Source organism: Ammospiza nelsoni, chromosome Z (assembly GCF_027579445.1).
Source record: "Ammospiza nelsoni isolate bAmmNel1 chromosome Z, bAmmNel1.pri, whole genome shotgun sequence".
Classification (NCBI taxonomy): Eukaryota; Metazoa; Chordata; class Aves; order Passeriformes; family Passerellidae; genus Ammospiza; species Ammospiza nelsoni.
The window spans coordinates 19,775,632-19,843,825 of record NC_080669.1 but is presented as its reverse complement, the minus strand read 5'-3'; the positions used below and the strand labels follow the sequence as shown (position 1 = coordinate 19,843,825).

Below are 68,194 nucleotides of genomic sequence, written 5' to 3'. Positions count from 1 at the left end.
CCACTGGAAGTCAGGATCTCTGTTTTGAAGTTTGCTTCTTGCATTTTCTTTCTTTCAGGGAGTGTGGTGAGCGTGGCAGATCCAGAAGAGAAATACACTGGATGGAAAATTATTGGCAGAGGGTGAGTTCAGCCATGCTTACTCCTCCAGAACCATGGGTCACGTAGGTGGCTGCTGGAATATCCAGAGGGAAGTCAGGCAAGCTGCAAGCATCTTCAGACCCTGGCTTTAGATTGTCCCTGTCTCAGTACTGGTCACAAGGCATCAGCAAAGATAACTGCATGCTGGCAACCAATGTCTTGCCTGCCTCAAGGAGGCACTTGCCTGTCCCTCAAGTGTGTGGCACGAGATTCCTTATTTTCCCAGCAGACACGGTTTTGCATGATTCCAAATAATATGGCCCCACAACTGAAGGAAGAAAAAACTGAGACAGCAGCTTCCCACCTGACAGCCGTCAGACAGCAGCTCTCAGCAGAATTTCTTTCCAATATTTTGCTGAACACAACTTTCAGTGCTCAGGACAATAAGACAGGCTGTGTGGTGCTGCCTGAGTTTGGCAGACAGAATCAAAAGAGAGCTCTGAGTCCAAGAGGACTCTGTGTGTTTCATTGCTTGGAAAGGCACACCACACACACAAGCACAAAAAGGAAGAGGCAAAGCAAACCCTCACATCCATAGTCTGGTGTGTACATTTGAGATTTGTAGCAGCTCTTTTTTCTTCCTGTTGGACCCAGCTTTGCTCTTGGACAAGCTGCATGGCAGAGGGTTGCTGGGCTGCTGTGGTATTGTCTGAAGGGTAGACAAAGGCTGGTGTTTGAGGGACACTCCAGGCAGCAGAGAGCTCCTGCCTGGGCTGCCTTTTGCTTCTCAGCACTGAACAGCTTCTCTGTTCTTGCTGCTGTTCTGTTCCTAGGGGTTTTGGAACCGTTTATAAGGCCTTGGACGCTGCCACAGGACAAGCGGTAAGTGCCAACAGCCCTTGCAGATTTTGCAGCTCTTGAGCGCTTTCCCTTGGGATGTGATCTGTGGCCAGAGCGTTGTGTTACCTGTCTTTGCTGCAAAGGCTGCCTAGAGGCAGGCTGAAAAATGCATTTTGGACAGACTTTGTCTCGCATTCTGAATCAGTGTGAGGATGGCAGTGGTGTCTTTCCAAGAAGGCCATGCTATCTTGGACTGCCTGGATAAGTGTGCAGAGATTAGCTGATGGTAGCAGCCGTCATTCTGGCCCAATTCCTCTTATGCCGCGGTTCAGACACAGATAGGATTTGCCATTGTTTCCCAGCACGAGGTACCCTTTGAAAAGATCTAAAGAAGGAAAAGCCTTGTCTGGAGTGCAGTTTTGCCTTTCAGTCCTGGGGAGCCTGGGTCTCACACACACACAGACACTCGCACACGGATCAGTGAGAAGAAGCTGATGAAGAGCCTTAAGTAATACCGCCTTGTGTTGGTCCTTTGTTGCTGACATTCCATTACAGAGATGCTATTTGTACTGAACTGACATGCTGATGTCAGTTGGAGAGTCCCATGCTCTTTGGGGCTAAACATTCAGAGTCCTGAATTCTCCTTTCTGGCTCTCAGCAAATACAACTCCATCTTCCTGGTGGCTCCTTACCCACCTGCAGCGCTGTGCTCAGCAACTGCACTTGGAGGGATGTCTACAAGGAGTCTGAAAGCCCTAAGCCCTGCTTATCACCTGGAGTGCATCAGTAGTGGTCCACAGAAAGGATTCTTCATTTTTTAACACACTCAATAATTACACATCTAAACCGTGTTGAGGAATGTTCTTCAGAGATGCAAAATCCAGAAGAAGTTAGGATGTGCTAGGATGTTAACTTTCCTTTGAGTTGCCTTGGAGTTGTTCTTTGTCAGACAGCATTTCAGCATTTTCTCTGTAATGGATTGGTGCATTTACTTTGGAGCACAATCAAGAATGGCAGCAGTTTCTGAAACACTGATCAAATCCCCTAGAAATGCTAACCTGTTTTCCACAAGTTGATTTCATTTCACAGAAGCAAAATTCCTTTGGCTTGCAAAACGCGTGTAAATGATAACAGTAGTGGTAAAGGAGGCCTCGCGGAGGAGTCTGCAAGGGCTGAGAGTGCTGTTAGCACATTGTGGCTGATGCTTTAGAGTCCCTTTTCGCCGAGGTGACAAGGCATCCTGGCCCGTGAGTGCACGGAGGAAGAGGCTCTTGTAACGTCTGTTCCTAATGGCTTTCAACGTCATTGTAGGTGGCCGTAAAGGAAATTGATCTCCAGCACCAGCGCTGCAAGGAAGTATTGAAAGAAATCCTGGTCATGAGGGAAATGAGGAACCCCAATATTGTCACCTACCTAGAAAGGTAAGTAGTTCTGTATTTTTATGGGAATGTCAGTTTCCATACTTGCCAGGCAAAGGTTTCAAGCACTTTGCTCAGTGGCAGAAAATTGATCTTGCTATGAACATCAGTCCACTCCTGTATGAGGCATGGGAGGAGATGGCATTCTTCTGGTTCCTGGCAGAAATAGCTTAAAGATTGTTCTCAGAAACCTGTCTCTCTTACTAAGCCAGCAGCCTCTATGTTCACTTGCTGAATGTTCCTTTGCTGTTTTGGGGCATGATTTCTTCTTCTGAGTGTCGGAAGAGAAGTGCTGAGAAAGCATCACAGAAATTATTTCCCTTGTGCTGTTCCCACTATTTTCCATTGCCTTGCATGCCAAAAGAGACACATTATTTGCCGGGTTTGAGGTAGTTTTATCCTGTTTGTGACTGTCCTTTATGCAAGGCTTCCCAAAGGGTGTTGGCAGTGCTGCACCTCCACCTCCCCTGTGAAAAAGCTGTGAAAACTGTGTCTCCTTGCTGTTGGAGTGAATGGTGCAATTTGTTATGAAGACAATGAAGCAGCTGCTGGGATGTAGCCGCTTCCAGATCTGCCTCTGCTATCACAAACTGCCGTTTTCCCCTGCTTGCCCCCTAAGCCGTCTCCTTTCCCACGGGTGTGCAATTAGATGGCACAGATTGCAAGCCCTGGATAGCCTGGGTGGAGCGTGTCTCCATTTTATTCCGTCTTCATTTCCCAGTGACCTGGAAGCAAAACTCAGCTGTAGTCTTTTCATCCGTATGGCAATTTAGCTGTGCCCATTCAGCTCTACACTGTTGTTTTCATCTTCCAGCTACCTTGTCAATGAGTTTGTCCTGCTGGTGTTGGAGTACATGGATGGAGGCTCTTTAGCAATAGTGATCAGCGAGAAAAGGATGGCTGTAGGACACATGGCAACTGTCTGTCAGGAGGTAAGGGATCCTGCTTGTGCTTGGCATGCCTTGGACAGCATCATAGTTCAAAAGCGCTGCTACGTGAGTGATTCCGTGCTCAGAGCTTTCTTGCTGTGCTGCTCTTTTGCTTCAGAGAAGAAGGAGCATCTGGACGGAAGTGCCTGCCAGTGTCCCTGCCCTTACTATAGTCTGCTCTTTATCTGCTTTTGGCCTCTGTGCTCTCTGTCTCTTTTTGATTTTTCAATTTTTTTTATCTGTTCTGCACTTTGCCCCTCCAAGTCTTCGCCCAGAGCCTTTCTGCATTGCCTTCTTTGCCTGTAAGCGCAAAGATGCCGCTGTGCGAGTTTTAAACCAACAGCAAAGGCCAAGAGAGGCTCATCTCTCATGGGTCTCAGCTTCAAAGGAGGGCATGGCACCCACCACGGTGCTTGCTGCTGAAAACTGACAAATGACTTGAAATGTCTTTCAAATCTGCTGACCAGGCAGCCTTACAGCCCTTTACCTCCAGTCTCCCAGCTGACAGTGATGCCCTTGGTACCCAAAGCAGGGACTTTTCCTCTTTTGGCCAACCGTTGTTTGTCCTCTGAATGGGGAGAGCGCATCCGCTGCAGCAGCGGTCATTCTGACTGGCTTTGCAGGGGACAGTCTCGAGCAGCAACTGCTCTTTCCCCCTCAAAGCCAATATGCCTTGCCTTAGAGAGATCCTGCTCTCCCAGGGTTGCAGCAGCAAGCTCTTCCTCTTGCCAGCACTCACTGCTCCTCTGAGATCCATGAATCTTCAGGAGCACACGATGAAATCAGATCAGGCTAACTTTTGGCCTCCTGTTTCTTTTATTCTCTCTCAGTGCCTGAAAGGCCTGGCTTTCCTTCATGCCAACCAGGTGATCCACAGAGACATCAAAAGTGACAACATCCTTCTGGGCCGGGATGGCTCCGTCAAGTTGGGTGGGTATTCTTGCTCAGGGCACAGCTGTAGGCTGCTGGGAGTCTAAAAGAGCAACAAGTATCAAGAGGAACTGTGGTTTGTGTGTGTCCCTTCCAGAGGGAGGGAGGCCACAGTGGAAACCTTCAGTGTAGATGAGGAAAAGCCACCACCCTGGGAATGGTGGTGGGTTTGTTAAATGGACAATTGCTAGTTTCCTTGGCTGCAGCCCTGAGGAAAGAGAGCACAGCTGCTTTTCCAGCTAGATTCAGTACTACATTCTGAGACTTAGAGTGAGGAAATCTTTTCCTTGGTTCCCTACTTGAAGCAGTGTTTGTTTTTCTCCTCAGCTGATTTTGGCCTCTGTGCTCTGCTCACACCTGAGCAGAGTAAACGGAGGTCGATGGTGGGGACAACTTGCTGGATGGCACCCGAGGTGGTGAGAAAAGAGCCTTACGGTCCCAAAGTGGACACCTGGTCCCTTGGCATCGTGGGAATTGAAATGGCCAGAGGAGAGGCTCCTTATGTTTGGGAGACCAGTGACAGGGTAAGGTGCAAATATGCTTCAGAATTCAGTATCCTTCTGGTCTGTCTCCATTAGACTAAATCCCATTCCCGCAGCTTGGATGAGTTCCAAGAAGGTCCACTTCTAAAAATGTCCCTGCAGCTCACATCAGCTGTCAAGGCAAGACCTGTTGCCCCTTGGAATAGCTGGAGTTGCACTGGGGCCTTTCTACTTTTGGGGAAGAAGGCTCATCTCTAACCATCTGCTAGGCAAGAAATTGCCACTGCAGACTGGGGCTTAAAAGACGGGGTCTAGGTGAGCACTGAAGGCTGTGGAAGAATCACGTAGAGTCTTGTGTTTCCTTTCACTTCAGGCTAACCACCTGATAGGCACGCAAGGCATACCAGATGTGCACAAGCTCAGCCTACCCCCTGCCTTGTGTGAATTTCTGGGCTGCTGCCTGCAGATGGATGTGGACAGGAGAGGCTCTGCTAAGGAACTTCTGCAGGTACAAGGCAAAGGGGCTGCTCCCTGTCTGGGTTTGCTCCTCGGCCCAACTCCAGGGAATCAGATGGGCCCCCCACAGGGTAATCTCTGCTCTGGCTGCTTTTCAAATGAGAACCAGATAGGATCCAAGACTAGTTAAGGTTAGAAGGGAGTGGTGGAGGTCATCTAGTCCAAAGCCCCTGCCAATAGATCAGGTTGCCCAGAGCCCCAGCTCACCTGACCTGGAATGCTGACAGCGATGGGGCACCTCCCAGCTCTCTGGGCAGCCTGAGGCAGTGTTTCAGCACTCTCCTCATAAGGAGTTTCTTCCTTAGAGCCTATCTGAATTGACTGTCTTTTAGTTTAAAACCATTCTCCCTTGTTCTCTTGCAATTGGCCCTGCTAATAGATATGTCCCCATCTTTCTTCTAAGCCCCTTCAAATATTGAAAGGTGTCCTTGGAGACCTTGCCCTTCTGCAAGCTAAACAAGCCCAATTCTCACAGCCGTTCCTCAGAGGAGAGCTCCCACCTTCTGGTCATTGCTGAGGCCCCCTTTTGCTCTCGGCTGCTGTTTTCAGGTTTAGTTGGTAGCAAAGGAACTGAAGTACTACAGTGCTGGGGAAGGAGGCCTGCAGTGGGGCTTGAAGAAGACAACATAAGCACTCCCTGCCAAGCGGTTCTAGATTGGTCTGTGGGAAGGTGGGACCTTTGGGGGGGACTGACTGAGCATCCAAGGGCATCCAGTTTGTCCTTCCTGCCCCACTCTTAGAGGTTTCTGCCAGCCAAAGAGGGACAGCTGAGCAGGATTTGTGCCAGCCTCACGTGCTGCCTGGCCCGCTCAAGTAGATGAGAACCACTGCAGCTTTGCTGCCACCTTTTGTGGCAGACAGGCAGCTGGCGACGGCGCCACTTCCTCGGCTCTCCCTGCCGTGAAGGAAGATGCCAGCCAGGCCAGGAGGAGGGGGGCATGCCAAGGCAGACACTGCTCTCCTTGCAAGCCAGAGCTGAGTCCATCTGCGCTCTGCCCCTTCTGTCTGTGTGTTTCTGGGCCCTAGAAGAACCCAGCTTGACCCTGTTAGAAGCTCAGTTGGAAAATACTGGTTCCTTCTCCCTTGGTCTCTTTTAATTTGGTTGCTTTGGTTTCTTTTTCCCTTTGGGCAGCATCCATTTCTCAAGCTAGCGGAGCCTCTCTTCAGCCTCCTCTGAGAGCCTGATTGCTGTCATCCCTGCAGCAAAGTAATGCAGGAAGCAGAGGAGATGACAAGGACCACTTCAGCACGTAGAGAACGGAGCCTCTGAGAACAGGCAGGAATCCTGAGGAGAGAGGGCCCAGCAAACAGACAGACTGAGACAGAGTGGGAAAAGAAGGTGCCACCTCCTTTTCTCCCATCTGCTCATCCTCCTTCTAAATTTCTGCTTAGGACAGCATAGCTGGAGGGCACAAAGTCACTAGTGATGTGCAGATTTGAGCAAGGCAGGAGTGGCATTGCAGGCGTGAAGGGAATGGGAGGGCCAGAGCTGTGTCTCAGGAGGAGGGAGCTCCCACAGGATGCCACCAGCAGAGCCGGGCTAGAGCTGTGGGAGACGGCTGGATGTTCCCAGCTGCGGAGGAGGCGCCTGAAGCGGCTGGGAACATCCTGTGCATTCTTTGACCCATGGAGCAGGGTGCTGCATGTGTGCTTATTTGGCCAAATTGATCAGAATAGTTGGCTTCCTGGTTTCCCTTTAGACTCCTGACGTGTTGGCAGTCACTGGAAACAAAATACTTCAGAGAAATGGATTGGCTTTGGGGCTGGTTTCATACTGGTGTTGTATCAGGACTGTTTCATGACTTCAACTATTCCTCCTACAGATCACTTGGGCCCCCACCAAGCACATCTCCACTCCAGGTGCTTTTCAAAGGAAAGGAAGGAAAGAGGCAGTGAATCAATGGGAGAAGTGGAGCACATGACCAGGAGCACTTCCGGATTCCTTTCTCCAATCAATGCCAGCTCGGAGCCAACCTTTTTTTTTTTTTTTTTTTTTTTTAATGGCGGACAAGACCATGTCCCTGCACTGATCTGTGCTGCGGAACAGGGTCTCATAGCTAGGCCACAGAGCTGGGCTGCGGAGCTGTGCCGCGGAGCTGTGTCACGGAGCAGGGCCTCGTAGCTGGGCCGTGGAGCTGTGCCGCGGAGCTGTGCCGCGGAGCCGGGCCTCCCAGCTGGGCCGCGGAGTTGTGCTGCGGTGCTGTGCTGCAGAGCCGTGCCGCGGAGCTGGGCCTCGGAGCTGGGCCGCGGAGCTGTGCCGCGGAGCTAGGCCGCGGAGCTAGGCCGTGTAGCTGTGCCGCGGAGCTGTGCTGCGGAGGTGAGCTTCGGAGCTGTGCCGTGGAGTTGTGTCGTGGAGCTGTACTGTGGAGCTGTGCTTTGCTCCCTTCCCTGCATTCTGCATCCCTCAAAAAGTCTCTGTTACTACATTAGCAGCTCTGCAGTGCCAACTTGCTGCTGGAGAACTCCTGGAACTCTGAAACCCTGGATTTCTAAATCCTTGAATTTCCAAATCTCTGCATTCTTAAATCCCTGGACTCCTGTAACCTCGGATTTTGGAATCCTTGGATTCCTAAACTCTCGGATTTCCTGAATCCCCGGATTCCTGAACCTCCTGATTTTGAATCCCCTGCCGTCTGGTTGTTTCTGAGGTGTTTGTTAACAATGGTTTCTACAAGATCAAAAGCTGTGGCTGGTGTAAGTGATCAAGTTGGGCCCTCCAAAAAGGACGTGAGTGTACAGACCCACCCCTGCCCAGAATGTTTGAGTTTATTGGTGGCATCAGGGAGTGCTGTGGAGGAGAACCGCTTACGCTGCGAACAAGTGAATGACCTCCTTCTAATGGTGGCTGAGCTTAGGGAGGAAGTTGAAAGATTAAGGAGTATTAGTGAAAGTGAAAGGCAGATAGATTGGTGGAGTTCAGCCCTATCATCTTTAAGGGAGGTTACTAATCAAGAGACTGAGGACTTATATGCCTCCCATTCTCAGATGACAGAAGGGCATTTGGTGGATGAAGAGGAGTGGAAATGGGTCCCTGTGCGGGGTGGTAAAAATGAAAAGACCTGCCCCCCTCCATCATCCAGCCAAGTACCATTACAAAACAGGTATGAGATACTGGATCCAGAGATACAACTAGATGGTTTAGGAGAGAATTGTCTGCCTAGTGAACCTCCTAATTATGTTTCACCTGCAACACAAATTATTACCTCTAGTACCAAGAAGAAAAGAAGGGTAATTGTCGTAGGTGATTCCCTCCTGAAAGGAACTGAAGGCCCTGTATGTCGACCAGACCCATCCCACAGGGAAGTTTGTTGCCTCCCTGGGGCCCGGGTACAAAATATTACTGAGAGACTTCCTGGACTGATTCAGCCCTCTGATTATTATCCACTGCTGATACTTCAGGCTGGCAGTGATGAGATCGAGAAGAGGAGCATTAAGGCAATCAGGAAGGACTTTAAGGTACTGGGTCAGGTAATTGACAAGGCAGGAGCACAGGTAGTGATGTGCTCAGTCCCTCTGGTGGCGGAGGATAATGATGAAAGAAACAGAAGAATCCGTATCATTAACAAGTGGCTTAAGGGTCGGTGTCATCAACATAAGTTTGGATTTTATGATCATGGCGAAACTTTTACAGCATCTTCTTTGCTGGAATCAGATGGGGTACACCTCTCCGTTAAGGGCAAAAGGATTTTAGCTCATGAACTGGCAGACCTCATTGAGAGAGCTTTAAACTAAGCTTGAAGGGGGAAGGGGAACCAGCTGAGCTAACTGGAAACAGGCCCAAGAATTGCAAGCGTAAGATAGGGGTGAACTCAGTTGCCCAGATGAGGTGCATGTATACCAATGCACGCAGTTTGGGCAATAAACAAGAAGAGCTGGAGGCCATGGTACAACTGCAAAGCTATGATGTAGTTGCCATCACGGAAACATGGTGGGATGACTCATATAACTGGAGTACTACATTGGCTGGATACAGACTCTTCAGGAGAGATAGAAAAGGAAGAAGAGGAGGTGGCGTAGCTCTTTATGTTAAGCAAACCTTCGATGCCATTGAAATTGAAACAAAGGAAGAAGGTGTTGAATGTTTATGGATAAGAATCAAGGGGAAGGCCAATAACGCCGACATCATATTGGGAGTCTGTTATGGTCAACCCGATCAAGAAGAAGAAGTAGACGATTTATTCTATAAGCAGTTGTGCAATATTTCTAGATCATCAACCCTTGTTCTTGTTGGTGATTTTAATCTACCAGATATCTGCTGGGAACTTAATACAGCAGTAAAGAGGCACTCCAGAAAATTCTTAGAATCTATGGAGGATAACTTTTTGTTACAGCTGGTAGATGAACCCACCAGGGAAGGGACTACATTAGATCTGTTATTTACAAATAGGGATGGGCTGGTGGGAGATGTGATGGTTGGAGGTCGTTTGGGGCAGAGTGACCATGAATTAATAGAGTTTTCAATACTTGGCGATATTAGGAAGAGCACCAGTATAACTCGTACATTGGACTTCCGGAGGGCGGACTTTGGCCTGTTTAAGAGATTAATTCAGAGCGTCCCTTGGGAAGCTGCCCTTAAAAATAAAGGAGTTCAGGAAGGGTGGGCTTACTTCAAGGCAGAGATCTTGAGGGCGCAGGAACAAACCATTCCTGTATCCCGAAAGATCAGTCTACGGGGCAATCGTCCAGCCTGGCTGGGAAAGGAGATCTTGGAGGAACTTAGGAATAAAAAGAGGACGTATCAGAGTTGGAAAAAGGGTCAGGTCTCCAAGGAAGTATTCAAGAGGGCTGCTAGAGTATGCAGGAAAAAAATTAGGGAGGCCAAAGCTCAGTTTGAACTCAGGATAGCGACTGCTGTTAAGGATAATAAAAAATGTTTTTATAAATATATTAATAGTAGGAAGAAAGGTAGGACCAGCCTTTGTTCCTTACTGGACAAAGGTGGGAAGTTAGTATTTGCAGACGAGGAGAAGGCAGAAGTGTTCAATGCCTATTTTGCCTCGGTTTTTAATGGGAAGATGACTTGCCCTCAAGACTCCCGTCCGTCTAGGCTGGTCGTTGGTTTTAGGGAACAGAATGGTCCCCACATTATCCAAGAGGAGGCTGTTATAGAACTATTGAAATCCTTGGATATTCATAAATCTATGGGACCAGACGGGATCCACCCTAGGGTAATGAGAGAGCTGGCAAATGAGATTGCAAAGCCACTCTCTATCATTTACCAACAGTCATGGATCACTGGCGAGGTTCCGGATGACTGGAAGCTGGCCAATGTGATACCCATTCACAAAAAAGGTGCAAAGGAAGATCCTGGCAATTACAGACCAGTCAGCCTGACCTCTATACCTGGCAAAATAATGGAACAGTTTATATTACGTGCCATCATGCAAAATTTGCAGGACGGCCAGGGTATCAGACCCAGCCAGCACGGATTTAGGAGGGGTAGATCATGTCTGACTAACCTGATCACCTTTTATGATCAGGTAACCCGGCTAGTGGACGCAGGGAAGGCTGTAGATGTTGTTTTTCTGGATTTCAGCAAGGCCTTCGACACTGTTTCCCATAGCATACTCCTAGACAAACTCGCTGGCCGTGGTCTGGATAGGAATACCCTTTGCTGGGTTCAGAACTGGCTGGATGGCCGGGCCCAGAGAGTGGTGGTGAATGGTGTCACATCCAGCTGGCGACCAGTCACTAGTGGTGTCCCTCAGGGGTCTGTGTTGGGGCCAGTTCTGTTCAATATTTTTATTGACGATATGGACGAGGGCTTAGAGTCTTTTATTAGTAAATTCGCTGATGACACTAAATTGGGAAAGAGTGTGGATCTGCTAGAGGGGTGTAGGGCTCTCCAGAGAGACTTGGAACGGTTAGACGCATGGGCAGAATCAAACGGGATGAACTTCAATAAGTCCAAGTGCCGAGTATTGCACTTCGGCCACAATAACCCCCTGCACCGATATAAGCTGGGGACGGAATGGCTGGATAGTGCCCAGGTGGAAAGGGACCTGGGGGGGCTGGTTGACAGTCGATTAAATATGAGCCAGCAGTGTGCCCAGGTAGCCAAGAGGGTCAATGCCATCCTGGCCAGTATCAGAAATGGAGTGGCCAGCAGGAGCAGAGAGGTCATTCTTCCACTGTACTCGGCACTGGTGAGGCCTCACTTGGAGTATTGTATCCAGTTCTGGGCCCCTCACTTTAGGAGGGACATCGAGTTACTTGAGCGTGTCCAGAGGAGGGCAACGAGACTAATAAGGGGCTTGGAACACAAGCCATACGAAGAGCGACTGAGGGAGCTGGGGTTGTTTAGCCTAGAGAAAAGGAGACTAAGGGGCGACCTCATCGCTCTCTACAACTTCCTGAAGGGTGGCTGTGGTGAGCTGGGGGTCGGCCTCTTTCTCCGGGCGACAACAGATAGAACAAGAGGACACAGTCTCAAGCTGCGTCAAGCGAGATGTAAGTTAGAATTAAGAAGGAAATATTTCACAGAAAGAGTGGTCAGATACTGGAATCATTTACCCAGTGAGGTGGTGGAGTCATCATCCCTTGAAGAATTCAAAAAAAGACTGGATGTGGCACTTGCTGCCATGATCTAGTTGAACAGTTAGAACATCGGCTGGACTTGATGATCTTATAGGTCTCTTCCAGTCTTGAACTTCTGTGATTCTGCGATTCTGTGAAAAATCCTAGACATCCACAAGCCATTTGGAAGAATCCCTTCCTTGACCATTACAGGCACACCTCTGTGGCTCATTGGTTGTAGCCGTGACTGGCAGCAAAAAGGGGAATGTCCAGTGCCACACCCAGCTTGGGCCATTTAAGGTTGATCCATGAAAGGCCAGGACCGCGAGCAAAGCCCTGGGTGGGCTCACCTACAAATTGTGTGCAGACTTGGAGGTAGGTGCCACAGGCAAAGTCCATCAGTTTTGCCTGTCCGCTGGCCAGGTGGAGGAGGATGTTGTCAGCTTTGAGGTCTCTGTGCAGGACCTCGCAGCTGCTGCAGTGCCTCACAGCCTCCAGCACATGGCAGAACAGCCCCTGCAGCAGTCTGCCGACAGGAATGCCCACACACGAATGAAATCAAAGAGGTCCTGCGATCGCTCTGGGCGCTTCATCACCAACAAGAATTTCTGCAGAGCTCAAACCTATCAAGGAGCTGGACAACACCATGCAACCCAGTGGACACCTAGCCCAGCAGTTTGATCTGGGGAATGCAGGTGCTGTTGGGCTGTGGGAAGACCACGATGCTGTCAGTGGGGCTGATGCCGTGCCAGGGGTCTGGAAGCTCTCAGCCAAACTGGGATGCTCTGTGCCCTCTGCTAATCTCCCTTTGCTCTCCCTCGAGGCGTCCTGGCGGCTTCCAGCCTGCCGAGCCTCAGCTTATCCCGCCCAGCACAGCCCGGTTTCTGCTGCTGACCCCACTCCCCCACCAGCTCACCCCAAAGATGGGTGCAATCCCCTGACACACATTTGACGGCCACCTGCTAGCCAAGGGGAGCAGCGGGCTGAGCTTCCCGCCCGCTCTGCCGAGCCCCATCCTCCTTCCCCCTCACCCTCCTCTGCCCCCCACCAGACCCCCACTCACCGGGGCGCTGGGCTCCAGGCACGTCCCCTTGCAGACGCTGCTGAAGCCGCCAGGCCCCAGCAGAGAGCCCAGCCGGTTTCACCCCTGCAGGGCCTCCTGCGCCTTCCCTGGGGCCAAACGCGGCTGGCGGCGCTGGGCCCGGGTCCAGGAACGGCCCCCGACCGCCCCTCAAGTGTCCCAGGACAGGCAGCTCTGTCTGAATGGGGCACCAGCAGCTCGGGGTCGGTAGCTGCAATGCTGCCGTGGCCCAGGCCGGGGGAACCCGTAACGCAGGCGGCGGGAGCAGCCGTGCTCCGAGTGTCCTCCGCCCCCCCCCCCGAGACAAGCCACGGTCGAGGCGGGAGGCGTAACCGGAGCTGGCACAGGCGAGCCCAAGGGATGGCCATGCGGCCCGAGGCCCAGCTACCGATGCCCCCCCGCGCAGCAGCGGCACAGACAGTACGGCGAGGGCCGGCCGAAGGCGAGACCGCTGCGGGAGCCCCGGTCTAGTGGGGATGCAGTCCCGCCCGAGGCCGGGGCGGACCGGAGGCGTGGTTCGGCCCGGCAGGTGGACAGAGAGACCGGGAAAGAAGGGGGTCGATAAGGATTGTGCGCCGCAGCGGGAGAGGGACAGAAGGAGCTGGAGCAAGAGACGCAGAGGGTCAGCAGAGCTGCTGCCGCTGCTGTCACTGAAGTGCCGCGACCGCTTGTCCGTTCCCCGTTTGTCCGTTCCCCGTTCAGCCCCGCGCGCCCCGGGGCAGCGCTGGCCACTTCGCTCCAGGGCCGAACCGGGCTCGGCTGGAGTCACGGAGCAGCTCTCTCTGCCTCCCGCGCCGACGCCAAAATCGCCTTGTCGTTTAGCTTCTTCTTCACTACTTCACAGCATAACTGTTATTTCTGGCAACCCTGCAGCTTTCCCCCGGTGCTCGCATCACCCGGGCCTCATCCCACCCACTCACGCCATGCTGCCATCTCTTCCTCCCACGTAGAGCGCTGTCTGGACTTTCCCGTGGAGCATAAGCCCTGAATGAGGAGCCTGCCAGTGCCAGGAAGAGCCGGCCGCCCGGAAATGCAAAGCAGCAGATGAGGAGGGAGAAATCCAGCCCCTGCGGGGCAGCACTGCTCCCCCGACCGCTCGGGGAGGGGAGAGGGGACCGCGCCCCCGGTGCTGTGTTCTCGTCGCCGGGGCTGTTCGTGTTTTCTTGTCCAGTTCCAGGTGAGAATCGGAGAGTGTGGATAGGATTAAAAGAAAATAATTAAACCCTATTCTTGCCGTGGTTTGGATGCCAGTCCAATACAGCAGCTCAACTCTCACCCATCTCCCTCCTCCCTTCCCAATACTTTCACACTGAAGCAAAGGTCTTCTCTGCAAAGAAACTCTGGCTGGTTTATTTCTCCTGCTCTTTAGTGACACAGACAGTAAACCAAACCAGGTTGCATCCCAAGTCTGTTTAAACATGTCAACTTTGCCATGTTCATCTAAGACAAAGAGTCTTGACCTCTGCACAACGTCACACAAAAAACCTTTGTTGCTGCTGTGTATTGTCACTGCTGAGGGTAAAATCCTATCAGAGCCTATTCCCTGTTTCTAGAACTCACACTCGACCACAGCTCACACTGTACTCAAAGGTCTTACATTTGCATGTTTCTTGTGTTCCCAGCATTGCTTTCAAAGGAAAACAAAGGAAGGCAAATTGTGTGTAGCTAATGATTGAGAGTGTAAAACTTGCTGAGTCATGGATCTTAGCGGTAAGATGAATTTGGAATTTATGCCATGTAGAACTCGTGCAACATGGAAAAGGGGAGCATATCAGTAAAGGAACTCCTACATGTGGACATCTTGGATTCTTTCCATTTTCATTGCACTTTGGGAAAGCTGTTTCAGCTTTCCAAGAATCTTTTCCACACTCATGTTTGCTCGTTTCAAGCTCTTCTCTTTATTGGAGAGCTAGGTTGAGCTTCTGTCACAAGATGCACCACCAATTGCAGCTTCTCTTGGCTTTCAACACTCTTGTGTGCAACAGGACTCTTGCAGCAGGACAATTGGTTTGAGAACTTGACAACTTGTCCAATGATTTCCTTATGGACTCGAGAGTTATGCCATTGGCTAGGTTTTCATTTAGACTATTGTGCCCTAAGAAAGCAGGAGGTGGTACCAGGAATTGTTAGGGAATACCACCCTGGATGAACTCAGAAAGGAGCTCCAGAGCCTTCAGCCAGAAAGGCAGAGTTGAGCACTAATCATTCAAACAACTCAATCTACATCTTGAAAGTGATCTGGAATATGAAGATGGTCTGACAGAGGTAGTTTGTTTCTGTGTTCAGTTTAGATAATTATACAACTTCTGCATTTAGATAAATGCAGGGAATGACTTGCTTATCTTTATCTGTAAGAAAGGTTACTTTTCGTAAGAATTTCTAATACATTCCCTGTGCTTTTGATCTTCTTAACAAGGCCCTTTGCATCACAGATTTGTCAAGAAGTGAGAACCCTGAGCTTCTGCAACTACAGGGAAGAAAACTTGCTCCTCTGCAGTGAAACTCAGAGGGAAAGAAGAGCAGGGTGCCTGAGCACTCACTGCATGTGAGAGTTCAGACCCCATTTCCCACGTGTCAGAGCTGGGCTGAAGCGCTAGGTCATGGCAGAACTCCAGGCCTCAGCATCTTCAGCCACAAAGAGCAAGTGCTGCCTGCTCAGAAACTTGCCGCTCTGCACTCCAAAGCTTTGCACTGAAGCAACCAAAGCTGCCACTGATTGCTGCAGGATGCTCAGGCCTGGACTGACAACACAGTTGGAGGTTTGTTGTCCTTTGCCTCCCCTTTACCCTCTGGTGGAAGAGAGCGAGCCAGAGCAGGTTCTGCTGCTGCGGCTGCTACTGTGGTGCTCTGCAGACAGAGAGCAGCATGAGGGACAGGCAGTAAGCTGTCATAGAGAACCTTATTTCTCCTGAGCTCTATCACCAACTCTCCTGAAGAGAAATAGCAAATTTTGAAAGAAATTGAAATCTGTGTCTTTAAAACAATCGTCAGACAGGCTCAGGAGACACATTAGACAGTTCTAGGTCTGCTTCTGAACGAGACATTTCACCCTGGCTGCAAAAAGCAAGAAATCTTCTCTGGGAACATCACAACTTTTTCTCATTAAAGCCTCTGAAATGCAAAAATTTGAAACCCGACCATGATCCCCTTATTCCTACTGATGTGGACACTGAAGATTTACAGAGCCTTTGGAAGGGGAGGGATAGCACGACTGTGTCACGGGCTGTTTCTCCTTCCAAAGCTGGGCGGTGCTTTTGAGCCAGTAATGACAACCGGTGGGAGAACAAAGGGGACTTTTCCTGCTCCAGCACTTATGGATGCATTAGGGCCACCTTCAGGGCAGAGTTCCACCTTCCAAAAATAAAGCAGAGGGACACAGTTGGAAAATGCCTCCCTTGAGGTCTTCTCTGTTGGAAAGGAGGGACCCAAGTGCCAGGAGGAGCAGCAGGGCCCGGTCCCTCTCTGTGCCTGCAGTGAGGGGGTGCTGACGCTGGGCGGCGCCATGGGAAGGGAGCGCCCCTGCGCGGGGCGGGCGGGGAGTGGGGCAGCCGCCAGGGGTTGCCCGGGGCGGGGCGGGGCCCCTCTGGGAGGGGGGAGAGCCTCGGGCAGCTACGCCAGGGCAAAGCACAGCACCAAGGCAAAGCACAGTGCCAGGGCAAAGCACAGTGCCAGGGCAAAGCACAACGCCAGGGCAATGCACAGTGCCAGGGCACTGCACAGTGCCAGGGCAATGCACAGTGCCAGGGCAAAGCAAAGTGCCAGGGCAATGCACAGCGCCAGGGCAATGCACAGCTCTGGGGCAATGCACAGCACCAAGGCAAAGCACAACGCCAGGGCAATGCAGAGCAGCAGGGCAAAGCACAGATCCAGAGCAAAGCACAGCTCCGGGGCAAAGCACAGCTCCAGAGCAAAGCACAGCGCCAGGGCAAAGCACAGCGCCAGGGAAATGCACAGCGGCAGGGCAAAGCACAATGCCAGGGCAAAGCACAGCGGCAGGGAAATGCACAGCGCCGTGACAATGCACAGCTTCAGCGCAGGCTGACCAGCAAGGGAATGTTCCCGTGGAGTTCAGGATTTAGGCCTTTTGATTGCCAGTCCTACGCTGGCTGTGCTGGCCCAGCACAAAGCCTCCTGAAGCACCGCTGCCTCCTCTCCAGGCTTCCTGCAAGGCCTTTGCTGACTGGGTCCAATCAGCCAGGCTGGAGGCCAGCTCAGCTGATGTTGCAAAGAGCTCCTGTCCAAAACAAAAATCTACAAAAGCCAAACCAGAAAGGCAGTATTAGTTCCCAGGCCCAGTTCCTCACAGGCGGAGGCCAGATTCCTCTGGTTCCCAGAAAGATGCAGGAATAGGACATGAGGGCACTTTGTGCCCCTTACCTTCATGTCCAGCACCTTGCCATTGCAGGCACACGTAGCTCAAAATCACAGTCACCCCTTTATCCACAGTCTTCAGCTTGTGGGGATTTTCCCCGTGGGAGCAGCCTGGGAATGCTGCTTGCTGTCACAGGGCTTTGTTCCTTGCAGGAAGCTCCAGAGACTCACTTAGGTCCCTCCTATCTAAAACATGGCCTGGGTTAGCTGCCAAGAGGATGAGCAGTGTAAATCGTTCCTCAGCACATGCCAATCTCTGTAAGAAATGTTGATTGCGGTGGAATTTAGGTGTTGTTCTCAAGAGCACTGCAGTTCAGGCTTTCAGCAGCAAGACAAGAGCAGGCAGCTTGGCAGGCCTCCAGCATCCCCAGCACTCACCTGCCTTGCAAATTCCTCTGCTTCCTGTAGCCATGGGCTGAGACCCTGTTCCTGACCTGCGGCCTTCTCCTGTTCCCCATGGCACTGGCACCTGTTTGCTCCTTCCTGTGGCATATTGTGGGGAAGTCTAGAATGCAATGACAGCGGAGCATTGCACCAAACCTGAACTTTGGATCGTTTGCCCCATTTGGTGGTTGCAGCCATCCCCAGCAGACATGGAGTTTGCAGTTCTGTGAGCTGTGCCATCCAGGAAGGAAAAACTAAGTTGGCCCAGGAAAAGCACATCAATCTACTAAGCTCCTGCAGGCCAGAAAGGAGAGTGCAGCAAAGGACTGAAAAATGGAGTGCTATGCAGTATGCACTGTGGGCAGGATAGAGACTTAAAAGCCACTTCCATGGAGGAATCTGACCTTGCCCATTTCCCACAAGCTGAAGGGAGTGGGGTTCTGCAAAGGCACCAGGAGTGCCTTCAGTGTTGGACAGAGAACTTTTTCAGGAGCAGAGCTGCCTTGGGAGCTGGACAGAAGGGGCAAATGCGCCCATGTGTGCACCCACAGAGTGAGGGCTGCTCCAAGGGCACTCCCTGCCATGCCGAGGACACGGGCACTGCCCCGTGCAGAGGAGGTGTCCCTGTCATATTGACAACACCAACGCTGTTCCAGTGCCATGCAAACACCTATGGGTAGTTTGTTCCTCAGGTTATTTTCCCCACTAAGGTGTTGTTCTTCCTTGAGCAAGCCCTAGAGTTTTCTGGTAGATGTTAGCCATGCAGTAAATGGGCAGGAAGGACAGGCATTCCAATTTAGGGAACTCTCAGGGGTATTACCAAGGTGTGATTTTATCCACTGAGTTGAAGCAAGGATTGCTTGTTTTAGTCAGAAGCATTGGTGGCCAAAGTGCTGAGTGTGTGTGCTTGGTGCCTGCTTTGTGTTACTTTGGGATCCTTTGAGCTACGGGTTATGGACTGAAGGAGAGGATTGTGCTGCTTTGGGACAGAGGAGAACTTTCCAGGCTCTCTTTTGTGTCAGCTGTAGAGAAGGTTTGGTTGCTATGCATGAATTCACAGAGCAACCCAGAGCTGCTGCTATTGTGATGTCAGTGCAGAGCTGCCACGTCACAGCGTGGTCATCAGGAGGTTGCCCTGGTGCACGCAAGGCCTCAGCGTCCAGAACAGCTCTTGGCGTTCTCGTTGCAGGAGGATCCTGTACAGAGGAGTTCTCTGGCAACAGTCTGTGCCCTGAAAAGGGAGTCTTTTTCTTTTCCTGCCGTTGTACGAGTCGGCAGACTCGTCTAGGCATCCTTTTGTTTCCCCTGCGGTTGTAGGGTCTGCAGACACCTACAGGTGTCCTTTTCTTTTCCTTTTCTTGTTGTACGGTCTGCAGACTTGTGCAGGTGTCTTTTGTTTGTCACTTTGTGTTTGTACAGTCCGCAGAGTGCCGCGGGTCTCCTATTTTCCTCTTTTCCTTGCACAGTCTGGTGACTTGTGCAAGTGGGTTTTTCTTCCATTTTTGTTTTACGGCCCAACGACTGAAGCAGCCCTGCTGAAACAATGGAGCGAGTCCGTAGAGCAGTCAGCAGGGCTTTTTCAGCGATATCAGCCCGCAAAATTGTTAACGGTCTGAGACGTAAGTAGAAGTTTTTTCCTTGGGGGCAGAACAATGAAAGAAAAGTGCCATGCAGATGCCATAACTTTGGTAAAGCTCCTGGCAACAGTTTCAGCCAAAAAGGGGGTGTCCCTTGTCCAGCAGGGTGTGGACAACTTCCAAAATGCAGACTGGAAGAGTTGTGCAGGCGTCCTTCTAAAAACTGAGCCGTTTTTAAAAGGAACTTAAGGAAGGCATCCTTTTTCTGCATTCCCTCCTTAAAGGATGTGCCTGTCTAACTGGCCCCCCTCTGTGCGCTACAAGAGGGATTGGCTTTGCACTGAAGGGCAAACTGCTGAGCAGATAGTGTGGGCTCCTGAACCCCAGAGCTGGGCCTGTGCTGTGTCCAAACAAAGCTGCAAGCGCCAAGAGGGGTTCAGTGGAAGCTTTTGTGGGGAATTGTTTACAGCAACCTCGTGGCACATGCTGCATGCAATTTACAAAAAGAAAAGGAAGTGCAGGAAGGAGAAGAGAAGGAAGCTGCTTTAGTTGTAGGGGGGACAATGATCTCCAATGCAGGCAGTGACTGCTAAGGAGCAATTTGCATCTTCCCGGCCCCAAGTTTCTAGTTTCTTAGTGGCAAAGCCGAGCAAAAGGTAGACGCAGCCTAGGATAGTGGCCTGCAGTCCTGCTTGCTGGGCTACAGAACTGCTGCTCCCGGTAGGGAGGTTGTGAAAGGAAAATGCTCTCTGCTTGGCTGGCCTGGTTCTGTGGGATTCCTCAGCACCAGCAGTCTTGTAACAGCACCTGGTTTGTTCTCTCTTGCCGCGGCAGGTCGCCTCAGAGGTGGAAGGAGTCAAGTCTACGGTTCGGTGAGTGGGACGGGCACCCTTGACATTCCTGGTGCCTGAGGATTATGCAGCAAGCTGCCGGCTTGGCCTGCTGTAGTTGAGTGCCAGGCTGGCAGGCCAAAGGAAAGTCCACACCAGTGCACGTCTGCATGAGCACCACCAAAACAATTCCCTCAGTTTATTCCTTTTCCGTTGAAGAGGCTTTAACTAATGTAACTAATGAAACTAGGTTTTGCAGACAGAAAGCTACATGCTGATTGTAGCCTGGCTAAAATATCTCCTTCAGAAGCACATGGAGTCCTGTTGAAACATTAGTCTCATCAGCCCACTTGAAATGAGTATTAGTGACTGAGGATCCCATTTGTAGTGAAATTCATGGCTTCTCACTAGGACCACTGGTGATAGAGCTCAGGAGAAATAAGGTTCTCTATGACAGCTTACTGCCTGTCCCTCATGCTGCTCTCTGTCTGCAGAGCACCACAGTAGCAGCCGCAGCAGCAGAACCTGCTCTGGCTCGCTCTCTTCCACCAGAGGGTAAAGGGGAGGCAAAGGACAACAAACCTCCAACTGTGTTGTCAGTCCAGGCCTGAGCATCCTGCAGCAATCAGTGGCAGCTTTGGTTGCTTCAGTGCAAAGCTTTGGTGCAGTGCAGAGCGGCAAGTTTCTGAGCAGGCAGCACTTGCTCTTTGTGGCTGAAGATGCTGAGGCCTGGAGTTCTGCCATGACCTAGCGCTTCAGCCCAGCCACTGACACGTAGGAAATGCGGTCTGAACTCTCACATGCAGGCATCATTTTCCTGCCATTCTGACAGGGACTGTGAACTTGCCTTGGTGTCAAACTAGCTGTAGCGTGATGTCCTTTTGTACTGCTGGTGAGAAAGTGAGCCCCTTGTGCACAGTGTCTGTGCAGGCTCCCTGCTGCCAGCAGAGAGAGCGGTGCCAAGGCGCAGTTCACAGCCTTGTGAGGAACACAGGAGCCACCGTTGCTGCAGGGACTTGCCCATCTCCAAGCACTGTCTAAGGAGCTACAGTCTCTGCTTTGACTACACCCTTAACTTTGACATGACCCAAGTTTGCTGAGAATGCTGAGCAGCTCTGCATGGCAGAGACAAGGTCTGTGTCTGAAGGGCTGGAATGCAGTTCCTATTGGCTGCTCCCTAATGCTTGAAATCCTGAGGGGAAGCCTTTTGACCAGAGCTGAGCAGGGAACTGGTCCCTGCTTCCATTCTGAGACATTCAAAGCAACACAGGCTTAGTTGGTTACCCACATCAACAGCCGCACACAACAGCTTTTGCCTTCAGGTGAGCTGTGTGGCTGCTTGTTGCTTCTTGCAGCTCTCAGGAGCCAACTTTCCTGCTCCTTATTGCTTGTTTTCCTTTTTCTTTGTCCATTCCTTGCAGGCCCCGCTAGGAGAGCTTCTTGCCTCTCAGAACTCCTCGGCCCAGGCGGGAAAGGCAGAGAGGGAGCAGAGCACAGATAGAGTGTGCAGTGCCCAGGAGTTCAGGTGTGTGTTAAGCTTTCTCGCTTTCTCTGAGCAGGGTTGGGCATTGCTGGGCTTCAGGAGGTTGAGAGTCAGAGAAGAAATTTGGCTTTCTCATGGTTTGACTTGCTCAGCATAGACAGGGGAAGGCAATCTGTGGGCAGGTCTGGCTGCCTCCTGGGACTCACTTCTCCAACCTTGACAAAAAGTATGCTGAACTGGACCAGAGGAAAAGCAAGGGAGGTTCAGGCTGGGTTTACGGAAAGGAAACCTTTGAACTGCAGAGGCAGCAGAACAAGTGCCTCAAAGAGCTTGTGCAGATTCCACCCTTGGAAATTTGGAAACTCCAGCTGCATAGGGCCTTGAGCGGCCAGTCCAGATGCCATAGCTGACTCCAAGTGCTTGGAGCTGAAGATGGTCCTAGAGGCTCCCTGGGGTTCCTGCCAGGCTAAACCATCTTGGGATCCTTTGATTATTGGATTGGAAATTTGTACCCACGTTCTCGCCAGGCTATAGCTTGCGGGCTCTTTCCTTGTTGGGCTAGTGAAAGCAAGAGTAATTGTGGGAGTGCTCATCTGGACTTACCAGGCCTCTCTTAGCCAAAGAGGAACTTTTGCAAGTCCAGTATCCACTGTATCAGAGAGGAGCACTAGCAGGCAGGAAGCTGCTAAGCTGAGAGTACCTGAGCTTTCTGGAAATGTTTTGTGGCTTCTGAAAGCTAATTTGACTTCCTCCCTGGTGATTCTTTCACCTGCAGAAATGACAAAGAGAGATGGTGGTCTAGAGAGGGAATGCCAGCACTCTCTTGAGGTGGAAGTAGAGGGCTGTTGGAAGCCCCTGAGACCGCCCTGTGAGGGACATGGTGTGTAGTGCTGGTCTTGCAAGGAGACTGTGTTTCAATTAAAGGCTTGCTTGTCTGTCCCCTTGTTGTAGAGGGAAGGAGCTGGCTGCATTTGAGAGCAGGCGCCACTCCTCACGAGAGAGGGTGTTGCAAGTGGCAGCAGAGACAGCCGAGGAACCACAGCTTCCGAGGAACCTGCTGAAGGAAGAGGTTCCTCTGGCGGTGCCAAAGGTACGCTCACCTTATTCCTAGGCAGCACTTATGGGACAGGGAGCTGCCCCTGGCAAGAGCGCCCCAAAGGCTGCTTCTGGCAGCAAGCCAAGACTGAGACCGTGCTGTTGTTGTTCCCCTTGAAAAATGGTGCCCCCTCCACTTCCAGGTTTGCCGCCGGCAGCGGCCACCCCACAGGGGTCTGGAGAAGCTGCTCCAGGAGTTCTCTCGCCAAGGGCACACACTGCCCCGGCTGTGCAGAGAGAAGGCGGCGCAGGCACAAGAGAACGCTGCCCTGGAAGCCCGACTGGCAGCCACGGAGCGGGACCTACGAGGCCTTTCAGAGCAGCTGGCAGAGGCCAGGTAAGGGCAGGGAGGAGCACCTGGGTGCGACATTATTGAGGGTCTGGAATGACAAAGGGGGTGAGCATTAAGTCAGGATTTACTGCCTCCTGTTTGCACTGCAGATGTGTCTCTGTCTGAGAAGTGAAGAGACAAGAGAAAAAAGAAAAGGATACTGTGACCTGAGTGTTACTTTTCTGACAGCTCCAGCTGTCAAAGCTCTTCTGGGCGCCCGCCTGGGAGCCCCTTGCACATTCCTGGGCCAAGTGCAAAGCAAGCCATCTAGGCACTGACAGGAGTACTAGGGAAACTGTGCGGATGTTTGCTGATCTCAGGAATTTCCCGCAGGCTTTGGTTTCTCCTTCAGTGCATCTTAACTTCAATCTTTCCTTGCCAAGTAGTTTGACATGGCATTTCCAGAATTCAAGGCTCTTACATGTGAAGGTTATCAGTAGGCTGCTGATGCTTCAGGTGAAAGCTGCAGGGTTGAGCTGAAAATCTTGAGACCCTTCTGACATAACTCTTGTCAGTTATGGTGCAGGAACCTCAAGTTGCTTACAAGGAGCAGCAGAAGAAGGGAAAGGTCTTGTGGCTTCTCGACAATGTCCAGGGATTCTTGCTGAGCACTTGTCCACCCACCTCTGTTACCTGTCAAGGTCCTTAGGCAGCTCCCTTCTTAAAGAGTGTCAAGACATTCGGGCATTGCTGGCTCAGTTTACCAAAAATCAAGGGAGCAAGCATTCTTGTTCATGAAAATCCAGTAATTTAAATGGCAGGATACCTGACAGCCCTCCTCCAAGACATTGCTAATTCAGAGAAAACCTACTTCTGGTTTCTTACTCATACTTGTAGAAGGTGGAGCTTCCATCTATCATTCCTTTAGTCCCTTTGAGTCACTTTGAGAGCATCTGGTAAACAAAGTATCTCTACGTGCACTAGGAATAGCAGTAAACATTGAGGAGGCAGCGTTCAGGAGAACACTGGCTTCTGTCCCCCTGCAGAGTGACTTGGAAGGGCTGATGAGCTCAGGGCTCTGAGCACAGGCTGGGCTTTTGCTTGTTGGCAGAGACTTGGTGGGCGCAGCCACCCATGAGGAATGTGTCCGGCAACAGCAATTTGAGCACTGGCTGCTGAGATCAAACTCAGCTGGCCTTTCTGTGCTGGGCTAGGTCATGAGGAAAAGCTGGCCAACCACCTGGAGGTTGGCTGCTTTGCTATTTTAAGTAGCAGAAACAATCTTGCTGTAGCTGAGTTTCCATGCACGGCCTTTTCCATGCTCAGGATATGTAACTGAAGGCATGTCCAGCTGGAGCAACTGCCCCTGGGTGCCAGGAACAATTTCTCTTCATCTTCACACCTTGTAGGTCAGAGAAGGAGAGCCTGCAAAGCAGCCTGCTGCAGGCTCAGCAGCACGTATCGGAGCTGGAGATCACCAGGAGCCGTCTGGAAGCCCAAGTGCGCACAGCCACACGGGCCCAGGAGGTGATACTCGGTGAGAGCCTGGTGTGCTTTGTTTCTGGTGATGGCCCAGCCTAGTGCAGTTGCTCCAAAGGCAGCTCTGTCCACAGGGCTCCTGAGGAGGAAAGGAACTGAGCACAGGTCCCTCCTTGCCTGAAACTGAAAGGGCTTCAGGTCAGTAGAGTCTCTGCTAGTGCAGTCTCTGACTGTTGCCGTTTGTCATGTTTGCAGAGGATGTGAAGGGCCTCCGTCAGGAGCTGCAAGCTGTAAGATCTCTCAGCAAGCAGCAGTGTGAAGAAATGGCTCAAGAGCTCCTCTGGGCAGAAGAGCAGTGCTGCAAGGCTCTCAGACACTGGCAATCTGCTCAGGAAGAGGAAAAAAGGAAGCTCCAGCAAGAAATGGTAAGCGACAATACGTCCCGGAAGTTTTCAGGCAAGCTTGGTGGGCTGGCTTAGCAGAAGAGCAGCCTGGGTGACATGGCTGCAAGCATCTGCTGTAGGCTACACATTGCTGGGCCAGGCAGCAGAGGGCTTCAAGGGCTCCGACTAGAAAGCCTGTGAAGACCAAGACGATGGTGCCAGGATAGTACCTGCAGCCACGGTTTCAGGCTGGGTATAAGCCAAGTTCCCCAGAGAGCTGGATGGTCACCACCCAAAGCATGGCAGCGAAGGATCTTGCCCATGCAGAAGCCTCGTGCCATGCAGCAGACGGCTGCTGACCTTGCTGCACTCTGCTGCCCCAGCAACTGGGTTCCTTGCATTCTGTCCTTCCACGGTGGACAGAGAGTCTCCCCTTTGGGCTCGAAGCATACGCAACAGGCCCCGTGTTGCTGGTATTCCAGCTGGTGGCCTGTCCTGTGACTAGGGCATCGGGGTGCTGGCTTCCTCCTCATCCTGCAGTCCACCTGCAGGTTTGCCTTGATCAAAGGGCTGTGGCACTTTGAGAACACAGCCTGTGAGAGCAGGCAGAAATCCTGAGCAGACAGGGGCTAGGAAACAGGCAGCCTTCAGAGTGGGGAAGGAAGGCGGAATCTCCTTTCCTTCCACCTGCTGACCCTCCTGTAAAGCTCCTGGTTAGAAGTGCTGGAGGGCACAAAGCCACTACTGGGGACTCTTCAGGGAGGGGGCTTGTGGGAGGGATGAAGCTGTCATTTTTTCTTTGGGGAGCACGGCTGGGACTTCATCTGGAAGTGTCTCTTCCTCTCATCAGAAGCAATGTCTGGAACGGCAGCACTTGGAGGCGCAGGCGATGCTGGAGGAACGGGAAAGCTTCCTGGCAGAGGTACAGAGGGAGCAGGAGAAAAGGCTGCTTGAGATGAAGCAGGATGTTGCCATCAGGCAACCCGAATAAGAAAAGATAGGAACCAGAGCCAGTCAAGAGGCAGCACAGAGTGTGAAAAGAGAGTTTGTGTGTTGCTTTGGTCTCCCCTGGGCTCCTTATGGGCACTGCTTGTCTGGACACTGTCTGTCTGAGGGGGACTGCCTCTTAGCCGGCCCGTGGTAAACATGAGGAGGAGAACAAAGTGTTTTTGGAAAGCGTGTGCACCTCAATCTTGCTTGCCACACGAGTGGTGTGTGGGACGTTAAAAGGCGTCTTCTCTTTGTTCCTGTGCAGCTCCAGGGTCAGAATGCTGCTCTCTTAGTCAAGGTGCACCAGCTGCAATGGGAGCTAGAGCAAAGGCGGCAGCAGCTGCAGCAGCTGAGGCAGCAGCTGAATGAGGAGTGTCTGAATGGGCAGGTGAGCCTGACCAGGCAGGCTGCAGAGGGAAGGGCAGTGATGGAGGCATGAGCTGGACATCTCAGGAAAGGGGAGGCAAGGACTACTGCAGGCACTGGGAGCACAGAGCCGGGCAGGCTCCAGCGCTGTGCACCAGGAAGAAGAGTTGAGATGAAAGAGTGAGAGCTGGGTGGAGAAGCCTGCAGTACAGGCTGGCAGAACAAAGGCAGGTGAGTGAAAGAGCAGTAGGCACTGCAGTCATGCAACAAGTGGTCTCTGCTCTTCTCACCTTTCCCCTGCAGAGCAGCAGGTGGATGGGGGCGAGGCCCCTGACGGCCATGCTCTGTGGTCTGCATTGCAGCTCGCCAGCACGACACTTACTGGGCCACTGAAGCTCAGCTTTGCTGCCCTGGGCATCAAAGCTAGTGCTTTGGCTGGTGGGCCAGCAATCCTGTGAATGTATTTCTGCTGGCTTCTTAGTGCCCACTTTGTTTATTGAGGAGTTTGCTCAGGTGAACGTGGTGACCCCTGCACATTCTGAACAAGTTGTCCCTTTCCATGGTGCAGGTCTCAGAACAGGGTGAAATTTTAAGGTGTTCTTTCCCTTTCACCATCTCTACTATGGCTGGCTGTGACAAGCTGTAGTCTCTGCTTGTTTGGCTTTGACTTGTGCAGCCAAACACCAGTGTTGTTCCTGATGGCATGCCTGTGGAATGTGCCGTCAGGGGCATCTCTGCCAGCCACACTTCTGACACAAACAAATTTCTTGTCCCAGATGAACGAGGGCTCTGCCCTTGAAGGCGCCGCTGCAGCAGCAGCCTCCGAAGAAGCCTCCCCTCCGCAGCCTGAGAACTCGAGCAGGAGCAGCTCACCCCGCTCCTTCCAGGAGAGCGAGAAGCAGTGCCTGAGGCTGCTGAGTAGGTCCTGGGGATTCCTTGTGCAATCCAGCAGTGTATTATGGGGTGTGTGCCTCAGCATGAGCTGTAGCACCTCTTCCTCCTGACTCTGGTGTCGGGGAGACATTCTGGACTCCCTACAGGAGCCATTGTTGTGCTTGGAGGCAGCCAGGGAGCATTTTGGGGCACTCCTTTTGCCTTTGAGGGCAGCTGGGTGTGGGTGGCCTTTGCCTGAGGTTCCATGCGCACTAAAGGCAAAAGCAGGGATTGTTTCCGAAGCAGCAGAAGGCTGCAACCTAGCCAACGACTGAGTCAGCTTGTGTGTGCTGGTCTGGCCACATTGATCATAATAGTTGGCTTCCTAGATTGCCTTTAGACTGCATTTGGAGACAAAACACTTCAGAGAAAAAATTTGGCTGTGGGGCTGGTTTCATACTGGTGGTGTTTTCATGACTTCTACTATTCCTTCTACAGTTTGCTTGGATAAAAATTCTTCATTTTTGTTAGTGTGACCTCCTTGGAAGGAGCATCAGGTGATAGCAAAACAACAGAGGAAGGGGTCTTTTCAGCACACCCCAAATGTTAAGAAATTGTATTCTTAGAACAATCCCTGGGAATCAGAGAGCAAGAGGTGTTTTCAAAGTGCAGCCAACAAAGAAAAACACAATTTGATTTTCCAATCCCCCTTGGATAGTTCAGTTGTATGCCTAGGGAGACGCATCAAGAGACACTTCTGTGTGGCAGGGCCAGATAAAACTGCCCTGCAGGCAATTCTCGGGATGAAGCCTGCATCCCCTCTGCTGCATGTTCCTCCAGTACAAGGCACTTTGTCAGGGCTAAAGCCCAGCCGGTGAATACTCTTGGGATACTAAGGATTGGCCTCAATCCCTGCACTCTTGGAAAGCACAGCAAGGCCTTGGTGACTCTGCAGTACAACTCAGTTGCTCCTTGCAACTGGTCATAGCTGCCGGTGCAGTGCTGTCAGAGAATTAGAAGCGGGCAGGTACAGGACAGAGCCCAGTTTACTCAGTGTCGGCCATCAGCTGTAGGGACAAGAGGTGAATGGATCGACTCCTCCTTGGCTCTGAACTCAATGACACCCATGTTCTGTCTCGAGTGGGGTCAACAGCTTGTAGCAGTGCTGAGTCTGGCTCTGGCTTCTTCACAGTGCCTGTCAGAGGCCATTTGTGGGCTCTGCCCAGGTTTTTGTCATACCTGCCCTGCCACTGATGGCTGCTGTGGCTGCAGGAGCTGGAGCCTTCCTTAGCTGTGAGGTTTCAGCAGCCACCGCGTTGCTGCAGCTTGGCCTGGACTCGTCAGAGGATCAGCATCTCGTTTGTGCAGGTGTCTGAGCCACGGCAGCGCCTGAGGAGCGGCGCTGTCCTTGTTACCCGTCTGGGCTGTGCCCTTTGGGAAGATGGGGCACGTGGCTGGTGTCCAAGGGGCCGAGGGCAGTGCTAGTGACTGCTGCAGCCCAGGCTGAAGACATGGACTTGTTGTTCTTCACTAAATGGGGAATGGGCAAAATCATCTTCAGAACTTAGCCTGCTCATAAAAGAAGAGGGTCCTAATTCTTACAGCCATTGTTCTTGGATGTAGCACACCATGAGCTGCTGTTCTCTGAAAATGTCAAGGCATTCTTCAGGCAAACTGCTGAGAGGTAGAGGAAATCCCCTCCTCTCCTGGATTTCACTTTGCCATATTCCTTCAGCTCTGCAAAAAGCAGCTGTTGATAAAACTTCATCCCAGATCGCAGGGTGCATTGAAATCTTGGAATTATGAAACCTTTTGTTGAACCTCACAAGAGAGTGTTATCTCCCACAACAAGGAAGGGTCCTGATTTTTCAGCCCTCCTTCCCCTTTGTGGACCACAACCACTTGCCACGGTGCCAGTTCTCTTCTGGTCTCTGTCTGCTCTGACGCTTTCTCCGTGGGCTTAGTCTCCTCTTCAAAGGAGTGTGCAGAATCAGACTCTGTGCAGGCCACGTGTGTTACAGAGCTGCCTGTCTTCTTACTGCGGCTGCTCTTGTTGTTGTTCTTGTTGACACTGTTGCTAGCCAAGCGACCAGAAATTGCTCCGCGCCGCAGAAAGTGGAGCTGAGATTCTGATCCACTGGAAGTCAGGATCTCTGTTTTGAAGTTTGCTTCTTGCATTTTCTTTCTTTCAGGGAGTGTGGTGAGCGTGGCAGATCCAGAAGAGAAATACACTGGATGGAAAATTATTGGCAGAGGGTGAGTTCAGCCATGCTTACTCCTCCAGAACCATGGGTCACGTAGGTGGCTGCTGGAATATCCAGAGGGAAGTCAGGCAAGCTGCAAGCATCTTCAGACCCTGGCTTTAGATTGTCCCTGTCTCAGTACTGGTCACAAGGCATCAGCAAAGATAACTGCATGCTGGCAACCAATGTCTTGCCTGCCTCAAGGAGGCACTTGCCTGTCCCTCAAGTGTGTGGCACGAGATTCCTTATTTTCCCAGCAGACACGGTGTTGCATGATTCCAAATAATATGGCCCCACAACTGAAGGAAGAAAAAACTGAGAGAGCAGCTTCCCACCTGACAGCCGTCAGACAGCAGCTCTCAGCAGAATTTCTTTCCAATATTTTGCTGAACACAACTTTCAGTGCTCAGGACAATAAGACAGGCTGTGTGGTGCTGCCTGAGTTTGGCAGACAGAATCAAAAGAGAGCTCTGAGTCCAAGAGGACTCTGTGTGTTTCATTGCTTGGAAAGGCACACCACACACACAAGCACAAAAAGGAAGAGGCAAAGCAAACCCTCACATCCATAGTCTGGTGTGTACATTTGAGATTTGTAGCAGCTCTTTTTTCTTCCTGTTGGACCCAGCTTTGCTCTTGGACAAGCTGCATGGCAGAGGGTTGCTGGGCTGCTGTGGTATTGTCTGAAGGGTAGACAAAGGCTGGTGTTTGAGGGACACTCCAGGCAGCAGAGAGCTCCTGCCTGGGCTGCCTTTTGCTTCTCAGCACTGAACAGCTTCTCTGTTCTTGCTGCTGTTCTGTTCCTAGGGGTTTTGGAACCGTTTATAAGGCCTTGGACGCTGCCACAGGACAAGCGGTAAGTGCCAACAGCCCTTGCAGATTTTGCAGCTCTTGAGCGCTTTCCCTTGGGATGTGATCTGTGGCCAGAGCGTTGTGTTACCTGTCTTTGCTGCAAAGGCTGCCTAGAGGCAGGCTGAAAAATGCATTTTGGACAGACTTTGTCTCGCATTCTGAATCAGTGTGAGGATGGCAGTGGTGTCTTTCCAAGAAGGCCATGCTATCTTGGACTGCCTGGATAAGTGTGCAGAGATTAGCTGATGGTAGCAGCCGTCATTCTGGCCCAATTCCTCTTATGCCGCGGTTCAGACACAGATAGGATTTGCCATTGTTTCCCAGCACGAGGTACCCTTTGAAAAGATCTAAAGAAGGAAAGGCCTTGTCTGGAGCGCAGTTTTGCCTTTCAGTCCTGGGGAGCCTGGGTCTCACACACACACAGACACTCGCACACGGATCAGTGAGAAGAAGCTGATGAAGAGCCTTAAGTAATACCGCCTTGTGTTGGTCCTTTGTTGCTGACATTCCATTACAGAGATGCTATTTGTACTGAACTGACATGCTGATGTCAGTTGGAGAGTCCCATGCTCTTTGGGGCTAAACATTCAGAGTCCTGAATTCTCCTTTCTGGCTCTCAGCAAATACAACTCCATCTTCCTGGTGGCTCCTTACCCACCTGCAGCGCTGTGCTCAGCAACTGCACTTGGAGGGATGTCTACAAGGAGTCTGAAAGCCCTAAGCCCTGCTTATCACCTGGAGTGCATCAGTAGTGGTCCACAGAAAGGATTCTTCATTTTTTAACACACTCAAGAATTACACATCTAAACCGTGTTGAGGAATGTTCTTCAGAGATGCAAAATCCAGAAGAAGTTAGGATGTGCTAGGATGTTAACTTTCCTTTGAGTTGCCTTGGAGTTGTTCTTTGTCAGACAGCATTTTCTCTGTAATGGATTGGTGCATTTACTTTGGAGCACAATCAAGAATGGCAGCAGTTTCTGAAACACTGATCAAATCCCCTAGAAATGCTAACCTGTTTTCCACAAGTTGATTTCATTTCACAGAAGCAAAATTCCTTTGGCTTGCAAAACGCGTGTAAATGATAACAGTAGTGGTAAAGGAGGTCTCGCGGAGGAGTCTGCAAGGGCTGAGAGTGCTGTTAGCACATTGTGGCTGATGCTTTAGAGTCCCTTTTCGCCGAGGTGACAAGGCATCCTGGCCCGTGAGTGCACGGAGGAAGAGGCTCTTGTAACGTCTGTTCCTAACGGCTTTCAACGTCATTGTAGGTGGCCGTAAAGGAAATTGATCTCCAGCACCAGCGCTGCAAGGAAGTATTGAAAGAAATCCTGGTCATGAGGGAAATGAGGAACCCCAATATTGTCACCTACCTAGAAAGGTAAGTAGTTCTGTATTTTTATGGGAATGTCAGTTTCCATACTTGCCAGGCAAAGGTTTCAAGCACTTTGCTCAGTGGCAGAAAATTGATCTTGCTATGAACATCAGTCCACTCCTGTATGAGGCATGGGAGGAGATGGCATTCTTCTGGTTCCTGGCAGAAATAGCTTAAAGATTGTTCTCAGAAACCTGTCTCTCTTACTAAGCCAGCAGCCTCTATGTTCACTTGCTGAATGTTCCTTTGCTGTTTTGGGGCATGATTTCTTCTTCTGAGTGTCGGAAGAGAAGTGCTGAGAAAGCATCACAGAAATTATTTCCCTTGTGCTGTTCCCACTATTTTCCATTGCCTTGCATGCCAAAAGAGACACATTATTTGCCGGGTTTGAGGTAGTTTTATCCTGTTTGTGACTGTCCTTTATGCAAGGCTTCCCAAAGGGTGTTGGCAGTGCTGCACCTCCACCTCCCCTGTGAAAAAGCTGTGAAAACTGTGTCTCCTTGCTGTTGGAGTGAATGGTGCAATTTGTTATGAAGACAATGAAGCAGCTGCTGGGATGTAGCCGCTTCCAGATCTGCCTCTGCTATCACAAACTGCCGTTTTCCCCTGCTTGCCCCCTAAGCCGTCTCCTTTCCCACGGGTGTGCAATTAGATGGCACAGATTGCAAGCCCTGGATAGCCTGGGTGGAGCGTGTCTCCATTTTATTCCGTCTTCATTTCCCAGTGACCTGGAAGCAAAACTCAGCTGTAGTCTTTTCATCCGTATGGCAATTTAGCTGTGCCCATTCAGCTCTACACTGTTGTTTTCATCTTCCAGCTACCTTGTCAATGAGTTTGTCCTGCTGGTGTTGGAGTACATGGATGGAGGCTCTTTAGCAATAGTGATCAGCGAGAAAAGGATGGCTGTAGGACACATGGCAACTGTCTGTCAGGAGGTAAGGGATCCTGCTTGTGCTTGGCATGCCTTGGACAGCATCATAGTTCAAAAGCGCTGCTACGTGAGTGATTCCGTGCTCAGAGCTTTCTTGCTGTGCTGCTCTTTTGCTTCAGAGAAGAAGGAGCATCTGGACGGAAGTGCCTGCCAGTGTCCCTGCCCTTACTATAGTCTGCTCTTTATCTGCTTTTGGCCTCTGTGCTCTCTGTCTCTTTTTGATTTTTCAATTTTTTTTATCTGTTCTGCACTTTGCCCCTCCAAGTCTTCGCCCAGAGCCTTTCTGCATTGCCTTCTTTGCCTGTAAGCGCAAAGATGCCGCTGTGCGAGTTTTAAACCAACAGCAAAGGCCAAGAGAGGCTCATCTCTCATGGGTCTCAGCTTCAAAGGAGGGCATGGCACCCACCACGGTGCTTGCTGCTGAAAACTGACAAATGACTTGAAATGTCTTTCAAATCTGCTGACCAGGCAGCCTTACAGCCCTTTACCTCCAGTCTCCCAGCTGACAGTGATGCCCTTGGTACCCAAAGCAGGGACTTTTCCTCTTTTGGCCAACCGTTGTTTGTCCTCTGAATGGGGAGAGCGCATCCGCTGCAGCAGCGGTCATTCTGACTGGCTTTGCAGGGGACAGTCTCGAGCAGCAACTGCTCTTTCCCCCTCAAAGCCAATATGCCTTGCCTTAGAGAGATCCTGCTCTCCCAGGGTTGCAGCAGCAAGCTCTTCCTCTTGCCAGCACTCACTGCTCCTCTGAGATCCATGAATCTTCAGGAGCACACGATGAAATCAGATCAGGCTAATTTTGGCCTCCTGTTTCTTTTATTCTCTCTCAGTGCCTGAAAGGCCTGGCTTTCCTTCATGCCAACCAGGTGATCCACAGAGACATCAAAAGTGACAACATCCTTCTGGGCCGGGATGGCTCCGTCAAGTTGGGTGGGTATTCTTGCTCAGGGCACAGCTGTAGGCTGCTGGGAGTCTAAAAGAGCAACAAGTATCAAGAGGAACTGTGGTTTGTGTGTGTCCCTTCCAGAGGGAGGGAGGCCACAGTGGAAACCTTCAGTGTAGATGAGGAAAAGCCACCACCCTGGGAATGGTGGTGGGTTTGTTAAATGGACAATTGCTAGTTTCCTTGGCTGCAGCCCTGAGGAAAGAGAGCACAGCTGCTTTTCCAGCTAGATTCAGTACTACATTCTGAGACTTAGAGTGAGGAAATCTTTTCCTTGGTTCCCTACTTGAAGCAGTGTTTGTTTTTCTCCTCAGCTGATTTTGGCCTCTGTGCTCTGCTCACACCTGAGCAGAGTAAACGGAGGTCGATGGTGGGGACAACTTGCTGGATGGCACCCGAGGTGGTGAGAAAAGAGCCTTACGGTCCCAAAGTGGACACCTGGTCCCTTGGCATCGTGGGAATTGAAATGGCCAGAGGAGAGGCTCCTTATGTTTGGGAGACCAGTGACAGGGTAAGGTGCAAATATGCTTCAGAATTCAGTATCCTTCTGGTCTGTCTCCATTAGACTAAATCCCATTCCCGCAGCTTGGATGAGTTCCAAGAAGGTCCACTTCTAAAAATGTCCCTGCAGCTCACATCAGCTGTCAAGGCAAGACCTGTTGCCCCTTGGAATAGCTGGAGTTGCACTGGGGCCTTTCTACTTTTGGGGAAGAAGGCTCATCTCTAACCATCTGCTAGGCAAGAAATTGCCACTGCAGACTGGGGCTTAAAAGACGGGGTCTAGGTGAGCACTGAAGGCTGTGGAAGAATCACGTAGAGTCTTGTGTTTCCTTTCACTTCAGGCTAACCACCTGATAGGCACGCAAGGCATACCAGATGTGCACAAGCTCAGCCTACCCCCTGCCTTGTGTGAATTTCTGGGCTGCTGCCTGCAGATGGATGTGGACAGGAGAGGCTCTGCTAAGGAACTTCTGCAGGTACAAGGCAAAGGGGCTGCTCCCTGTCTGGGTTTGCTCCTCGGCCCAACTCCAGGGAATCAGATGGGCCCCCCACAGGGTAATCTCTGCTCTGGCTGCTTTTCAAATGAGAACCAGATAGGATCCAAGACTAGTTAAGGTTAGAAGGGAGTGGTGGAGGTCATCTAGTCCAAAGCCCCTGCCAATAGATCAGGTTGCCCAGAGCCCCAGCTCACCTGACCTGGAATGCTGACAGCGATGGGGCACCTCCCAGCTCTCTGGGCAGCCTGAGGCAGTGTTTCAGCACTCTCCTCATAAGGAGTTTCTTCCTTAGAGCCTATCTGAATTGACTGTCTTTTAGTTTAAAACCATTCTCCCTTGTTCTCTTGCAATTGGCCCTGCTAATAGATATGTCCCCATCTTTCTTCTAAGCCCCTTCAAATATTGAAAGGTGTCCTTGGAGACCTTGCCCTTCTGCAAGCTAAACAAGCCCAATTCTCACAGCCGTTCCTCAGAGGAGAGCTCCCACCTTCTGGTCATTGCTGAGGCCCCCTTTTGCTCTCGGCTGCTGTTTTCAGGTTTAGTTGGTAGCAAAGGAACTGAAGTACTACAGTGCTGGGGAAGGAGGCCTGCAGTGGGGCTTGAAGAACACAACATAAGCACTCCCTGCCAAGCGGTTCTAGATTGGTCTGTGGGAAGGTGGGACCTTTGGGGGGGACTGACTGAGCATCCAAGGGCATCCAGTTTGTCCTTCCTGCCCCACTCTTAGAGGTTTCTGCCAGCCAAAGAGGGACAGCTGAGCAGGATTTGTGCCAGCCTCACGTGCTGCCTGGCCCGCTCAAGTAGATGAGAACCACTGCAGCTTTGCTGCCACCTTTTGTGGCAGACAGGCAGCTGGCGACGGCGCCACTTCCTCGGCTCTCCCTGCCGTGAAGGAAGATGCCAGCCAGGCCAGGAGGAGGGGGGCATGCCAAGGCAGACACTGCTCTCCTTGCAAGCCAGAGCTGAGTCCATCTGCGCTCTGCCCCTTCTGTCTGTGTGTTTCTGGGCCCTAGAAGAACCCAGCTTGACCCTGTTAGAAGCTCAGTTGGAAAATACTGGTTCCTTCTCCCTTGGTCTCTTTTAATTTGGTTGCTTTGGTTTCTTTTTCCCTTTGGGCAGCATCCATTTCTCAAGCTAGCGGAGCCTCTCTTCAGCCTCCTCTGAGAGCCTGATTGCTGTCATCCCTGCAGCAAAGTAATGCAGGAAGCAGAGGAGATGACAAGGACCACTTCAGCACGTAGAGAACGGAGCCTCTGAGAACAGGCAGGAATCCTGAGGAGAGAGGGCCCAGCAAACAGACAGACTGAGACAGAGTGGGAAAAGAAGGTGCCACCTCCTTTTCTCCCATCTGCTCATCCTCCTTCTAAATTTCTGCTTAGGACAGCATAGCTGGAGGGCACAAAGTCACTAGTGATGTGCAGATTTGAGCAAGGCAGGAGTGGCATTGCAGGCGTGAAGGGAATGGGAGGGCCAGAGCTGTGTCTCAGGAGGAGGGAGCTCCCACAGGATGCCACCAGCAGAGCCGGGCTAGAGCTGTGGGAAACGGCTGGATGTTCCCAGCTGCGGAGGAGGCGCCTGAAGCGGCTGGGAACATCCTGTGCATTCTTTGACCCATGGAGCAGGGTGCTGCATGTGTGCTTATTTGGCCAAATTGATCAGAATAGTTGGCTTCCTGGTTTCCCTTTAGACTCCTGACGTGTTGGCAGTCACTGGAAACAAAATACTTCAGAGAAATGGATTGGCTTTGGGGCTGGTTTCATACTGGTGTTGTATCAGGATTGTTTCATGACTTCAACTATTCCTCCTACAGATCACTTGGGCCCCCACCAAGCACATCTCCACTCCAGGTGCTTTTCAAAGGAAAGGAAGGAAAGAGGCAGTGAATCAATGGGAGAAGTGGAGCACATGACCAGGAGCACTTCCGGATTCCTTTCTCCAATCAATGTCAGCTCGGAGCCAACCTTTTTTTTTTTTTTTTTTTTTTTTTAATGGCGGACAAGACCATGTCCCTGCACTGATCTGTGCTGCGGAACAGGGTCTCATAGCTAGGCCACAGAGCTGGGCTGCGGAGCTGTGCCGCGGAGCTGTGTCACGGAGCAGGGCCTCGTAGCTGGGCCGTGGAGCTGTGCCGCAGAGCTGTGCCACGGAGCCGGGCCTCCCAGCTGGGCCGCGGAGTTGTGCTGCGGTGCTGTGCCGCAGAGCCGTGCCGCGGAGCTGGGCCTCGGAGCTGGGCCGCGGAGCTGTGCCGCGGAGCTAGGCCGCGGAGCTAGGCCGTGTAGCTGTGCCGCGGAGCTGTGCTGCGGAGGTGAGCTTCGGAGCTGTGCCGTGGAGTTGTGTCGTGGAGCTGTACTGTGGAGCTGTGCTTTGCTCCCTTCCCTGCATTCTGCATCCCTCAAAGAGTCTCTGTTACTACATTAGCAGCTCTGCAGTGCCGACTTGCTGCTGGAGAACTCCTGGAACTCTGAAACCCCGGATTTCTAAATCCTTGAATTTCCAAATCTCTGCATTCTTAAATCCCTGGACTCCTGTAACCTCGGATTTTGGAATCCTTGGATTCCTAAACTCTCGGATTTCCTGAATTCCCGGATTCCTGAACCTCCTGATTTTGAATCCCCTGCCGTCTGGTTGTTTCTGAGGTGTTTGTTAACAATGGTTTCTACCAGATCAAAATCTGTGGCTGGTGTAAGTGATCAAGTTGGGCCCTCCAAAAAGGACGTGAGTGTACAGACCCACCCCTGCCCAGAATGTTTGAGTTTATTGGTGGCATCAGGGAGTGCTGTGGAGGAGAACCGCTTACGCTGCGAACAAGTGAATGACCTCCTTCTAATGGTGGCTGAGCTTAGGGAGGAAGTTGAAAGATTAAGGAGTATTAGTGAAAGTGAAAGGCAGATAGATTGGTGGAGTTCAGCCCTATCATCTTTAAGGGAGGTTACTAATCAAGAGACTGAGGACTTATATGCCTCCCATTCTCAGATGACAGAAGGGCATTTGGTGGATGAAGAGGAGTGGAAATGGGTCCCTGTGCGGGGTGGTAAAAATGAAAAGACCTGCCCCCCTCCATCATCCAGCCAAGTACCATTACAAAGCAGGTATGAGATACTGGATCCAGAGATACAACTAGATGGTTTAGGAGAGAATTGTCTGCCTAGTGAACCTCCTAATTATGTTTCACCTGCAACACGAATTATTACCTCTAGTACCAAGAAGAAAAGAAGGGTAATTGTCGTAGGTGATTCCCTCCTGAAAGGAACTGAAGGCCCTGTATGTCGACCAGACCCATCCCACAGGGAAGTTTGTTGCCTCCCTGGGGCTCGGGTAGAAAATATTACTGAGAGACTTCCTGGACTGATTCAGCCCTCTGATTATTATCCACTGCTGATACTTCAGGCTGGCAGTGATGAGATCGAGAAGAGGAGCATTAAGGCAATCAGGAAGGACTTTAAGGTACTGGGTCAGGTAATTGACAAGGCAGGAGCACAGGTAGTGATGTGCTCAGTCCCTCTGGTGGCGGAGGATAATGATGAAAGAAACAGAAGAATCCGTATCATTAACAAGTGGCTTAAGGGTTGGTGTCATCAACATAAGTTTGGATTTTATGATCATGGCGAAACTTTTACAGCATCTTCTTTGCTGGAATCAGATGGGGTACACCTCTCCGTTAAGAGCAAAAGGATTTTAGCTCATGAACTGGCAGACCTCATTGAGAGAGCTTTAAACTAAGCTTGAAGGGGGAAGGGGAACCAGCTGAGCTAACTGGAAACAGGCCCAAGAATTGCAAGCGTAAGATAGGGGTGAACTCAGTTGCCCAGATGAGGTGCATGTATACCAATGCACGCAGTTTGGGCAATAAACAAGAAGAGCTGGAGGCCATGGTACAACTGCAAAGCTATGATGTAGTTGCCATCACGGAAACGTGGTGGGATGACTCATATAACTGGAGTACTACATTGGCTGGATACAGACTCTTCAGGAGAGATAGAAAAGGAAGAAGAGGAGGTGGCGTAGCTCTTTATGTTAAGCAAACCTTCGATGCCATTGAAATTGAAACAAAGGAAGAAGGTGTTGAATGTTTATGGATAAGAATCAAGGGGAAGGCCAATAACGCCGACATCATATTGGGAGTCTGTTATCGTCGACCCGATCAAGAAGAAGAAGTAGACGATTTATTCTATAAGCAGTTGTGCAATATTTCTAGATCATCAACCCTTGTTCTTGTTGGTGATTTTAATCTACCAGATATCTGCTGGGAACTTAATACAGCAGTAAAGAGGCACTCCAGAAAATTCTTAGAATCTATGGAGGATAACTTTTTGTTACAGCTGGTAGATGAACCCACCAGGGAAGGGACTACATTAGATCTGTTATTTACAAATAGGGATGGGCTGGTGGGAGATGTGATGGTTGGAGGTCGTTTGGGGCAGAGTGACCATGAATTAATAGAGTTTTCAATACTTGGCGATATTAGGAAGAGCACCAGTATAACTCGTACATTGGACTTCCGGAGGGCGGACTTTGGCCTGTTTAAGAGATTAATTCAGAGCGTCCCTTGGGAAGCTGCCCTTAAAAATAAAGGAGTTCAGGAAGGGTGGGCTTACTTCAAGGCAGAGATCTTGAGGGCGCAGGAACAAACCATTCCTGTATCCCGAAAGATCAGTCTACGGGGCAAACGTCCAGCCTGGCTGGGAAAGGAGATCTTGGAGGAACTTAGGAATAAAAAGAGGACGTATCAGAGTTGGAAAAAGGGTCAGGTCTCCAAGGAAGTATTCAAGAGGGCTGCTAGAGTATGCAGGAAAAAAATTAGGGAGGCCAAAGCTCAGTTTGAACTCACGATAGCGACTGCTGTTAAGGATAATAAAAAATGTTTTTATAAATATATTAATAGTAGGAAGAAAGGTAGGACCAGCCTTTGTTCCTTACTGGACAAAGGTGGGAAGTTAGTATTTGCAGACGAGGAGAAGGCAGAAGTGTTTAATGCCTATTTTGCCTCGGTTTTTAATGGGAAGATGACTTGCCCTCAAGACTCCCGTCCGTCTAGGCTGGTCGTTGGTTTTAGGGAACAGAATGGTCCCCACATTATCCAAGAGGAGGCTGTTATAGAACTATTGAAATCCTTGGATATTCATAAATCTATGGGACCAGACGGGATCCACCCTAGGGTAATGAGAGAGCTGGCAAATGAGATTGCAAAGCCACTCTCTATCATTTACCAACAGTCATGGATCACTGGTGAGGTTCCGGATGACTGGAAGCTGGCCAATGTGATACCCATTCACAAAAAAGGTGCAAAGGAAGATCCTGGCAATTATAGACCAGTCAGCCTGACCTCTATACCTGGCAAAATAATGGAACAGTTTATATTACGTGCCATCATGCAAAATTTGCAGGACGGCCAGGGTATCAGACCCAGCCAGCACGGATTTAGGAGGGGTAGATCATGTCTGACTAACCTGATCACCTTTTATGATCAGGTAACCCGGCTAGTGGACGCAGGGAAGGCTGTAGATGTTGTTTTTCTGGATTTCAGCAAGGCCTTCGACACTGTTTCCCATAGCATACTCCTAGACAAACTCGCTGGCCGTGGTCTGGATAGGAATACCCTTTGCTGGGTTCAGAACTGGCTGGATGGCCGGGCCCAGAGAGTGGTGGTGAATGGTGTCACATCCAGCTGGCGACCAGTCACTAGTGGTGTCCCTCAGGGGTCTGTGTTGGGGCCAGTTCTGTTCAATATTTTTATTGACGATATGGACGAGGGCTTAGAGTCTTTTATTAGTAAATTCGCTGATGACACTAAATTGGGAAAGAGTGTGGATCTGCTAGAGGGGTGTAGGGCTCTCCAGAGAGACTTGGAACGGTTAGACGCATGGGCAGAATCAAACGGGATGAACTTCAATAAGTCCAAGTGCCGAGTATTGCACTTCGGCCACAATAACCCCCTGCACCGATATAAGCTGGGGACGGAATGGCTGGATAGTGCCCAGGTGGAAAGGGACCTGGGGGGGCTGGTTGACAGTCGATTAAATATGAGCCAGCAGTGTGCCCAGGTAGCCAAGAGGGCCAATGCCATCCTGGCCAGTATCAGAAATGGAGTGGCCAGCAGGAGCAGAGAGGTCATTCTTCCACTGTACTCGGCACTGGTGAGGCCTCACTTGGAGTATTGTATCCAGTTCTGGGCCCCTCACTTTAGGAGGGACATCGAGTTACTTGAGCGTGTCCAGAGGAGGGCAACGAGACTAATAAGGGGCTTGGAACACAAGCCATACGAAGAGCGACTGAGGGAGCTGGGGTTGTTTAGCCTAGAGAAAAGGAGACTAAGGGGCGACCTCATCGCTCTCTACAACTTCCTGAAGGGTGGCTGTGGTGAGCTGGGGGTCGGCCTCTTTCTCCGGGCGACAACAGATAGAACAAGAGGACACAGTCTCAAGCTGCGTCAAGCGAGATGTAAGTTAGAATTAAGAAGGAAATATTTCACAGAAAGAGTGGTCAGATACTGGAATCATTTACCCAGTGAGGTGGTGGAGTCATCATCCCTTGAAGAATTCAAAAAAAGACTGGATGTGGCACTTGCTGCCATGATCTAGTTGAACAGTTAGAACATCGGCTGGACTTGATGATCTTATAGGTCTCTTCCAGTCTTGAACTTCTGTGATTCTGCGATTCTGTGAAAAATCCTAGACATCCACAAGCCATTTGGAAGAATCCCTTCCTTGACCATTACAGGCACACCTCTGTGGCTCATTGGTTGTAGCCGTGACTGGCAGCAAAAAGGGGAATGTCCAGTGCCACACCCAGCTTGGGCCATTTAAGGTTGATCCATGAAAGGCCAGGACCGCGAGCAAAGCCCTGGGTGGGCTCACCTACAAATTGTGTGCAGACTTGGAGGTAGGTGCCACAGGCAAAGTCCATCAGTTTTGCCTGTCCGCTGGCCAGGTGGAGGAGGATGTTGTCAGCTTTGAGGTCTCTGTGCAGGACCTCGCAGCTGCTGCAGTGCCTCACAGCCTCCAGCACATGGCAGAACAGCCCCTGCAGCAGTCTGCCGACAGGAATGCCCACACACGAATGAAATCAAAGAGGTCCTGCGATCGCTCTGGGCGCTTCATCACCAACAAGAATTTCTGCAGAGCTCAAACCTATCAAGGAGCTGGACAACACCATGCAACCCAGTGGACACCTAGCCCAGCAGTTTGATCTGGGGAACGCAGGTGCTGTTGGGCTGTGGGAAGACCACGATGCTGTCAGTGGGGCTGATGCCGTGCCAGGGGTCTGGAAGCTCTCAGCCAAACTGGGATGCTCTGTGCCCTCTGCTAATCTCCCTTTGCTCTCCCTCGAGGCGTCCTGGCGGCTTCCAGCCTGCCGAGCCTCAGCTTATCCCGCCCAGCACAGCCCGGTTTCTGCTGCTGACCCCACTCCCCCACCAGCTCACCCCAAAGATGGGTGCAATCCCCTGACACACATTTGACAGCCACCTGCTAGCCAAGGGGAGCAGCGGGCTGAGCTTCCCGCCCGCTCTGCCGAGCCCCATCCTCCTTCCCCCTCACCCTCCTCTGCCCCCCACCAGACCCCCACTCACCGGGGCGCTGGGCTCCAGGCACGTCCCCTTGCAGACGCTGCTGAAGCCGCCAGGCCCCAGCAGAGAGTCCAGCCGGTTTCACCCCTGCAGGGCCTCCTGCGCCTTCCCTGGGGCCAAACGCGGCTGGCGGCGCTGGGCCCGGGTCCAGGAACGGCCCCCGACCGCCCCTCAAGTGTCCCAGGACAGGCAGCTCTGTCTGAATGGGGCACCAGCAGCTCGGGGTCGGTAGCTGCAATGCTGCCGTGGCCCAGGCCGGGGGAACGCGTAACGCAGGCGGCGGGAGCAGCCGTGCTCCGAGTGTCCTCCGCCCCCCCCCCCGAGACAAGCCACGGTCGAGGCGGGAGGCGTAACCGGAGCTGGCACAGGCGAGCCCAAGGGATGGCCATGCGGCCCGAGGCCCAGCTACCGATGCCCCGCCGCGCAGCAGCGGCACAGACAGTACGGCGAGGGCCGGCCGAAGGCGAGACCGCTGCGGGAGCCCCGGTCTAGTGGGGATGCAGTCCCGCCCGAGGCCGGGGCGGACCGGAGGCGTGGTTCGGCCCGGCAGGTGGACAGAGAGACCGGGAAAGAAGGGGGTCGATAAGGATTGTGCGCCGCAGCGGGAGAGGGACAGAAGGAGCTGGAGCAAGAGAGGCAGAGGGTCAGCAGAGCTGCTGCCGCTGCTGTCGCTGAAGTGCCGCGACCGCTTGTCCGTTCCCCGTTTGTCCGTTCCCCGTTCAGCCCCGCGCGCCCCGGGGCAGCGCTGGCCACTTCGCTCCAGGGCCGAACCGGGCTCGGCTGGAGTCACGGAGCAGCTCTCTCTGCCTCCCGCGCCGACGCCAAAATCGCCTTGTCGTTTAGCTTCTTCTTCACTACTTCACAGCATAACTGTTATTTCTGGCAACCCTGCAGCTTTCCCCCGGTGCTCGCATCCCCCGGGCCTCATCCCACCCACTCACGCCGCGCCGCCATCTCTTCCTCCCACGTAGAGCGCTGTCTGGACTTTCCCGTGGAGCATAAGCCCTGAATGAGGAGCCTGCCAGTGCCAGGAAGAGCCGGCCGCCCGGAAATGCAAAGCAGCAGATGAGGAGGGAGAAATCCAGCCCCTGCGGGGCAGCACTGCTCCCCCGACCGCTCGGGGTGGGGAGAGGGGACCGCGCCCCCGGTGCTGTGTTCTAGTCGCCGGGGCTGTTCGTGTTTTCTTGTCCAGTTCCAGGTGAGAATCGGAGAGTGTGGATAGGATTAAAAGAAAATAATTAAACCCTATTCTTGCCGTGGTTTGGATGCCAGTCCAATACAGCAGCTCAACTCTCACCCATCTCCCTCCTCCCTTCCCAATACTTTCACACTGAAGCAAAGGTCTTCTCTGCAAAGAAACTCTGGCTGGTTTATTTCTCCTGCTCTTTAGTGACACAGACAGTAAACCAAACCAGGTTGCATCCCAAGTCTGTTTAAACATGTCAACTTTGCCATGTTCATCTAAGACAAAGAGTCTTGACCTCTGCGCAACGTCACACAAAAAACCTTTGTTGCTGCTGTGTATTGTCACTGCTGAGGGTAAAATCCTATCAGAGCCTATTCCCTGTTTCTAGAACTCACACTCGACCACAGCTCACACTGTACTCAAAGGTCTTACATTTGCATGTGTCTTGTGTTCCCAGCATTGCTTTCAAAGGAAAACAAAGGAAGGCAAATTGTGTGTAGCTAATGATTGAGAGTGTAAAACTTGCTGAGTCATGGATCTTAGCGGTAAGATGAATTTGGAATTTATGCCATGTAGAACTCGTGCAACATGGAAAAGGGGAGCATATCAGTAAAGGAACTCCTACATGTGGACATCTTGGATTCTTTCCATTTTCATTGCACTTTGGGAAAGCTGTTTCAGCTTTCCAAGAATCTTTTCCACACTCATGTCTGCTCGTTTCAAGCTCTTCTCTTTATTGGAGAGCTAGGTTGAGCTTCTGTCACAAGATGCACCACCAATTGCAGCTTCTCTTGGCTTTCAACACTCTTGTGTGCAACAGGACTCTTGCAGCAGGACAATTGGTTTGAGAACTTGACAACTTGTCCAATGATTTCCTTATGGACTCGAGAGTTATGCCATTGGCTAGGTTTTCATTTAGACTATTGTGCCCTAAGAAAGCAGGAGGTGGTACCAGGAATTGTTAGGGAATACCACCCTGGATGAACTCAGAAAGGAGCTCCAGAGCCTTCAGCCAGAAAGGCAGAGTTGAGCACTAATCATTCAAACAACTCAATCTACATCTTGAAAGTGATCTGGAATATGAAGATGGTCTGACAGAGGTAGTTTGTTTCTGTGTTCAGTTTAGATAATTATACAACTTCTGCATTTAGATAAATGCAGGGAATGACTTGCTTATCTTTATCTGTAAGAAAGGTTACTTTTCATAAGAATTTCTAATACATTCCCTGTGCTTTTGATCTTCTTAACAAGGCCCTTTGCATCACAGATTTGTCAAGAAGTGAGAACCCTGAGCTTCTGCAACTACAGGGAAGAAAACTTGCTCCTCTGCAGTGAAACTCAGAGGGAAAGAAGAGCAGGGTGCCTGAGCACTCACTGCATGTGAGAGTTCAGACCCCATTTCCCACGTGTCAGTGGCTGGGCTGAAGCGCTAGGTCATGGCAGAACTCCAGGCCTCAGCATCTTCAGCCACAAAGAGCAAGTGCTGCCTGCTCAGAAACTTGCCGCTCTGCACTCCAAAGCTTTGCACTGAAGCAACCAAAGCTGCCACTGATTGCTGCAGGATGCTCAGGCCTGGACTGACAACACAGTTGGAGGTTTGTTGTCCTTTGCCTCCCCTTTACCCTCTGGTGGAAGAGAGCAAGCCAGAGCAGGTTCTGCTGCTGCGGCTGCTACTGTGGTGCTCTGCAGACAGAGAGCAGCATGAGGGACAGGCAGTAAGCTGTCATAGAGAACCTTATTTCTCCTGAGCTCTATCACCAACTCTCCTGAAGAGAAATAGCAAATTTTGAAAGAAATTGAAATCTGTGTCTTTAAAACAATCGTCAGACAGGCTCAGGAGACACATTAGACAGTTCTAGGTCTGCTTCTGAACGAGACATTTCACCCTGGCTGCAAAAAGCAAGAAATCTTCTCTGGGAACATCACAACTTTTATCTCATTAAAGCCTCTGAAATGCAAAAATTTGAAACCCGACCATGATCCCTTTATTCCTACTGATGTGGACACTGAAGATTTACAGAGCCTTTGGAAGGGGAGGGATAGCACGACTGTGTCACGGGCTGTTTCTCCTTCCAAAGCTGGGCGGTGCTTTTGAGCCAGTAATGACAACCGGTGGGAGAACAAAGGGGACTTTTCCTGCTCCAGCACTTATGGATGCATTAGGGCCACCTTCAGGGCAGAGTTCCACCTTCCAAAAATAAAGCAGAGGGACACAGTTGGAAAATGCCTCCCTTGAGGTCTTCTCTGTTGGAAAGGAGGGACCCAAGTGCCAGGAGGAGCAGCAGGGCCCGGTCCCTCTCTGTGCCTGCAGTGAGGGGGTGCTGACGCTGGGCGGCGCCATGGGAAGGGAGCGCCCCTGCGCGGGGCGGGCGGGGGGTGGGGCAGCCGCCAGGGGTTGCCCGGGGCGGGGCGGGGCCCCTCTGGGAGGGGGGAGAGCCTCGGGCAGCTACGCCAGGGCAAAGCACAGCACCAAGGCAAAGCACAGTGCCAGGGCAAAGCACAGTGCCAGGGCAATGCACAGTGCCACGGCAAAGCAAAGTGCCAGGGCAATGCACAGTGCCAGGGCAAAGCACAGCACCAAGGCAAAGCACAGTGCCAGGGCAAAGCACAGCACCAAGGCAAAGCACAGTGCCAGGGCAAAGCACAGTGCCAGGGCAAAGCACAGTGCCAGGGCAAAGCACAACGCCAGGGCAATGCAGAGCAGCAGGGCAAAGCATAGCTCCAGAGCAAAGCACGGCGCCAAGGCAAAGCACAGATCCAGAGCAAAGCACGGCGCCAAGGCAAAGCACAGTGCCAGGGCAAAGCACAGCGCCAGGGCAAAGCACAGTGCCAGGGAAATGCACAGCGGCAGGGCAAAGCACAATGCCAGGGCAAAGCACAGCGGCAGGGAAATGCACAGCGCCGCAACAATGCACAGCTTCAGCGCAGGCTGACCAGCAAGGGAATGCTCCCGTGGAGTTCAGGATTTAGGCCTTTTGATTGCCAGTCCTACGCTGGCTGTGCTGGCCCAGCACAAAGCCTCCTGAAGCACCGCTGCCTCCTCTCCAGGCTTCCTGCAAGGCCTTTGCTGACTGGGTCCAATCAGCCAGGCTGGAGGCCGGCTCAGCTGATGTTGCAAAGAGCTGCTGTCCAAAACAAAAATCTACAAAAGCCAAACCAGAAAGGCAGCATTAGTTCCCAGGCCCAGTTCCTCACAGGCGGAGGCCAGATTCCTCTGGTTCCCAGAAAGATGCAGGAATAGGACATGAGGGCACTTTGTGCCCCTTACCTTCATGTCCAGCACCTTGCCATTGCAGGCACACGTAGCTCAAAATCACAGTCACCCCTTTATCCACAGTCTTCAGCTTGTGGGGATTTTCCCCGTGGGAGCAGCCTGGGAATGCTGCTTGCTGTCACAGGGCTTTGTTCCTTGCAGGAAGCTCCAGAGACTCACTTAGGTCCCTCCTATCTAAAACATGGCCTGGGTTAGCTGCCAAGAGGATGAGCAGTGTAAATCGTTCCTCAGCACATGCCAATCTCTGTAAGAAATGTTGATTGCGGTGGGATTTAGGTGTTGTTCTCAAGAGCACTGCAGTTCAGGCTTTCAGCAGCAAGACAAGAGCAGGCAGCTTGGCAGGCCTCCAGCATCCCCAGCACTCACCTGCCTTGCAAATTCCTCTGCTTCCTGTAGCCATGGGCTGAGACCCTGTTCCTGACCTGCGGCCTTCTCCTGTTCCCCATGGCACTGGCACCTGTTTGCTCCTTCCTGTGGCATATTGTGGGGAAGTCTAGAATGAAATGACAGCGGAGCATTGCACCAAACCTGAACTTTGGATCGTTTGCCCCATTTGGTGGTTGCAGCCATCCCCAGCAGACATGGAGTTTGCAGTTCTGTGAGCTGTGCCATCCAGGAAGGAAAAACTAAGTTGGCCCAGGAAAAGCACATCAATCTACTAAGCTCCTGCAGGCCAGAAAGGAGAGTGCAGCAAAGGACTGAAAAATGGAGTGCTATGCAGTATGCACTGTGGGCAGGATAGAGACTTAAAAGCCACTTCCATGGAGGAATCTGACCTTGCCCATTTCCCACAAGCTGAAGGGAGTGGGGTTCTGCAAAGGCACCAGGAGTGCCTTCAGTGTTGGACAGAGAACTTTTTCAGGAGCAGAGCTGCCTTGGGAGCTGGACAGAAGGGGCAAATGCGCCCATGTGTGCACCCACAGAGTGAGGGCTGCTCCAAGGGCACTCCCTGCCATGCCGAGGACACGGGCACTGCCCCGTGCAGAGGAGGTGTCCCTGTCATATTGACAACACCAACGCTGTTCCAGTGCCATGCAAACACCTATGGGTAGTTTGTTCCTCAGGTTATTTTCCCCACTAAGGTGTTGTTCCTCCTTGAGCAAGCCCTAGAGTTTTCTGGTAGATGTTAGCCATGCAGTAAATGGGCAGGAAGGACAGGCATTCCAATTTAGGGAACTCTCAGGGATATTACCAAGGTGTGATTTTATCCACTGAGTTGAAGCAAGGATTGCTTGTTTTAGTCAGAAGCATTGGTGGCCAAAGTGCTGAGTGTGTGTGCTTGGTGCCTGCTTTGTGTTACTTTGGGATCCTTTGAGCTACGGGTTATGGACTGAAGGAGAGGATTGTGCTGCTTTGGGACAGAGGAGAACTTTCCAGGCTCTCTTTTGTGTCAGCTGTAGAGAAGGTTTGGTTGCTATGCATGAATTCACAGAGCAACCCAGAGCTGCTGCTATTGTGATGTCAGTGCAGAGCTGCCACGTCACAGCGTGGTCATCAGGAGGTTGCCCTGGTGCACGCAAGGCCTCAGCGTCCAGAACAGCTCTTGGCGTTCTCGTTGCAGGAGGATCCTGTACAGAGGAGTTCTCTGGCAACAGTCTGTGCCCTGAAAAGGGAGTCTTTTTCTTTTCCTGCCGTTGTACGAGTCGGCAGACTCGTCTAGGCATCCTTTTGTTTCCCCTGCGGTTGTAGGGTCTGCAGACACCTACAGGTGTCCTTTTCTTTTCCTTTTCTTGTTGTACGGTCTGCAGACTTGTGCAGGTGTCTTTTGTTTGTCACTTTGTGTTTGTACAGTCCGCAGAGTGCCGCGGGTCTCCTATTTTCCTCTTTTCCTTGCACAGTCTGGTGACTTGTGAGAGTGGGTTTTTCTTCCATTTTTGTTTTACGGCCCAACGACTGAAGCAGCCCTGCTGAAACAATGGAGCGAGTCCGTAGAGCAGTCAGCAGGGCTTTTTCAGCGATATCAGCCCGCAAAATTGTTAACGGTCTGAGACGTAAGTAGAAGTTTTTTCCTTGGGGGCAGAACAATGAAAGAAAAGTGCCATGCAGATGCCATAACTTTGGTAAAGCTCCTGGCAACAGTTTCAGCCAAAAAGGGGGTGTCCCTTGTCCAGCAGGGTGTGGACAACTTCCAAAATGCAGACTGGAAGAGTTGTGCAGGTGTCCTTCTGAAAACTGAGCCGTTTTTAAAAGGAACTTAAGGAAGGCATCCTTTTTCTGCATTCCCTCCTTAAAGGATGTGCCTGTCTAACTGGCCCCCCTCTGTGCGCTACAAGAGGGATTGGCTTTGCACTGAAGGGCAAACTGCTGAGCAGATAGTGTGGGCTCCTGAACCCCAGAGCTGGGCCTGTGCTGTGTCCAAACAAAGCTGCAAGCGCCAAGAGGGGTTCAGTGGAAGCTTTTGTGGGGAATTGTTTACAGCAACCTCGTGGCACATGCTGCATGCAATTTACAAAAAGAAAAGGAAGTGCAGGAAGGAGAAGAGAAGGAAGCTGCTTTAGTTGTAGGGGGGACAATGATCTCCAATGCAGGCAGTGACTGCTAAGGAGCAATTTGCATCTTCCCGGCCCCAAGTTTCTAGTTCCTTAGTGGCAAAGCCGAGCAAAAGGTAGACGCAGCCTAGGATAGTGGCCTGCAGTCCTGCTTGCTGGGCTACAGAACTGCTGCTCCCGGTAGGGAGGTTGTGAAAGGAAAATGCTCTCTGCTTGGCTGGCCTGGTTCTGTGGGATTCCTCAGCACCAGCAGTCTTGTAACAGCACCTGGTTTGTTCTCTCTTGCCGCGGCAGGTCGCCTCAGAGGTGGAAGGAGTCAAGTCTACGGTTCGGTGAGTGGGACGGGCACCCTTGACATTCCTGGTGCCTGAGGATTATGCAGCAAGCTGCCGGCTTGGCCTGCTGTAGTTGAGTGCCAGGCTGGCAGGCCAAAGGAAAGTCCACACCAGTGCACGTCTGCATGAGCACCACCAAAACAATTCCCTCAGTTTATTCCTTTTCCGTTGAAGAGGCTTTAACTAATGTAACTAATGAAACTAGGTTTTGCAGACAGAAAGCTACATGCTGATTGTAGCCTGGCTAAAATATCTCCTTCAGAAGCACATGGAGTCCTGTTGAAACATTAGTCTCATCAGCCCACTTGAAATGAGTATTAGTGACTGAGGATCCCATTTGTAGTGAAATTCATGGCTTCTCACTAGGACCACTGGTGATAGAGCTCAGGAGAAATAAGGTTCTCTATGACAGCTTACTGCCTGTCCCTCATGCTGCTCTCTGTCTGCAGAGCACCACAGTAGCAGCCGCAGCAGCAGAACCTGCTCTGGCTCGCTCTCTTCCACCAGAGGGTAAAGGGGAGGCAAAGGACAACAAACCTCCAACTGTGTTGTCAGTCCAGGCCTGAGCATCCTGCAGCAATCAGTGGCAGCTTTGGTTGCTTCAGTGCAAAGCTTTGGTGCAGTGCAGAGCGGCAAGTTTCTGAGCAGGCAGCACTTGCTCTTTGTGGCTGAAGATGCTGAGGCCTGGAGTTCTGCCATGACCTAGCACTTCAGCCCAGCCACTGACACGTAGGAAATGGGGTCTGAACTCTCACATGCAGGCATCATTTTCCTGCCATTCTGACAGGGACTGTGAACTTGCCTTGGTGTCAAACTAGCTGTAGCATGATGTCCTTTTGTACTGCTGGTGAGAAAGTGAGCCCCTTGTGCACAGTGTCTGTGCAGGCTCCCTGCTGCCAGCAGAGAGAGCGGTGCCAAGGCGCAGTTCACAGCCTTGTGAGGAACACAGGAGCCACCGTTGCTGCAGGGACTTGCCCATCTCCAAGCACTGTCTAAGGAGCTACAGTCTCTGCTTTGACTACACCCTTAACTTTGACATGACCCAAGTTTGCTGAGAATGCTGAGCAGCTCTGCATGGCAGAGACAAGGTCTGTGTCTGAAGGGCTGGAATGCAGTTCCTATTGGCTGCTCCCTAATGCTTGAAATCCTGAGGGGAAGCCTTTTGACCAGAGCTGAGCAGGGAACTGGTCCCTGCTTCCATTCTGAGACATTCAAAGCAACACAGGCTTAGTTGGTTACCCACATCAACAGCCGCACACAACAGCTTTTGCCTTCAGGTGAGCTGTGTGGCTGCTTGTTGCTTCTTGCAGCTCTCAGGAGCCAACTTTCCTGCTCCTTATTGCTTGTTTTCCTTTTTCTTTGTCCATTCCTTGCAGGCCCCGCTAGGAGAGCTTCTTGCCTCTCAGAACTCCTCGGCCCAGGCGGGAAAGGCAGAGAGGGAGCAGAGCACAGATAGAGTGTGCAGTGCCCAGGAGTTCAGGTGTGTGTTAAGCTTTCTCGCTTTCTCTGAGCAGGGTTGGGCATTGCTGGGCTTCAGGAGGTTGAGAGTCAGAGAAGAAATTTGGCTTTCTCATGGTTTGACTTGCTCAGCATAGACAGGGGAAGGCAATCTGTGGGCAGGTCTGGCTGCCTCCTGGGACTCACTTCTCCAACCTTGACAAAAAGTATGCTGAACTGGACCAGAGGAAAAGCAAGGGAGGTTCAGGCTGGGTTTACGGAAAGGAAACCTTTGAACTGCAGAGGCAGCAGAACAAGTGCCTCAAAGAGCTTGTGCAGATTCCACCCTTGGAAATTTGGAAACTCCAGCTGGATAGGGCCTTGAGCGGCCAGTCCAGATGCCATAGCTGACTCCAAGTGCTTGGAGCTGAAGATGGTCCTAGAGGCTCCCTGGGGTTCCTGCCAGGCTAAACCATCTTGGGATCCTTTGATTATTGGATTGGAAATTTGTACCCACGTTCTCGCCAGGCTATAGCTTGCGGGCTCTTTCCTTGTTGGGCTAGTGAAAGCAAGAGTAATTGTAGGAGTGCTCATCTGGACTTACCAGGCCTCTCTTAGCCAAAGAGGAACTTTTGCAAGTCCGGTATCCACTGTATCAGAGAGGAGCACTAGCAGGCAGGAAGCTGCTAAGCTGAGAGTACCTGAGCTTTCTGGAAATGTTTTGTGGCTTCTGAAAGCTAATTTGACTTCCTCCCTGGTGATTCTTTCACCTGCAGAAATGACAAAGAGAGATGGTGGTCTAGAGAGGGAATGCCAGCACTCTCTTGAGGTGGAAGTAGAGGGCTGTTGGAAGCCCCTGAGACCGCCCTGTGAGGGACATGGTGTGTAGTGCTGGTCTTGCAAGGAGACTGTGTTTCAATTAAAGGCTTGCTTGTCTGTCCCCTTGTTGTAGAGGGAAGGAGCTGGCTGCATTTGAGAGCAGGCGCCACTCCTCACGAGAGAGGGTGTTGCAAGTGGCAGCAGAGACAGCCGAGGAACCACAGCTTCCGAGGAACCTGCTGAAGGAAGAGGTTCCTCTGGCGGTGCCAAAGGTACGCTCACCTTATTCCTAGGCAGCACTTATGGGACAGGGAGCTGCCCCTGGCAAGAGCGCCCCAAAGGCTGCTTCTGGCAGCAAGCCAAGACTGAGACCGTGCTGTTGTTGTTCCCCTTGAAAAATGGTGCCCCCTCCACTTCCAGGTTTGCCGCCGGCAGCGGCCACCCCACAGGGGTCTGGAGAAGCTGCTCCAGGAGTTCTCTCGCCAAGGGCACACACTGCCCCGGCTGTGCAGAGAGAAGGCGGCGCAGGCACAAGAGAACGCTGCCCTGGAAGCCCGACTGGCAGCCACGGAGCGGGACCTACGAGGCCTTTCAGAGCAGCTGGCAGAGGCCAGGTAAGGGCAGGGAGGAGCACCTGGGTGCGACATTATTGAGGGTCTGGAATGACAAAGGGGGTGAGCATTAAGTCAGGATTTACTGCCTCCTGTTTGCACTGCAGATGTGTCTCTGTCTGAGAAGTGAAGAGACAAGAGAAAAAAGAAAAGGATACTGTGACCTGAGTGTTACTTTTCTGACAGCTCCAGCTGTCAAAGCTCTTCTGGGCGCCCGCCTGGGAGCCCCTTGCACATTCCTGGGCCAAGTGCAAAGCAAGCCATCTAGGCACTGACAGGAGTACTAGGGAAACTGTGCGGATGTTTGCTGATCTCAGGAATTTCCCGCAGGCTTTGGTTTCTCCTTCAGTGCATCTTAACTTCAATCTTTCCTTGCCAAGTAGTTTGACATGGCATTTCCAGAATTCAAGGCTCTTACATGTGAAGGTTATCAGTAGGCTGCTGATGCTTCAGGTGAAAGCTGCAGGGTTGAGCTGAAAATCTTGAGACCCTTCTGACATAACTCTTGTCAGTTATGGTGCAGGAACCTCAAGTTGCTTACAAGGAGCAGCAGAAGAAGGGAAAGGTCTTGTGGCTTCTCGACAATGTCCAGGGATTCTTGCTGAGCACTTGTCCACCCACCTCTGTTACCTGTCAAGGTCCTTAGGCAGCTCCCTTCTTAAAGAGTGTCAAGACATTCGGGCATTGCTGGCTCAGTTTACCAAAAATCAAGGGAGCAAGCATTCTTGTTCATGAAAATCCAGTAATTTAAATGGCAGGATACCTGACAGCCCTCCTCCAAGACATTGCTAATTCAGAGAAAACCTACTTCTGGTTTCTTACTCATACTTGTAGAAGGTGGAGCTTCCATCTATCATTCCTTTAGTCCCTTTGAGTCACTTTGAGAGCATCTGGTAAACAAAGTATCTCTACGTGCACTAGGAATAGCAGTAAACATTGAGGAGGCAGTGTTCAGGAGAACACTGGCTTCTGTCCCCCTGCAGAGTGACTTGGAAGGGCTGATGAGCTCAGGGCTCTGAGCACAGGCTGGGCTTTTGCTTGTTGGCAGAGACTTGGTGGGCGCAGCCACCCATGAGGAATGTGTCCGGCAACAGCAATTTGAGCACTGGCTGCTGAGATCAAACTCAGCTGGCCTTTCTGTGCTGGGCTAGGTCATGAGGAAAAGCTGGCCAACCACCTGGAGGTTGGCTGCTTTGCTATTTTAAGTAGCAGAAACAATCTTGCTGTAGCTGAGTTTCCATGCACGGCCTTTTCCATGCTCAGGATATGTAACTGAAGGCATGTCCAGCTGGAGCAACTGCCCCTGTGTGCCAGGAACAATTTCTCTTCATCTTCACACCTTGTAGGTCAGAGAAGGAGAGCCTGCAAAGCAGCCTGCTGCAGGCTCAGCAGCACGTATCGGAGCTGGAGATCACCAGGAGCCGTCTGGAAGCCCAAGTGCGCACAGCCACACGGGCCCAGGAGGTGATACTCGGTGAGAGCCTGGTGTGCTTTGTTTCTGGTGATGGCCCAGCCTAGTGCAGTTGCTCCAAAGGCAGCTCTGTCCACAGGGCTCCTGAGGAGGAAAGGAACTGAGCACAGGTCCCTCCTTGCCTGAAACTGAAAGGGCTTCAGGTCAGTAGAGTCTCTGCTAGTGCAGTCTCTGACTGTTGCCGTTTGTCATGTTTGCAGAGGATGTGAAGGGCCTCCGTCAGGAGCTGCAAGCTGTAAGATCTCTCAGCAAGCAGCAGTGTGAAGAAATGGCTCAAGAGCTCCTCTGGGCAGAAGAGCAGTGCTGCAAGGCTCTCAGACACTGGCAATCTGCTCAGGAAGAGGAAAAAAGGAAGCTCCAGCAAGAAATGGTAAGCGACAATACGTCCCGGAAGTTTTCAGGCAAGCTTGGTGGGCTGGCTTAGCAGAAGAGCAGCCTGGGTGACATGGCTGCAAGCATCTGCTGTAGGCTACACATTGCTGGGCCAGGCAGCAGAGGACTTCAAGGGCTCCGACTAGAAAGCCTGTGAAGACCAAGACGATGGTGCCAGGATAGTACCTGCAGCCACGGTTTCAGGCTGGGTATAAGCCAAGTTCCCCAGAGAGCTGGATGGTCACCACCCAAAGCATGGCAGCGAAGGATCTTGCCCACAGCCTCGTGCCATGCAGCAGACGGCTGCTGACCTTGCTGCACTCTGCTGCCCCAGCAACTGGGTTCCTTGCATTCTGTCCTTCCACGGTGGACAGAGAGTCTCCCCTTTGGGCTCGAAGCATACGCAACAGGCCCCGTGTTGCTGGTATTCCAGCTGGTGGCCTGTCCTGTGACTAGGGCATCGGGGTGCTGGCTTCCTCCTCATCCTGCAGTCCACCTGCAGGTTTGCCTTGATCAAAGGGCTGTGGCACTTTGAGAACACAGCCTGTGAGAGCAGGCAGAAATCCTGAGCAGACAGGGGCTAGGAAACGGGCAGCCTTCAGAGTGGGGAAGGAAGGCGGAATCTCCTTTCCTTCCACCTGCTGACCCTCCTGTAAAGCTCCTGGTTAGAAGTGCTGGAGGGCACAAAGCCACTACTGGGGACTCTTCAGGGAGGGGGCTTGTGGGAGGGATGAAGCTGTCATTTTTTCTTTGGGGAGCACGGCTGGGACTTCATCTGGAAGTGTCTCTTCCTCTCATCAGAAGCAATGTCTGGAACGGCAGCACTTGGAGGCGCAGGCGATGCTGGAGGAACGGGAAAGCTTCCTGGCAGAGGTACAGAGGGAGCAGGAGAAAAGGCTGCTTGAGATGAAGCAGGATGTTGCCATCAGGCAACCCGAATAAGAAAAGATAGGAACCAGAGCCAGTCAAGAGGCAGCACAGAGTGTGAAAAGAGAGTTTGTGTGTTGCTTTGGTCTCCCCTGGGCTCCTTATGGGCACTGCTTGTCTGGACACTGTCTGTCTGAGGGGGACTGCCTCTTAGCCGGCCCGTGGTAAACATGAGGAGGAGAACAAAGTGTTTTTGGAAAGCGTGTGCACCTCAATCTTGCTTGCCACACGAGTGGTGTGTGGGACGTTAAAAGGCGTCTTCTCTTTGTTCCTGTGCAGCTCCAGGGTCAGAATGCTGCTCTCTTAGTCAAGGTGCACCAGCTGCAATGGGAGCTAGAGCAAAGGCGGCAGCAGCTGCAGCAGCTGAGGCAGCAGCTGAATGAGGAGTGTCTGAATGGGCAGGTGAGCCTGACCAGGCAGGCTGCAAGGGAAGGGCAGTGATGGAGGCATGAGCTGGACATCTCAGGAAAGGGGAGGCAAGGACTACTGCAGGCACTGGGAGCACAGAGCTGGGCAGGCTCCAGCGCTGTGCACCAGGAAGAAGAGTTGAGATGAAAGAGTGAGAGCTGGGTGGAGAAGCCTGCAGTACAGGCTGGCAGAACAAAGGCAGGTGAGTGAAAGAGCAGTAGGCACTGCAGTCATGCAACAAGTGGTCTCTGCTCTTCTCACCTTTCCCCTGCAGAGCAGCAGGTGGATGGGGGCGAGGCCCCTGACGGCCATGCTCTGTGGTCTGCATTGCAGCTCGCCAGCACGACACTTACTGGGCCACTGAAGCTCAGCTTTGCTGCCCTGGGCATCAAAGCTAGTGCTCTGGCTGGTGGGCCAGCAATCCTGTGAATGTATTTCTGCTGGCTTCTTAGTGCCCACTTTGTTTATTGAGGAGTTTGCTCAGGTGAACGTGGTGACCCCTGCACATTCTGAACAAGTTGTCCCTTTCCATGGTGCAGGTCTCAGAACAGGGTGAAATTTTAAGGTGTTCTTTCCCTTTCACCATCTCTACTATGGCTGGCTGTGACAAGCTGTAGTCTCTGCTTGTTTGGCTTTGACTTGTGCAGCCAAACACCAGTGTTGTTCCTGATGGCATGCCTGTGGAATGTGCCGTCAGGGGCATCTCTGCCAGCCACACTTCTGACACAAACAAATTTCTTGTCCCAGATGAACGAGGGCTCTGCCCTTGAAGGCGCCGCTGCAGCAGCAGCCTCCGAAGAAGCCTCCCCTCCGCAGCCTGAGAACTCGAGCAGGAGCAGCTCACCCCGCTCCTTCCAGGAGAGCGAGAAGCAGTGCCTGAGGCTGCTGAGTAGGTCCTGGGGATTCCTTGTGCAATCCAGCAGTGTATTATGGGGTGTGTGCCTCAGCATGAGCTGTAGCACCTCTTCCTCCTGACTCTGGTGTCGGGGAGACATTCTGGACTCCCTACAGGAGCCATTGTTGTGCTTGGAGGCAGCCAGGGAGCATTTTGGGGCACTCCTTTTGCCTTTGAGGGCAGCTGGGTGTGGGTGGCCTTTGCCTGAGGTTCCATGCGCACTAAAGGCAAAAGCAGGGATTGTTTCCGGAGCAGCAGAAGGCTGCAACCTAGCCAACGACTGAGTCAGCTTGTGTGTGCTGGTCTGGCCACATTGATCATAATAGTTGGCTTCCTAGATTGCCTTTAGACTGCATTTGGAGACAAAACACTTCAGAGAAAAAATTTGGCTGTGGGGCTGGTTTCATACTGGTGGTGTTTTCATGACTTCTACTATTCCTTTTACAGTTTGCTTGGATAAAAATTCTTCATTTTTGTTAGTGTGACCTCCTTGGAAGGAGCATCAGGTGATAGCAAAACAACAGAGGAAGGGGTCTTTTCAGCACACCCCAAATGTTAAGAAATTGTATTCTTAGAACAATCCCTGGGAATCAGAGAGCAAGAGGTGTTTTCAAAGTGCAGCCAACAAAGAAAAACACAATTTGATTTTCCAATCCCCCTTGGATAGTTCAGTTGTATGCCTAGGGAGACGCATCAAGAGACACTTCTGTGTGGCAGGGCCAGATAAAACTGCCCTGCAGGCAATTCTCGGGATGAAGCCTGCATCCCCTCTGCTGCATGTTCCTCCAGTACAAGGCACTTTGTCAGGGCTAAAGCCCAGCCGGTGAATACTCTTGGGATACTAAGGATTGGCCTCAATCCCTGCACTCTTGGAAAGCACAGCAAGGCCTTGGTGACTCTGCAGTACAACTCAGTTGCTCCTTGCAACTGGTCATAGCTGCCGGTGCAGTGCTGTCAGAGAATAAGAAGCGGGCAGGTACAGGACAGAGCCCAGTTTACTCAGTGTCGGCCATCAGCTGTAGGGACAAGAGGTGAATGGATCGACTCCTCCTTGGCTCTGAACTCAATGACACCCATGTTCTGTCTCGAGTGGGGTCAACAGCTTGTAGCAGTGCTGAGTCTGGCTCTGGCTTCTTCACAGTGCCTGTCAGAGGCCATTTGTGGGCTCTGCCCAGGTTTTTGTCATACCTGCCCTGCCACTGATGGCTGCTGTGGCTGCAGGGGCTGGAGCCTTCCTTAGCTGTGAGGTTTCAGCAGCCACCGCGTTGCTGCAGCTTGGCCTGGACTCGTCAGAGGATCAGCATCTCGTTTGTGCAGGTGTCTGAGCCACGGCAGCGCCTGAGGAGCGGCGCTGTCCTTGTTACCCGTCTGGGCTGTGCCCTTTGGGAAGATGGGGCACGTGGCTGGTGTCCAAGGGGCCGAGGGCAGTGCTAGTGACTGCTGCAGCCCAGGCTGAAGACATGGACTTGTTGTTCTTCACTAAATGGGGAATGGGCAAAATCATCTTCAGAACTTAGCCTGCTCATAAAAGAAGAGGGTCCTAATTCTTACAGCCATTGTTCTTGGATGTAGCACACCATGAGCTGCTGTTCTCTGAAAATGTCAAGGCATTCTTCAGGCAAACTGCTGAGAGGTAGAGGAAATCCCCTCCTCTCCTGGATTTCACTTTGCAATATTCCTTCAGCTCTGCAAAAAGCAGCTGTTGATAAAACTTCATCCCAGATCACAGGGTGCATTGAAATCTTGGAATTATGAAACCTTTTGTTGAACCTCACAAGAGAGTGTTATCTCCCACAACAAGGAAGGGTCCTGATTTTTCAGCCCTCCTTCCCCTTTGTGGACCCACAACCACTTGCCACGGTGCCAGTTCTCTTCTGGTCTCTGTCTGCTCTGACGCTTTCTCCGTGGGCTTAGTCTCCTCTTCAAAGGAGTGTGCAGAATCAGACTCTGTGCAGGCCACGTGTGTTACAGAGCTGCCAGTCTTCTTACTGCGGCTGCTCTTGTTGTTGTTCTTGTTGACACTGTTGCTAGCCAAGCGACCAGAAATTGCTCCGCGCCGCAGAAAGTGGAGCTGAGATTCTGATCCACTGGAAGTCAGGATCTCTGTTTTGAAGTTTGCTTCTTGCATTTTCTTTCTTTCAGGGAGTGTGGTGAGCGTGGCAGATCCAGAAGAGAAATACACTGGATGGAAAATTATTGGCAGAGGGTGAGTTCAGCCATGCTTACTCCTCCAGACGTAGGTGGCTGCTGGAATATCCAGAGGGAAGTCAGGCAAGCTGCAAGCATCTTCAGACCCTGGCTTTAGATTGTCCCTGTCTCAGTACTGGTCACAAGGCATCAGCAAAGATAACTGCATGCTGGCAACCAATGTCTTGCCTGCCTCAAGGAGGCACTTGCCTGTCCCTCAAGTGTGTGGCACGAGATTCCTTATTTTCCCAGCAGACACGGTGTTGCATGATTCCAAATAATATGGCCCCACAACTGAAGGAAGAAAAAACTGAGAGAGCAGCTTCCCACCTGACAGCCGTCAGACAGCAGCTCTCAGCAGAATTTCTTTCCAATATTTTGCTGAACACAACTTTCAGTGCTCAGGACAATAAGACAGGCTGTGTGGTGCTGCCTGAGTTTGGCAGACAGAATCAAAAGAGAGCTCTGAGTCCAAGAGGACTCTGTGTGTTTCATTGCTTGGAAAGGCACACCACACACACAAGCACAAAAAGGAAGAGGCAAAGCAAACCCTCACATCCATAGTCTGGTGTGTACATTTGAGATTTGTAGCAGCTCTTTTTTCTTCCTGTTGGACCCAGCTTTGCTCTTGGACAAGCTGCATGGCAGAGGGTTGCTGGGCTGCTGTGGTATTGTCTGAAGGGTAGACAAAGGCTGGTGTTTGAGGGACACTCCAGGCAGCAGAGAGCTCCTGCCTGGGCTGCCTTTTGCTTCTCAGCACTGAACAGCTTCTCTGTTCTTGCTGCTGTTCTGTTCCTAGGGGTTTTGGAACCGTTTATAAGGCCTTGGACGCTGCCACAGGACAAGCGGTAAGTGCCAACAGCCCTTGCAGATTTTGCAGCTCTTGAGCGCTTTCCCTTGGGATGTGATCTGTGGCCAGAGCGTTGTGTTACCTGTCTTTGCTGCAAAGGCTGCCTAGAGGCAGGCTGAAAAATGCATTTTGGACAGACTTTGTCTCGCATTCTGAATCAGTGTGAGGATGGCAGTGGTGTCTTTCCAAGAAGGCCATGCTATCTTGGACTGCCTGGATAAGTGTGCAGAGATTAGCTGATGGTAGCAGCCGTCATTCTGGCCCAATTCCTCTTATGCCGCGGTTCAGACACAGATAGGATTTGCCATTGTTTCCCAGCACGAGGTACCCTTTGAAAAGATCTAAAGAAGGAAAGGCCTTGTCTGGAGCGCAGTTTTGCCTTTCAGTCCTGGGGAGCCTGGGTCTCACACACACACAGACACTCGCACACGGATCAGTGAGAAGAAGCTGATGAAGAGCCTTAAGTAATACTGCCTTGTGTTGGTCCTTTGTTGCTGACATTCCATTACAGAGATGCTATTTGTACTGAACTGACATGCTGATGTCAGTTGGAGAGTCCCATGCTCTTTGGGGCTAAACATTCAGAGTCCTGAATTCTCCTTTCTGGCTCTCAGCAAATACAACTCCATCTTCCTGGTGGCTCCTTACCCACCTGCAGCGCTGTGCTCAGCAACTGCACTTGGAGGGATGTCTACAAGGAGTCTGAAAGCCCTAAGCCCTGCTTCTCACCTGGAGTGCATCAGTAGTGGTCCACAGAAAGGATTCTTCATTTTTTAACACACTCAAGAATTACACATCTAAACCGTGTTGAGGAATGTTCTTCAGAGATGCAAAATCCAGAAGAAGTTAGGATGTGCTAGGATGTTAACTTTCCTTTGAGTTGCCTTGGAGTTGTTCTTTGTCAGACAGCATTTTCTCTGTAATGGATTGGTGCATTTACTTTGGAGCACAATCAAGAATGGCAGCAGTTTCTGAAACACTGATCAAATCCCCTAGAAATGCTAACCTGTTTTCCACAAGTTGATTTCATTTCACAGAAGCAAAATTCCTTTGGCTTGCAAAACGCGTGTAAATGATAACAGTAGTGGTAAAGGAGGCCTCGCGGAGGAGTCTGCAAGGGCTGAGAGTGCTGTTAGCACATTGTGGCTGATGCTTTAGAGTCCCTTTTCGCCGAGGTGACAAGGCATCCTGGCCCGTGAGTGCACGGAGGAAGAGGCTCTTGTAACGTCTGTTCCTAACGGCTTTCAACGTCATTGTAGGTGGCCGTAAAGGAAATTGATCTCCAGCACCAGCGCTGCAAGGAAGTATTGAAAGAAATCCTGGTCATGAGGGAAATGAGGAACCCCAATATTGTCACCTACCTAGAAAGGTAAGTAGTTCTGTATTTTTATGGGAATGTCAGTTTCCATACTTGCCAGGCAAAGGTTTCAAGCACTTTGCTCAGTGGCAGAAAATTGGCTATGAACATCAGTCCACTCCTGTATGAGGCATGGGAGGAGATGGCATTCTTCTGGTTCCTGGCAGAAATAGCTTAACGATTGTTCTCAGAAACCTGTCTCTCTTACTAAGCCAGCAGCCTCTATGTTCACTTGCTGAATGTTCCTTTGCTGTTCTGGGGCATGATTTCTTCTTCTGAGTGTCGGAAGAGAAGTGCTGAGAAAGCATCACAGAAATTATTTCCCTTGTGCTGTTCCCACTATTTTCCATTGCCTTGCATGCCAAAAGAGACACATTATTTGCCGGGTTTGAGGTAGTTTTATCCTGTTTGTGACTGTCCTTTATGCAAGGCTTCCCAAAGGGTGTTGGCAGTGCTGCACCTCCACCTCCCCTGTGAAAAAGCTGTGAAAACTGTGTCTCCTTGCTGTTGGAGTGAATGGTGCAATTTGTTATGAAGACAATGAAGCAGCTGCTGGGATGTAGCCGCTTCCAGATCTGCCTCTGCTATCACAAACTGCCGTTTTCCCCTGCTTGCCCCCTAAGCCGTCTCCTTTCCCACGGGTGTGCAATTAGATGGCACAGATTGCAAGCCCTGGATAGCCTGGGTGGAGCGTGTCTCCATTTTATTCCGTCTTCATTTCCCAGTGACCTGGAAGCAAAACTCAGCTGTAGTCTTTTCATCCGTATGGCAATTTAGCTGTGCCCATTCAGCTCTACACTGTTGTTTTCATCTTCCAGCTACCTTGTCAATGAGTTTGTCCTGCTGGTGTTGGAGTACATGGATGGAGGCTCTTTAGCAATAGTGATCAGCGAGAAAAGGATGGCTGTAGGACACATGGCAACTGTCTGTCAGGAGGTAAGGGATCCTGCTTGTGCTTGGCATGCCTTGGACAGCATCATAGTTCAAAAGCGCTGCTACGTGAGTGATTCCGTGCTCAGAGCTTTCTTGCTGTGCTGCTCTTTTGCTTCAGAGAAGAAGGAGCATCTGGACGGAAGTGCCTGCCAGTGTCCCTGCCCTTACTATAGTCTGCTCTTTATCTGCTTTTGGCCTCTGTGCTCTCTGTCTCTTTTTGATTTTTCAATTTTTTTTATCTGTTCTGCACTTTGCCCCTCCAAGTCTTTGCCCAGAGCCTTTCTGCATTGCCTTCTTTGCCTGTAAGCGCAAAGATGCCGCTGTGCGAGTTTTAAACCAACAGCAAAGGCCAAGAGAGGCTCATCTCTCATGGGTCTCAGCTTCAAAGGAGGGCATGGCACCCACCACGGTGCTTGCTGCTGAAAACTGACAAATGACTTGAAATGTCTTTCAAATCTGCTGACCAGGCAGCCTTACAGCCCTTTACCTCCAGTCTCCCAGCTGACAGTGATGCCCTTGGTACCCAAAGCAGGGACTTTTCCTCTTTTGGCCAACCGTTGTTTGTCCTCTGAATGGGGAGAGCGCATCCGCTGCAGCAGCGGTCATTCTGACTGGCTTTGCAGGGGACAGTCTCGAGCAGCAACTGCTCTTTCCCCCTCAAAGCCAATATGCCTTGCCTTAGAGAGATCCTGCTCTCCCAGGGTTGCAGCAGCAAGCTCTTCCTCTTGCCAGCACTCACTGCTCCTCTGAGATCCATGAATCTTCAGGAGCACACGATGAAATCAGATCAGGCTAACTTTTGGCCTCCTGTTTCTTTTATTCTCTCTCAGTGCCTGAAAGGCCTGGCTTTCCTTCATGCCAACCAGGTGATCCACAGAGACATCAAAAGTGACAACATCCTTCTGGGCCGGGATGGCTCCGTCAAGTTGGGTGGGTATTCTTGCTCAGGGCACAGCTGTAGGCTGCTGGGAGTCTAAAAGAGCAACAAGTATCAAGAGGAACTGTGGTTTGTGTGTGTCCCTTCCAGAGGGAGGGAGGCCACAGTGGAAACCTTCAGTGTAGATGAGGAAAAGCCACCACCCTGGGAATGGTGGTGGGTTTGTTAAATGGACAATTGCTAGTTTCCTTGGCTGCAGCCCTGAGGAAAGAGAGCACAGCTGCTTTTCCAGCTAGATTCAGTACTACATTCTGAGACTTAGAGTGAGGAAATCTTTTCCTTGGTTTCCTACTTGAAGCAGTGTTTGTTTTTCTCCTCAGCTGATTTTGGCCTCTGTGCTCTGCTCACACCTGAGCAGAGTAAACGGAGGTCGATGGTGGGGACAACTTGCTGGATGGCACCCGAGGTGGTGAGAAAAGAGCCTTACGGTCCCAAAGTGGACACCTGGTCCCTTGGCATCGTGGGAATTGAAATGGCCAGAGGAGAGGCTCCTTATGTTTGGGAGACCAGTGACAGGGTAAGGTGCAAATATGCTTCAGAATTCAGTATCCTTCTGGTCTGTCTCCATTAGACTAAATCCCATTCCCGCAGCTTGGATGAGTTCCAAGAAGGTCCACTTCTAAAAATGTCCCTGCAGCTCACATCAGCTGTCAAGGCAAGACCTGTTGCCCCTTGGAATAGCTGGAGTTGCACTGGGGCCTTTCTACTTTTGGGGAAGAAGGCTCATCTCTAACCATCTGCTAGGCAAGAAATTGCCACTGCAGACTGGGGCTTAAAAGACGGGGTCTAGGTGAGCACTGAAGGCTGTGGAAGAATCACGTAGAGTCTTGTGTTTCCTTTCACTTCAGGCTAACCACCTGATAGGCACGCAAGGCATACCAGATGTGCACAAGCTCAGCCTACCCCCTGCCTTGTGTGAATTTCTGGGCTGCTGCCTGCAGATGGATGTGGACAGGAGAGGCTCTGCTAAGGAACTTCTGCAGGTACAAGGCAAAGGGGCTGCTCCCTGTCTGGGTTTGCTCCTCGGCCCAACTCCAGGGAATCAGATGGGCCCCCCACAGGGTAATCTCTGCTCTGGCTGCTTTTCAAATGAGAACCAAATAGGATCCAAGACTAGTTAAGGTTAGAAGGGAGTGGTGGAGGTCATCTAGTCCAAAGCCCCTGCCAATAGATCAGGTTGCCCAGAGCCCCAGCTCACCTGACCTGGAATGCTGACAGCGATGGGGCACCTCCCAGCTCTCTGGGCAGCCTGAGGCAGTGTTTCAGCACTCTCCTCATAAGGAGTTTCTTCCTTAGAGCCTATCTGAATTGACTGTCTTTTAGTTTAAAACCATTCTCCCTTGTTCTCTTGCAATTGGCCCTGCTAATAGATATGTCCCCATCTTTCTTCTAAGCCCCTTCAAATATTGAAAGGTGTCCTTGGAGACCTTGCCCTTCTGCAAGCTAAACAAGCCCAATTCTCACAGCCGTTCCTCAGAGGAGAGCTCCCACCTTCTGGTCATTGCTGAGGCCCCCTTTTGCTCTCGGCTGCTGTTTTCAGGTTTAGTTGGTAGCAAAGGAACTGAAGTACTACAGTGCTGGGGAAGGAGGCCTGCAGTGGGGCTTGAAGAACACAACATAAGCACTCCCTGCCAAGCGGTTCTAGATTGGTCTGTGGGAAGGTGGGACCTTTGGGGGGGACTGACTGAGCATCCAAGGGCATCCAGTTTGTCCTTCCTGCCCCACTCTTAGAGGTTTCTGCCAGCCAAAGAGGGACAGCTGAGCAGGATTTGTGCCAGCCTCACGTGCTGCCTGGCCCGCTCAAGTAGATGAGAACCACTGCAGCTTTGCTGCCACCTTTTGTGGCAGACAGGCAGCTGGCGACGGCGCCACTTCCTCGGCTCTCCCTGCCGTGAAGGAAGATGCCAGCCAGGCCAGGAGGAGGGGGGCATGCCAAGGCAGACACTGCTCTCCTTGCAAGCCAGAGCTGAGTCCATCTGCGCTCTGCCCCTTCTGTCTGTGTGTTTCTGGGCCCTAGAAGAACCCAGCTTGACCCTGTTAGAAGCTCAGTTGGAAAATACTGGTTCCTTCTCCCTTGGTCTCTTTTAATTTGGTTGCTTTGGTTTCTTTTTCCCTTTGGGCAGCATCCATTTCTCAAGCTAGCGGAGCCTCTCTTCAGCCTCCTCTGAGAGCCTGATTGCTGTCATCCCTGCAGCAAAGTAATGCAGGAAGCAGAGGAGATGACAAGGACCACTTCAGCACGTAGAGAACGGAGCCTCTGAGAACAGGCAGGAATCCTGAGGAGAGAGGGCCCAGCAAACAGACAGACTGAGACAGAGTGGGAAAAGAAGGTGCCACCTCCTTTTCTCCCATCTGCTCATCCTCCTTCTAAATTTCTGCTTAGGACAGCATAGCTGGAGGGCACAAAGTCACTAGTGATGTGCAGATTTGAGCAAGGCAGGAGTGGCATTGCAGGCGTGAAGGGAATGGGAGGGCCAGAGCTGTGTCTCAGGAGGAGGGAGCTCCCACAGGATGCCACCAGCAGAGCCGGGCTAGAGCTGTGGGAGACGGCTGGATGTTCCCAGCTGCGGAGGAGGCGCCTGAAGCGGCTGGGAACATCCTGTGCATTCTTTGACCCATGGAGCAGGGTGCTGCATGTGTGCTTATTTGGCCAAATTGATCAGAATAGTTGGCTTCCTGGTTTCCCTTTAGACTCCTGACGTGTTGGCAGTCACTGGAAACAAAATACTTCAGAGAAATGGATTGGCTTTGGGGCTGGTTTCATACTGGTGTTGTATCAGGACTGTTTCATGACTTCAACTATTCCTCCTACAGATCACTTGGGCCCCCACCAAGCACATCTCCACTCCAGGTGCTTTTCAAAGGAAAGGAAGGAAAGAGGCAGTGAATCAATGGGAGAAGTGGAGCACATGACCAGGAGCACTTCCGGATTCCTTTCTCCAATCAATGTCAGCTCGGAGCCAACCTTTTTTTTTTTTTTTTTTTTTTTTTAATGGCGGACAAGACCATGTCCCTGCACTGATCTGTGCTGCGGAACAGGGTCTCATAGCTAGGCCACAGAGCTGGGCTGCGGAGCTGTGCCGCGGAGCTGTGTCACGGAGCAGGGCCTCGTAGCTGGGCCGTGGAGCTGTGCCGCAGAGCTGTGCCGCGGAGCCGGGCCTCCCAGCTGGGCCGCGGAGTTGTGCTGCGGTGCTGTGCCGCAGAGCCGTGCCGCGGAGCTGGGCCTCGGAGCTGGGCCGCGGAGCCGTGCCGCGGAGCTAGGCCGCGGAGCTAGGCCGTGTAGCTGTGCCGCGGAGCTGTGCTGCGGAGGTGAGCTTCGGAGCTGTGCCGCGGAGTTGTGTCGTGGAGCTGTACTGTGGAGCTGTGCTTTGCTCCCTTCCCTGCATTCTGCATCCCTCAAAGAGTCTCTGTTACTACCTTAGCAGCTCTGCAGTGCCGACTTGCTGCTGGAGAACTCCTGGAACTCTGAAACCCCAGATTTCTAAATCCTTGAATTTCCAAATCTCTGCATTCTTAAATCCCTGGACTCCTGTAACCTCGGATTTTGGAATCCTTGGATTCCTAAACTCTCGGATTTCCTGAATCCCCGGATTCCTGAACCTCCTGATTTTGAATCCCCTGCCGTCTGGTTGTTTCTGAGGTGTTTGTTAACAATGGTTTCTACAAGATCAAAAGCTGTGGCTGGTGTAAGTGATCAAGTTGGGCCCTCCAAAAAGGACGTGAGTGTACAGACCCACCCCTGCCCAGAATGTTTGAGTTTATTGGTGGCATCAGGGAGTGCTGTGGAGGAGAACCGCTTACGCTGCGAACAAGTGAATGACCTCCTTCTAATGGTGGCTGAGCTTAGGGAGGAAGTTGAAAGATTAAGGAGTATTAGTGAAAGTGAAAGGCAGATAGATTGGTGGAGTTCAGCCCTATCATCTTTAAGGGAGGTTACTAATCAAGAGACTGAGGACTTATATGCCTCCCATTCTCAGATGACAGAAGGGCATTTGGTGGATGAAGAGGAGTGGAAATGGGTCCCTGTGCGGGGTGGTAAAAATGAAAAGACCTGCCCCCCTCCATCATCCAGCCAAGTACCATTACAAAACAGGTATGAGATATTGGATCCAGAGATACAACTAGATGGTTTAGGAGAGAATTGTCTGCCTAGTGAACCTCCTAATTATGTTTCACCTGCAACACGAATTATTACCTCTAGTACCAAGAAGAAAAGAAGGGTAATTGTCGTAGGTGATTCCCTCCTGAAAGGAACTGAAGGCCCTGTATGTCGACCAGACCCATCCCACAGGGAAGTTTGTTGCCTCCCTGGGGCCCGGGTACAAAATATTACTGAGAGACTTCCTGGACTGATTCAGCCCTCTGATTATTATCCACTGCTGATACTTCAGGCTGGCAGTGATGAGATCGAGAAGAGGAGCATTAAGGCAATCAGGAAGGACTTTAAGGTACTGGGTCAGGTAATTGACAAGGCAGGAGCACAGGTAGTGATGTGCTCAGTCCCTCTGGTGGCGGAGGATAATGATGAAAGAAACAGAAGAATCCGTATCATTAACAAGTGGCTTAAGGGTCGGTGTCATCAACATAAGTTTGGATTTTATGATCATGGCGAAACTTTTACAGCATCTTCTTTGCTGGAATCAGATGGGGTACACCTCTCCGTTAAGGGCAAAAGGATTTTAGCTCATGAACTGGCAGACCTCATTGAGAGAGCTTTAAACTAAGCTTGAAGGGGGAAGGGGAACCAGCTGAGCTAACTGGAAACAGGCCCAAGAATTGCAAGCGTAAGATAGGGGTGAACTCAGTTGCCCAGATGAGGTGCATGTATACCAATGCACGCAGTTTGGGCAATAAACAAGAAGAGCTGGAGGCCATGGTACAACTGCAAAGCTATGATGTAGTTGCCATCACGGAAACATGGTGGGATGACTCATATAACTGGAGTACTACATTGGCTGGATACAGACTCTTCAGGAGAGATAGAAAAGGAAGAAGAGGAGGTGGCGTAGCTCTTTATGTTAAGCAAACCTTCGATGCCATTGAAATTGAAACAAAGGAAGAAGGTGTTGAATGTTTATGGATAAGAATCAAGGGGAAGGCCAATAACGCCGACATCATATTGGGAGTCTGTTATGGTCAACCCGATCAAGAAGAAGAAGTAGACGATTTATTCTATAAGCAGTTGTGCAATATTTCTAGATCATCAACCCTTGTTCTTGTTGGTGATTTTAATCTACCAGATATCTGCTGGGAACTTAATACAGCAGTAAAGAGGCACTCCAGAAAATTCTTAGAATCTATGGAGGATAACTTTTTGTTACAGCTGGTAGATGAACCCACCAGGGAAGGGACTACATTAGATCTGTTATTTACAAATAGGGATGGGCTGGTGGGAGATGTGATGGTTGGAGGTCGTTTGGGGCAGAGTGACCATGAATTAATAGAGTTTTCAATACTTGGCGATATTAGGAAGAGCACCAGTATAACTCGTACATTGGACTTCCGGAGGGCGGACTTTGGCCTGTTTAAGAGATTAATTCAGAGCGTCCCTTGGGAAGCTGCCCTTAAAAATAAAGGAGTTCAGGAAGGGTGGGCTTACTTCAAGGCAGAGATCTTGAGGGCGCAGGAACAAACCATTCCTGTATCCCGAAAGATCAGTCTACGGGGCAAACGTCCAGCCTGGCTGGGAAAGGAGATCTTGGAGGAACTTAGGAATAAAAAGAGGACGTATCAGAGTTGGAAAAAGGGTCAGGTCTCCAAGGAAGTATTCAAGAGGGCTGCTAGAGTATGCAGGAAAAAAATTAGGGAGGCCAAAGCTCAGTTTGAACTCACGATAGCGACTGCTGTTAAGGATAATAAAAAATGTTTTTATAAATATATTAATAGTAGGAAGAAAGGTAGGACCAGCCTTTGTT

At 51.4% G+C, this 68,194-nt stretch overlaps 3 protein-coding genes across 3 annotated transcripts in view; all 3 read left to right on the top strand.

The window, feature by feature from the left end:
- LOC132087039 (serine/threonine-protein kinase PAK 3-like) overlaps window positions 1-6,372 on the top strand; it is a 9,847-nt gene extending 3,475 nt beyond the window's left edge. Inside the window, exons 6-13 of the mRNA XM_059493067.1 lie at window positions 59-122; window positions 914-962; window positions 2,232-2,341; window positions 3,153-3,270; window positions 4,098-4,197; window positions 4,525-4,721; window positions 5,053-5,187; window positions 6,328-6,372. Of these exons, the coding sequence (XP_059349050.1) occupies window positions 59-122; window positions 914-962; window positions 2,232-2,341; window positions 3,153-3,270; window positions 4,098-4,197; window positions 4,525-4,721; window positions 5,053-5,187; window positions 6,328-6,372 (818 nt within the window). The remainder of the gene's footprint in view (window positions 1-58; window positions 123-913; window positions 963-2,231; window positions 2,342-3,152; window positions 3,271-4,097; window positions 4,198-4,524; window positions 4,722-5,052; window positions 5,188-6,327) is intronic.
- Window positions 6,373-25,554: 19,182 nt separating this feature from the next.
- On the top strand, window positions 25,555-35,391 carry LOC132087038 (serine/threonine-protein kinase PAK 3-like). The gene is made up of 13 exons (XM_059493066.1): window positions 25,555-25,587; window positions 25,921-26,043; window positions 26,384-26,459; window positions 26,503-26,567; window positions 26,798-26,939; window positions 29,087-29,150; window positions 29,942-29,990; window positions 31,252-31,361; window positions 32,173-32,290; window positions 33,117-33,216; window positions 33,544-33,740; window positions 34,072-34,206; window positions 35,347-35,391. Exons 1-13 carry the CDS (start codon window positions 25,555-25,557, stop codon window positions 35,389-35,391), a joined length of 1,257 nt encoding a protein of 418 aa, XP_059349049.1.
- A 19,234-nt stretch (window positions 35,392-54,625) lies between these two features.
- LOC132087037 (serine/threonine-protein kinase PAK 3-like) lies at window positions 54,626-64,447 on the top strand. Its single transcript, XM_059493065.1, has 13 exons — window positions 54,626-54,658; window positions 54,992-55,114; window positions 55,454-55,529; window positions 55,573-55,637; window positions 55,868-56,009; window positions 58,158-58,221; window positions 59,002-59,050; window positions 60,312-60,421; window positions 61,228-61,345; window positions 62,173-62,272; window positions 62,600-62,796; window positions 63,128-63,262; window positions 64,403-64,447. The coding sequence occupies exons 1-13, from the start codon at window positions 54,626-54,628 to the stop codon at window positions 64,445-64,447; spliced, it is 1,257 nt and encodes a 418-aa protein (XP_059349048.1).
- The last annotated feature ends 3,747 nt before the right edge of the window (window positions 64,448-68,194 follow it).

Excerpts from the sequence above, each read along its gene's own strand:
- LOC132087038 (XM_059493066.1), top strand. The coding sequence starts at position 25,555 with ATGCTGGAGGAACGGGAAAGCTTCCTGGCAGAG. Across the intron at positions 26,568-26,797 it reads CCCCTGCACATTCTGAACAA|ATGAACGAGGGCTCTGCCCT; the intron begins GTTGTCCCTTTC and ends TTCTTGTCCCAG. Across the intron at positions 34,207-35,346 it reads CTGCTAAGGAACTTCTGCAG|CATCCATTTCTCAAGCTAGC; the intron begins GTACAAGGCAAA and ends CCCTTTGGGCAG.
- LOC132087037 (XM_059493065.1), top strand. The coding sequence starts at position 54,626 with ATGCTGGAGGAACGGGAAAGCTTCCTGGCAGAG. Across the intron at positions 58,222-59,001 it reads TGGAAAATTATTGGCAGAGG|GGGTTTTGGAACCGTTTATA; the intron begins GTGAGTTCAGCC and ends TTCTGTTCCTAG. Across the intron at positions 61,346-62,172 it reads TGGCAACTGTCTGTCAGGAG|TGCCTGAAAGGCCTGGCTTT; the intron begins GTAAGGGATCCT and ends ATTCTCTCTCAG.